We start from the raw sequence: 72089 nt of genomic DNA on the forward strand, positions 1-72089 counted from the left end.
TGACTTGTGTGCCAAATTTGAAGTCTTTCCGGATTCATTTAATATGTTTTGACACGAGGTTTGCAAATTAAAAAGTTTAAAAACTCAAAGTCTGAATCGAAGTGTGAATTGCAATTTCGATGTTATTTGATGTGATTTGAGACCCCTAGTAAGTTCGTATGATGTTACGGGACTTGTTGGGATATTTGGATAAGGTCCCGAGGGGCTCGAGTGAGTTTCGGATAGGTCACGGGATGTTTTGAACTTAGAAAATTTTGCTGGTATAACTGAACCTGTTGCAGGCCTCTAATCTCGCAATTGCGAGATTAGGCATCGTGAATGCGAACCAAGCAGGTATGGACGGGATTGCGACACCTGCAGCTGAACGAAATAACTTTTGGATGGGATTTTTGATTCATTTCCCGAATCTTCAAAACCTAAAACCTCAAGAGGCGATTTTTGGGCGATTTTCACGGAAAAACATTGGGGTAAGTATTCCTTATCCTATATTAATTATATTTCATGATTTCATACTCATTTATATCATGAATCCGTGAATTTATGAAGGAAAAATCAGATTTTTCTAAAATCTTCCAAAAACGAAAATTTAAGATTTGAAAGTCCATTTGATATCGGAATTGGATAATTTTTGTATGGTTTGACTCGTCTCGGAATGGGTGTTCGGATTTCGTAAGTTTTTTCGAGATTTGAGACGTGGGTCTCACTGCCGAATATTTTAATGAATTTTAGATTTTTATCCGAAAAATTTGTAAATTCATATGGAATTAATTCCTATGATTTGTATTGAGTATATTAAATTATTTGTGAATAGATTTGAAGCGTTCAGAGACAAATTTAAAAGGAAAAGTTATGGCTGAGTAATTGATTGGAATTTGCAAAGCGAGGTAAGTGTCGTAGTTAACCTTAACTTGAGGGAATAGAACCCTAAAATTATTTGTTATATGAATTGTATGTGAACGACGTATAGGCGAGGTGACGAATGTCTATACGTCGTCAAATTAATTGTTTGCATGTTTACTTAAAAATTATTAATTATTTTTAATCATAAATTAATTATTATAATGATTGTTTCTCTCTTATTCTTTGTCAAAATATTAATTTTTGAATTCCTGCATTAATTGTTACATGCTATTTGAATTATGTGTTTTAGTTGTTATTTGACATTTAGCATATTAAATATTAAACTATCTATTTTCTCTCTGATTTCTATAATAAATTGCTAATTGTCATTGTTTGTTTCATAATTAAATTATAATTATTGTATGCTTGTTGTCTTACGATTTTATATTAATTGTTGCGTTTATTGGAGAATTTCTTCTATAAGAATTGATTGGTAAATGAATATATTGGAGGAGCGAGTTGCACGCCGCAACAGGATTGATTATAATGAATATATTGGAGGATCGGATTGCACGCCACAACAGACTTATTAAAAGTCAATATTGGAGGATCGGGTTGCACGCCGCAACAGACTTATTAAAAGTCAATATTGGAGGATCGGGTTGCACGCCGTAACAGACTTATTAAAAATCCATATTGGAGGATCGGATTGCACGCCACAACAGACTTGATAAAAAGGAATATATTGTGAGAGCGGGTTGCACGCTGCAACAGAATTGAATGTGAATATATTGTGAGAGCGGGTTGCACGCTGCAACAGAATTGAATGTAAATATATTGTGAGAGTGGGTTGCACGCTGCAACTGAATAGATGAAAATGATAATTGGTTATGACTGTCTAGTTGGCTTCAATTATTATAAATGAGTTACTTGATTTATTTCTATTATTGTTGTCATATCTGATATTGCGCACAGGTAATGTAAGTGACCCGCCTTAGCTACGTCACTACTTCGTCGAGGTTAGGCTCAGCACTTACCAGTACATGGGGTTGATTGTACTGATACTACACTTTGCACTTCTTGTGCAAATTTTGGAGTTGGTCCCAGCGGCGTGCCATAGTTTTGCTCGGATTTCAGCTACTTTGAGGAGACTTGAGGTATAACTGCATGGCGTCCGCAGTTCTCAAGTCCCCATCTATTTTACTTTAGTTGTGTGTTTATTTCCAGACAGCTTTATTTTATTCAGACCTTTATTTGTATTTATTCTAGAAGCTCGTGCACTTGTGACCAATTCTAGGATGGTATTTAGACACCGTTGTTTTTATAGATTATTCACTATATTTCAAACTTTACTTCCGCATTTGTTTCTTTGATTATTAATACATTTAAAAATTATTTTTAAATGGATAATATTATTCTAACGTTGGCTTTCCTAACAAGTGAAATGTTAGGCACCATCACGGTCTGAATGTGGGAATTTCGGGTCGTGATAGTTGGTATCAAAGCACTAGGTTACATAGGTCTCACGAGTCACGAGCAAGCTTAGTAGAGTCTGAAGGATCGGTACGGATATGTCTGTACTTGTCTCTCAGAGGCTATGAAGTTTAGGAACAATATCACTTCTTTCTTATTCTGTCGTGAGATTTTATTCTATCATCGATGATTGAACCATTCTACTCTTATTCTCTCGTAGATGGTGAGAACACATAATACCTCTACCGATGGACAGGGAGCAGAACCCCCGGTGGCAACTATGGCCAGGGGTAGAAGTCGAGGCCGAGGTAATGCTAGAGGTCGAGGCAGAGGCATAGGTAGAGCTTAGTCCAGAGCTCGAGTAGCTGTACTTGTTGTAGAACCTCGGGTGGACCTTCAGGAGGAGGTTCCAGTTCAGAATGTACTAGTTGGACCAGTTCCGATCCCGGAAGGATTCATAGCCACTCCAGTACTTCAGGATGCTCTAGTCTGTTAGGTAAGTCTCATAGAGGACGTGGCCCAGAATGGTACATTTCCAGTGTCACCAGCCGTCTCACAGGCTGGGGAAGGAGCACAAACTCCCACTACTCCCGCTCCGGAGCAGATGGCTCCCCAGAATCAGGCTCCAGCAGCCCCGCCAGTTGAGGTAGTTCAGCTAGTTGTTGCGGCACAGATCTGTGATAGGCCCGCCAAGTCTTTTGAGGCCTTATTAAGACTGGATAAGTTCACTAAACTCTTTCCAGTTCATTTCAGTGGTACTCCTTCTGAGGACCCACAAGATTATCTTGAACGTTGCCATGAGGTGCTGTGGAACATGGGTATAGTTGAGACCAATGGAGTTAATTTTGCGGTATTCCAGATGACGGGTTCCGCTAAGAGGTGGTGGAGAGATTATACATTGACCCGACCAGTCGGATCACCTGCACTTACCTGAGAGTAGTTCTCTTAGCTATTTCTGGAGAAGTTCCTATCACACTAAGAGAGGAATTCCGCAAGCAATTTGAGCATCTACAGCAGGGCAATATGACTGTTACTCAGTATGAGTCTCGTTTTGTGTATTTGGCCCGTTATGCTCTCCCTTTACTGCCTACGGAGGGAGAGAGAGTGAGGAGGTTTATTCAGGGACTCACTCACCCCATCAGACTTCAGATGGCCAAGGAAACTGGAAGTGAGATTTCTTTTCAGGCGGCTGCTAATGTCGCCAGGAGGATCGAGATGGTTCTTGCACAGGAGAGAGGGCAGAGGTCTAATAAGAGGCCTCGTCAGTTCGGTGGTTTCAGTGGGGCCTCGTCTGGAGGCAAGGGTAATTTTGGTAGGGGTCATCCTCCCAGACCGTTTCATTCAGCACTACATGCATCTCTCGGTGCTTTAGGGAGTCACCGTCCTATTATGCCTTACTCTAGGCAGCCAGTATTCAGTGAACATTCAGCTCCTATCAGTGCACCACCACTCTAGAGTTACTACAGTGGTTATCCGGCCCATTTGGGTCAGCTTCAGCTTCAGCAGCCACGGCATCAGGATGGGTGTTATGAGTGTGGGAGCATTGGTCACATCAGGAGGTATTGCCTTAGATTGGTGAGTAATAGATCTCGGCAGGATTCTCGTGCCATCATACCGACACCGGTTGCTTCACTGCCTGCTCAGCCAGCTACAGGCAGGGGTCAGGCAGCTAGAGGTGGAGGTCAGGCCATTAAAGGTGGAGGTTAGACCATTAGAGGTGGAGGCCATCCAGTCAGAGACCATCCCAGGGATGCAGTTCAGAGTGGTGGGGCCCAGCCCCAATTTTATGCTTTTCCAGCTAGGCCTGAGGCCGAGTCATCTGATGTTGTGATCACAGGTATTATTCCAGTTTACCATAGAGATGTTTCAGTTCTATTTGATCCAGGATCTACTTATTCCTATGTGTCCTCCTATTTTGCTTCATATTTGGTTGTGCCTTATGATTCTCTGAGTGCTTCTGTGTGTGTATCTACACCGGTGGGAGACTCTGTTGTAGTAGATCATGTCTATCGTTCGTGTGTGGTTACTATTGGTAATCTTGAGACTAGTGTGGATCTTCTACTTCTTGATATGGTAGATTTTGATGTCATCTTGGGTATGGATTGGCAGTCTCCTTATTATGTTATATTGGACTGTCATGCCAAGACAGTGACCCTAGCTATGCCGGGTTTACCTCGGTTATAGTGGAAAGGAACTCCTGGCCATTCTGCCAGGAGGGTTATTTCTTATATGAAAGTTCGGCGTATGGTAGAGAAAGGGTGTCTAGCCTATTTGGCTTATATTAGCGATCCCAGTGCGGATGTCCCTTCTATGGACTCAGTACCAGTAATTCGTGAATTTTCAGAAGTATTTCCTGCAGATCTGCCAGGGATGCCAGCCGACAGAGATATTGACTTTTGTATTGATTTGGATCCAGGCACTTACCCCATTTCTACTCCACCATACCATGTGGCCCTGCTAGAGTTGAAAGAATTGAAATAGCAGTTACAAGCCTTGATTGATCAGGGATTCATTAGACCCAGTGTCTCGCCCTGGGGTGCACCAGTATTATTTGTAAAGAAGAAAGATGGCTCGATGCGGATGTGTATAGATTATCGGCAGTTGAACAAGGCCACTATCAAAAACAAATATTCGCTGCCAAGAATTGATAACTTATTTGATCAGCTTCAGGGTGCCAAGGTATTTTCGAATATTGATTTGAGATCTGGTTACCATCAGTTGAAAATTAGGGCATCTGATGTCCCTAAGACAGCTTTTCATACTCGGTACGGGCATTACGAGTTCCTAGTGATGTCATTTGGGTTGACAAATGCTCCAGCAGCATTTATGGATTTGATTAATCGAGTGTTCAAGCCTTATTTGGATTCTTTTATGGTTGTATTCATTGATGATATCTTGATTTACTCCAGCAGTCGAGAGGAGCATGAGCAGCATCTTCGAAGTGTGCCCCGCATCTTGAAGAATAATCAGTTATATGCCAAATTTTCAATATGCGAGTTTTGGTTAGAGTCAGTTGCTTTTTTTGGGGCATGTTATATCGGCAGAAGGCATAAAGGTGGATCCTAAGAAGATTGAGGTTGTTCAGAATTGGCCTAGACCTACTTCAATTACAGAGATCCGGAGTTTCCTGGGTTTAGCAGGTTATTATCGTCGGTTCGTGGAAGGGTTTTCATCTATAGCAAGCCCATTGACCAGACTAACCCAGAAGGGTGTCCCATTCAGATGGTCAGATAAGTGTGAGTTGAGCTTTCAGAAGCTCAAGACCGCTTTAACTATGACGCCAGTATTGGTATTACCCACAGGTTTAGGATCGTATACGGTATATTGTAACGCATCTCACATTGGGCTTGGTGTAGTATTAATGCAAGATGGCAAGGTAATTGCATATGCGTCGCGTTAGTTAAAAGTTCACGAGGAGAATTATCATGTTCATAACTTAGAATTGGCATCCATTGTTCATGCGCTGAAGATTTGGAGGCATTACCGCTACGGTGTCTCGTGTGAGGTATTTACTGATCATCGTAGCCTCCAGTATCTGTTCAAACAAAAGGATCTTAATTTGAGGCAAAGAAGATGGATGGAGTTGTTGAAAGACTATGATATCACCATTTTGTATCAACCCCGTAAAGGCCAATGTGGTAGCCGATCCTTTGAGTAGAAAGGCTGTGAGTATGGGCAGTCTTGCGTATATTCCGGTTAGTGAGAGGCCATTAGCTGCAGATGTTCAGACTTTGGCTAATCTGTTTGTAAGGTTAGATGTTTCAGAACCCAGTCGGGTTCTAGCTTGCACAGTCGCTCGGTCTTCTTTATATGAGCGCATCAGAGAGAGGCAGTATGATGATCCTCACTTACTTGTCCTTAAGGACATGGTGCGGCACGGTGATGCCAAACAGGTTGCTGTGGGGGAAGATGGGGTTCTGCGAATGCAGGGTCGTATTTGTGTGCCTAATGTGAATGGAATTTGTGAATTAATTCTTGAAGAAGCACACAGTTCCAGGTATTCTATTCATACAGGTACCGCCAAAATGTATCAAGATTTGCGGCAACATTATTGGTGGAGGAGAATGAAAAAGGATATAGTTGCATATGTAGCTTGGTGTCTGAATTGTCAGCAAGTTAAGTACGAGCATCAGAGACCTGGTGGTTTGCTTCAGAAGTTAGAAATTCATGAGTGGAAGTGGGAGCATATCACTATGGATTTTGTTGTTCGACTCCCACGGACTCAGATAAAAATTGACGCAGTTTGGGTCATTGTGGACAGGTTGATCAAGTCAGCACATTTCATTCCAGTGGCAATTGCCTATTCTTCAAAGAGGTTAACTGAAATTTACATTCATGAGATTGTCCGCCTTCACGGTGTGCCCGTGTCTTTTATTTCAGATCGAGGTACGCAGTTTACCTTACATTTTTGGAGGGCTGTACAGCATGAGTTAGGCACGCGGGTGGAGTTGAGTACAGCATTTTATCCACAGACAGACGGACAGTCAGAGCGCACTATTCAGATATTGGAAGATATGCTCCACGCTTGTGTTATAGACTTTGGAGGTTCTTGGGATCATTTCTTGCCACTTGCGGAGTTTGCTTATAATAATAGCTACCAGTAGAGCATTCAGATGGCTCCATATGAGGCGTTATACGGAAGGCGGTGCCGATCGCTGGTTGGTTGGTTTGAACTGGGAGACTTTCGGTTGTTGGGTATCGATTTGGTACAGGATGCCTTGGATAAGGTCAAGATTATTCAGGATTGACTTCGCACAGCTCAGTCTAGGCAAAAGAGTTATGCCGACCGTAAAGTTTGTGATATTGCATTAATGATGGGAGAAAGAATATTGCTCCGGATTTCACCTATGAAAGGTGTAATTAGGTTCGGAAAGAAGGAAAAGTTAAGCCCTAGGTATATCGGACCCTTGAAATTCTTGAAAGGGTGGGTGAAGTAGCCTACACGCTTGCATTACCACCTACTTTATCAGCAGTTCATTTAGTGTTCCATGTGTCTATGCTCCGAAAATATCATGGTGATCAGTCCCATGTGTTAGATTTCAGCTCAGTCCAATTGGACAAAGATTTGACTTACGAGGAGGAGCCGGTGGCTATTCTAGCCCGGCATGTCTGACAGTTGAGGTCTAAGAGTTATCCTTTAGTTCGGGTTCAATGGAGAGGTCAGCCGGTAGAGGCATCTACCTAGGAGTCCGAGTCGAACATGCGGAGTAAATATCCACACTTATTCAAAAGCTCAGGTACTTCTTTCTAACTCCGTTCGAGGACGAACGTTTGTTTTAAAGGTATTTCTTGTGATAACCCAAATTGTCATCTTTAAATTTAATAAGTAATTCTATGTTCTAAGACCTCAAAAAGCAGCATTTATCATTCCTCGACTTGCGTGTGCAGTCCGTAAAATTTTCCAGAAAGTTTTCATGTGAAAAAATGGATTAAAATATAAAATAGAGCTTTAAAACTCAATTGAGTTGACTTTGGTCATCATTTTTAGCAAACAGACGGGATCAGTGTTTTGAAAGTTCTGGTAGCTCCGTATCGTGATTTAGGACTGGGGCGTATGCCCGAAATTTAATTTGGAGATGCCTAGCTCAAATTATGACCATTTAACGGAACCAACAATTTAAGGCTAAAGATTCCAAGTTTAACCACGGGGTTGACTTTTTGATATCGGAGCCGGAATCCGATTCTGAAAATTTAAACAGCTCCATTATGTCATTTATGACTTGTGTGGCAAATTTGAAGTCATTCCGGATTCATTTAATGTGTTTTGGCATGAGGTTCGCAAATTGAAAAGTTTAAAAACTCAAAGTCTGAATCGATGTGTGAATTGCAATTTCGATATTATTTGATATGATTTGAGACCCCGAGTAAGTTCGTATGATGTTACGGGACTTGTTGGGATATTTGGATAAGGTCACGGGGGGCTCGAGTGAGTTTCGGATAGGCCACGGGATGTTTTGAACTTAGAAAATTTTGCTGGTATAACTGAACCTGTTGCAGGCCTCTGATCTCGCAATTGCGAGATCAGGCATCGCAAATGCGAACCAAGCAGGTATGGACGGGATTTCCACACCTGCAGCTGAACAAAATAACTTTTGGACGGGATTTTTGATTCATTTCCCAAATCTTCAAAACTTAAAACCTCAATAGGTGACTTTTGGGCGATTTTCACGGGAAAACATTGGGGTAAGTGTTCCTTATCCTATATTGATTATATTTCATGATTTCATACTTATTTATATCATGAATCCGTGAATTTATGGAGGAAAAATCAGATTTTTCTAAAATTTTCCAAAAACAAAAATTTAAGATTTGAAGGTCTATTTGATATCGGAATTGGACAATTTTTGTATGGTTGGACTCGCCTCGGAATGGGTGTTCGAATTTCGTAAGTTTTTTCGAGATTTGAGACGTGGGTTCCACTGCTGAATATTTTAATGTATTTCAAATTTTTATCCGGAAAATTTATAAATTCATATGGAATTAATTCTTATGTTTCGTATTGAGTATATTAAATTATTTGTGAATAGATTTAAAGCTTTTGGAGACAAATTTAAAAGAAAAAGCGTTGATTGAGTAATTGATTGGAATTTGCAAAGTGAGGTAAGTGTCGTGGTTAACCTTAACTTGAGGGAATAGAACCCTAAAATTATTTGTTATGTGAATTGCATGTGAACGACGTATAGGCGAGGTAACGAATGTCTATACGTCGTCAAATTAATTGTTTGCATGTTTACTTGAAAATCATTAATTATTTTTAATCATAAATTAATTATTATAATAATTGTTTCTCTCTTATTCTTTGTCAAAATATTAATTTTTGAATTCCTGCATTAATTGTTACATGCTATTTGAATTATGTATTTTAATTGTTATTTGACATTTAGCATATTAAATATTAAACTGTCTATTTTCTCCCTGATTTCGATAATAAATTGCTAATTATCATTGTTTGTTTCATAATTAAATTATAATTATTGTATGCTTGTTGTCTTACGATTTTATATTAGTTGTTGCGTTTATTGGAGAATTTCTTCTATAAGAATTGATTGGTAAATAAATATATAGGAAGAGCGGGTTGCACGCCGCAACAAGATTGATTATAATGAATATATTGGAGGATCGGTTTGCACGCCGCAACAGACTTATTAAAAGTCAATATTGGAGGATCGGGTTGCACGCCGCAACAGACTTATTAAAAGTCCATATTTGAGGATCGGGTTGCACGCCGCAACAGACTTGATTAAAAGGAATATATTATGAGAGCGGGTTGCACGCTGCAACAGAATTGAATGTGAATATATTGTGAGAGCGGGTTGCACGCTGCAACTGAATTGATAGAAATGATAATTGGTTATGACTGTTGAGTTGGCTTCAATTATTATAAATGAGTTACTTTATTTATTTCTATTATTGTTGTTGTATTTAATATTGCGTACAGGTAATGTAAGTGACCCGCCTTAGCCTCGTCACTACTTCGTCGAGGTTAGGCTCAGTACTTATCAGTACATGGGGTCGGTTGTACTGATACTACACTCTGCATTTCTTGTGCAGATTTTGCAGTTTGTCCCAGCGGCGTGCCATAGTTTTGCTCGGATTTCAGCTACTCGAAGGAGACTTGAGGTATAACTGTATGGCGTCCGCAGTTCTGAAATCCCCGTTTATTTCACTTTAGCTGTGTGTTTATTTCCAGACAGTTTTACTTTATTCAGACCTTTATTTGTATTTATTCTAGATGCTCGTGTACTTGTGACACCAATTCTAGGATGGTATTTAGACATCGTTGTTTGATGGATTATTTCACTATACTTCAAACTTTGCTTCCGCATATGTTTCCTTATTATTAATACATTTAAAAATTATTTTAAAATGGATAATATTATTCTAACGTTGGCTTGCCTAGCAAGTGATATGTTAGGCGTCATCACGGTCCGAAAGTGGGAATTTCGGGTCGTGACATTTCTTCTATAAGAATTGAGTGAAATAAATATATTGGAGGATCGGGTTGTATGCAGCAACAGACTTATTAAAAATCCATATTGGAGGATCGAGTTGTACGCTGTAACAGACTTATTAAAAAGTCAATATTGGAGGATCGGGTTGCACGCCGCAACAGACTTATTAAAAAATTCATATTGGAGGATTGGGTTGCACGCCGCAACAGACTTATTAAAAAGTCAATATTGGAGGATCGGGTTGCACACCGCAATAGACTTATTAAAAAGTCCATATTGGAGCATCGGTTGCACGTCGCAACAGACTTATTAAAAAATTTAATATTGGAGGATCGGGTTGCACACCGCAACAGACTTATTAAAAAGTCTATATATACTTGATTGAAATACATATATGACAGACTGGATTAAAAGGAATATATTGGAAGAACGGGTTGCGCGCTGCAACAGAATTGAATGCGAATATATTGTGAGAGTGGGTTGCACGCTACAACAGAATTGGTTGAAATAATAATGGATTATGACTGCTGAGTTGGCTTCAATTATTATAAATGAGTTACCTGACTTATTTTTATTATTTGTTGTTGTTATTAATAATGCGTACAGGTTTATGTAAGTGAACCGCCTTAGCCTCGTCACTACTTCGTCGAGCTTAGGTTCAGTACTTACCAGTACATGGGGTCGGTTGTACTGATACTAGACTCTGCACTTCTTGTGCAGATTTTGGAGTTGGTCCCAGCGGCATACCTTAGACTTGCTCTGATTTCAGCTACCAGAGGAGACTTGAGGTATAACTGCATGGCGTCCGTAGTTCTGAAGTCCCCATCTATTTTACTTTAGCTATGTGTTTATTTTCAGACAGCTTTATTTTATTCAGACCTTTATTTGTATTTATTCTAGAAGCTCGTGCACTTGTGATACCAATTCTGGGATGGTATTTAGACACCGTTGTTTTTATGGATTATTCACTATATTTCAAACTTTGCTTCCGCATTTGTTTCTTTGATTATTAATAATTTAAAAATTGGTTAATATTATTCTAATATTAACTTGCATAGCAAGTGAAATGATAGACGTCGTCACTGTCCGGAGGTGAGAATGTCGGGTCGTGACATCAAGGGTTTCAAACTATTACTCACCTTGTCATGAATTCAACCGAAAACGTAATACCCCATACTCGAAAGTCGAAACAGGTCGTAAATATTTTTATTTGCACACAGTGAAAGATAGAATCAAAATTTTAACTATAGTTTGTACTTTTTCCTCATATAACTTTTATTATTTTCTATTTTTTAAAATTCCAGGAATTAATCGTGAAATGACAAATCTTAGCGAACCAATTAATATAAAATATTTGGGACCATATAATAATTCAAATTCAAATTATCCAGCTAAGGAACCAAACGACAGGGACAAAAATCTAACACGTGTTTCCCTAACTTAGGTTTCAAAACCTAATACAAAAAATGGTCCATGCAACTTAATTTAAGAGTTCATCAACCACCAAAATTAAGCATTTAACAAAGTACATTTTTTGTTAATTTACTTCACTGGAGTTTCTGCTATTTATTAAAAAGGTTCAAATTTAAAGCTTCTGATCATCAACTTTTAACTGTATGTTCTATTAATGAGATATTATGATGCGCCTCAAACTTGCAGCAATGGTCAGAACAGCCACAAATTATAGTTATATATCATGAGTTCATAAATCCATCTCCGAGATATAACGTGTACTATATTTCAAACAGTATAGCAATATGTTGAATATGTGGTTGGTATATGCGATAGTAGAAGTTATTAATATTGGCCATAGATTTATCTAGAGTTTAAGTTTTATGTATTGAATTTGTAAAATATTTACAAATTAATAAGGGAGTTATAAGCAGTGGTGGAGCCGTAGGTACTCATCAAGGGGTGCCACCGACATCCCTTCGTTAGAAAATTACATTGTGTAGCTAGGTTAAAAAAAATATATGAATATACACTATATGTTGATACCCCTTAATTTTTTCATGGGTTGACTTCTTTATATTTTGACCTTCCTTAATAAAAATTATGGCTCCATCACTTATAACAAATAAATCTTTATGTAATGTAACTTGATAATAAGGCCGAGGCGGATCCAAGGTTTGAACTTCATGTGTTCAAATTAGCAAATCTACCACATCCCATCTACTTTAATTAATTTTAAAATTATTTGTATATATTTAATAATTTTTTGGACGAAAATACAATATATGAGTGAAAGCTATGGGTTAAGATGAACCGATAGCCTCTGCACTAGATACGGGAATAACTATAACTATCCTTCTATCACTGTTAAAGTACACTAATAATTGTAAAAAATTGTTATATTATCGGTTCGTGTAACTTAAATTCATTTACCTATCTATAATCACCTTATAGGCAACAGATTGTATAAATATATATTTTTTAAAATATCAAGTGAATGGAACTAAAACTCTAATAGCTATCAAGAAACTTTAGCTGCACTATAGTGCAAGTTGTATTGGCCTTAGCTCCTCGCATTTAGGTAATTCTTGAAGTTTTAACATGTGCAATGATACCTTACGATCCAAGGACAGGCGGCGCCTAATGATGAACACTTCACGTACAAATTTAATACAATCTTTGTTTTTTCTACTTCTCTTAATTTCTATGGTTCTTTAAGAATATTTATCAAGCACTAAATGATGAGAATGCATACCTCTTCTGCACATACAATACTTCCACATTAATAATGTAGCCATCAAAGCCATGTAGGCCTGCTACATATGTGGTACTATAGCTTGGTCCTTCGTCCAACGACAGATACATTCTCTTTATAATAGGTGGTTTCCCAATCGTGAAAATAGTATGGGCTAGTCAATTTTCGGATTGATAATTGAAAAATAGCCAGTGTTTGTAAAGTCATTAAAAATAGCCACTATTTTGCTACAACATGAAAAATTCTAGCATAATATATGGAGATTGGTGCACCTGTGTATGAACTTCCAGCATAATATGCTGGAACTCCAGCACACGGAAAGTTCCAGCATAATATATTGGAGATTGGAGCACTTGTGTATGAACTTCCAGCATATTATGTTGGAACTCCAGCACACGAAAAGTTTCAACATAATATGCTGGAGATTGGAGCACTTGTGTATGAACTTTCAGTATATTATGCTGGAAATTCACATGTAAAAAATTCGAACTCCAGTATATTATGCTAGAATATTTTTCGGATTTTAAATAGTGTTTTCGTTCTGATTTATCTTTACATGAAAAGTGGCTAAATTTCGATTACTTTTGAAACTGTGGCTATTTTTCAATTACCACTTGTAAATCTGACTATTTTTGAATTTCACTCGTGCTTATCGGCTTACTTATATCTCAACTATTTAATTGAGTATCTACTTCCCACACTGATATACATACCAGATAATTTTGCACACCAAGATGACGATATTCAAATCAGCTTACTAATATCTCAAACAGAGACGGATTTAGATTTTCTAGAACATGGGTGCACCACTAAAAAAGCGAGAGAAAAAAAGTACGAAGTGGGAACCAGTCCATATTCCTTCGAGTAAATAACACAACATTCAACCAGTTGCACCACTCAACCTTGTTGGAGCATATATAAAATACATACTTTTGTGAAAAAATCATGGGTTCATATGCATTATAAAACGGCCTAAATCTGCCTCTGACTTCGACTAGTTAATTGGGTACCTACTTCTCATACCAACTTGCGGTGCGAGTTAACTCCGCACACCAAGATCTCGAGCAAATGGATACAAATCACCCAGCATTTTTTTCGGTCTTTACTAGTATTCGAACCTTGATTTTATATAATTCTCACCTAATTCATTGACCACTAAGTTTTCCGAAATAAATTGACCTAAACCACACCTTGGATGCAGGGGCAGATACTTTTACATTGAACAGCAAAGTTCCAGCCGCATTAAAATAGACAGCTACTTAACAATCAGTACTGTTTTAGGTGACACTATACATTTTCTGAAATCTAGATCACATTTGGAAAGGGTTGTTAGAGATTGAATGTAAAGATAAAAAAAGAGACCCTTTTCTTGTCCGGATGAAAGTATCAATACCCTTTTTATGTAGATGGAGTAGACCTACGTCAATCTCAAAGTTCCACATTTGAGTGATAGATCAATGATTGAAAGCTCTATTTAGAGCAAGGAAAAAGATCTAGTCATAGTTGTCATATGGTAAGTATTTATCTGCACAGAGTGTTTATGACAAACTAAGCAATTTTACTATTTCGATATTACACACACCAAAAAATATGCCAGTAGAATGTGACCAACTAGTTTGGGGCAGAGTAAAGAAACTTAAGCTTAAACGATATATAATTCGGCAGACAGATAAACTAATAAGTCATCGATGGTTTTATAGTTTCACTTTGCTATCAAGTATGCAAGTTTATTGGTACGAGTAATAAGATGTATTTGTTGGAAAAGAAACAAAATTATGTTAAGGGAAACATGGAAAGACAAAATGGTGAAACCACTCCAATTTTCACATATTTTTCATTTGGGAAGTGGGAATCCAATGGAATGTATGTTGATATCACTTCATAGCATCCATTCCTTCGTGAAATCTATAGCTTTTGGTATTTTATGATTCACCTCCGAATAATGAGCAGGTAGTTCCATCTTTTCTATTTTTATCTTTTTGGTCAACTGAAGGGGGATGCAAAACAACAGGCCAAATTACTATATCAAGAAGAAGGGGAAAAATACAGTATACCCACCAATAGATTCTCTTTTCTCTATATGCCTAAGTTTGGAAATTACATAGGAAATCCTTAATTAATTACTCCATATATCCCATTTACTGATATACAGAATTGTAACTACCAATATTTAGGTGATAATATCCCTTAAATGTAGCCATGGCTATTTAAACGTGTATGTAGAGAATATTAAGATTCACCTCTCTCCTAATCAAAATCTATTCCGCTTCTCCACCATATTTCTTTTTTTCAGCGTACAAGTTTTATGTAATTCAATAAACTTCATCAGTTGCAATGGAAGATATACCAATCATAATTCAACATGGCGGAGTATGGGATAGCGACAATTATGTGAAATATTCTATTAACGGAGTTGTTATCCATTTTGGTTGCAAATACGATGAATTGGTGCAGGTAATTGCAAAGCATATAGGGATTCACAATGATACAAACTTGATTGATATTAGGTACAAGGTTAAGGAAGGGTATACACTAATCGAAGTGGTTAACGACATGAGCGTTCGGCTTTACCTTGAATTGAAAAGGAGGAACACAGAGTTCACAGAGATTCTGCTATGCATAGCAATAAAGGAGAAGAATACTGGGTTGAGTTGCTCAGATGCAAAACCTAAAGGAACTTTATGTGATGATTATCTAGGATTAGATATACCCGAAATGGTATGTGACGAGACTATGTTGATGATCGGAGATGAAAATTATCATAATGATATTGGTGTACTTTATGAAGGTATAATAAGTGACCCTTTACATCAAGAAATTGAAGAAGGATAATTATGCCAAGACAAAGAAATATTTTATGTTGCGATGAACCACTATGCAATACACAAGAAATTCTAATTCATGGTTAAAACGTCTTGTTCCAAGAGGTATGTGGAAGTCTTTCTGTTCTTCACTCACAAATGTAGTACTCTTCTGTTGGATGTTTATTTCATGTTCAACGTGAATATTCGTCAATATATATGATATGAATATTATTGTATTTTGTTTGAATATTGCTAGACGTTAGAATATTGTTTTACATCGGAAACATACTCCTTAGTCGTTAAATAATATTTATGTTGAATATATAATTTGAATACAAATGGAATATTGCTAGTTTATACATGAATAATTGTAACAACTCGGCCGGTCGTTTTGACGATACTAGCTCTTATCCCCTATTTATTGCTTTCTTCGTATCTGTTTATGCTTATGTAACTTGCCGGGAGGTCTTGTTTCTAGTTTCGGAGTGTTTTGGGACACGTAGTCCCTAAAACGGAAGCTTAAGTGTTAGGATTTTGACAGTAGTCGGAAATGTATGAAGACGACTCCGGAATACACTTCTGTCGGTTCCATTAGCTCCGTTGAGTGATTTTGGACTTATGAGCGCGTCTGGAATGTGATTTGGAGGTCCGTGGTAGAATTAGGTTTGAAATGGCGAAAGTCGAATTTTTGAAAATTTTGACCGGATGTGGACTTTTTCATATCAAGGTCGGATTCCGATTACGGAAGTTAGAGTAGTTTCGTAATGTTGAATATAACTTGTGAGCAAAATTTGAGTTCAATGTGGTTTGATATGTTTCGGCATCGGTTGTAGAAGTTTGAAGTTTCAAAGTTTATTATGTTTAAATTGGAGGGTGATTCGTGTTTTTAATATTATTTGATGTGATTTAAAGGCTCGACTAAGTTTTTATGGTATTTAAGGACTTGTAGGTATGTTTGGTTAAGGTCCCGGGGGTCTCGGGTTGATTTCGGGTGGTTGACGGATCATTTCGGATTTAGGAGAAATAGCATATTTTCTAGTATTTTTGTTGCAGACTTTTCTGCATGGTGTTCGCGTATGAGGTCTCGCGATCGCGTAAGGCATTTGAGAGGCCAGCAGGAGTTGTTCTTCGCGTTCGCGAAGATGGGGACGCGTTCGCGAAGGTTTGAGAATCACTGTATTGCGAACGCGAGAAGGACATCGCATTCGCGTAGAGGAAGTGGAGCAGCTGGGAACCCCAAGGATTTGTTCTACGCGTTCGCATAGCGGGTGTCGCGTTCGCGAAGTATCAGGAAGTGAAAGGTACGCGTTCGCGAGAGGTCCCTCACGTTCACTAAGGAGGAATTTTGGTCGGTGAAATTTTGTTATACGCAAACGCGAGGTTGTGGCCGCATTCGCGAAGAAGGTTTTGCCTCGGCAGAATATAAGATTTCAGAAACGAGGGTTTGGCCATTTTTATCAAAACTTGAGTTTGAGAGCTCGGATTTGAAGGCGAGATTTTGAGGGATTTTCATAGACATCAATTGGGTAACGATTCTTCACTTGATTTTGGTTATATCCCACTAATCTATCCTTAATTTCATCTTTTAATTTCGCATTTGGGAGGAAATTTTGGGAAAAATGGAGAGAAGTTCTTCAACTAAGATTTTGGGTTTTGATTGAGATTTTGATATCGGATTCAAAAAATTTTGGCACGAGTAAACTCGTGAGTGAATGGGCTTTCGGATTTTGTGACTTTTGTTGGATTTCGAGACATGGGCCCGGGGCAGACTTTTGACCAATTTTGGATTTTGGCTTGTAATTTCATATTTTTCTTGTGGAATTGATTCTTTTAGTCCGTATTGATTGTATTGTACTGCTTGTAGCTAGATTCGAGACGTTCGGAGGCCAATTCGCGAGACAAAGGCATATTGGAGTAGTGTTTTGCTCGGATTGAGGTAAGTAACAGTCTTAAATCTGGTCCTGAGGGTATCAAACCCTGGATTTTGGTATGATATGATTATTTTGGAGGTGACGCACATGCTAGGTGACGGGCGTGTAGGCGTGCACCGTGGAGAATTTTGACTTGGTCTGTCCCGTGAGACTGTAAAGTCGAATAGCTTATTTTTAATTACATGTTCCCTCTGTCTTCTAGAAATTTGACTGTCATTCATGTTAGAAACCATGCTTAGGACATATGATATCACTGTTGGGACCCGCAGCGGTCAGGTACTTGTTAAACTAGCTGCTATTTGTTGTCTTGTACTCAGTCACAGTTTTACTTGCGTGTCATATCTCCGCTTCCTCTTGTTTTTCATGTTGATACTTGTTATCATTTCTTTTGGGCTGATTTGTATGATTTCTGAGAGCCCGAGAGGTCGGAGAGGTTAGTAACTGAGATAGGGCCTGAGTGCCGAGCTGTGAGCTATGTGAGGTATATGGATCGAGTTGCATGCCGCAACGAGCCTTATGGTTATTTATGGATTGTGGATCGGGTTGTACGTCGCAACGAGCCTTATGGCTACTTATATGATTGGGTCAGGCTGCACGCCGCAGCGATATAGCGCTTGGGATGAAGGAGCCCCTCCGGAGTCTGTACACCCCAGTGAGCGCAGGTACCTATTGAATGTGAGCAGTGAGGGCTGAGAGCTGAGTGATTTGAGCTGTTGTGACGAGTTGAGTGACTGTTGCCCTGAGAGGCCGTCATTGTTGTGAATTCCTGAAAGATTCTATATCTGGATTACCTGAACTTTAACTGTATAAAACTGATTGGACTTAAAGTATCGGATGTGAAAGCATGTCTATTCTTTGCTGGAATTATTGAAAATAAACTATAATTGTATAACTCATCACTGCTTCTCAGTTTCTTATTTATTTTTGTTACTTGCTGAGTTGGTTGTACTCATGCTACACCCTACACTTCATGTGCAGATCCATGTGTGTTTGATCACGGAGGTCGTTGAGTTCGTGTGCGATCAAGTACCGGAGACTACGAGGTAGTTGCCGGCGTCCGCAGACCTTGTCTCTCCTTCTATGTTTTCTTTCTTTTCTGTATTGATACTTAGACACTATTTTTATTAGACTGGATAGCTAGATGCTTATGATTTGGTGAAACCCCGATGTTCGGGGCTATCTTTGCGCATTATATTTTGAATTTATCTCCGGTTTTTGTAAACCTTTCTGGTATGAAAAAGCTTTGGATTATCCTTTTTATGAAATATTGAAGTATTTTGAAAGGTCGCATTGCCTAGTACCATCGATAGGCGCCATCACGACAGGTTAGAGTGTTGGTTCGTGACAAGTTGGTATCAGATCCTAGGTTACATAGGTCTCACAAGTCATGAGCAGGTTTAGTAGAGTCTTGCGGATCGGTACGGAGATGTCTGTACTTATCTTCGAGAGGTTTCCAAACCCTTAGGAAATTTCACATTCTTGAATTCTTGTCGTGCGAATCTTTTGATTCTGGTAACTAAATTTTTTTTGTTCTAATTCTCTTACAGATGGTAAGGACGCATACTACGGGATAGAATGGACAGCCACCAGTACCACCAGTCAGGGCCGCGAGAGGTCGAGGTCGCGGTAGGGACAGTTGTGCAGCTCGCACCGCAGCTAGGGCAGCACCTGCAGATCCACCAGTTGCCCCAGTTCAGGAGCAAGCTCCATTTATGGACGAGCCTGTGGGGCCAGCTCAGGCACCACCTGTGCCTATTGTGATTCCAGGACTTCAGGAGGCCTTAGCTCAGATCATGACCGCGTGTACCAGTCTTGCTCAGGCGGTCTTTGTTCCGTCCACAGCAACCACTTCTCAGGCCGGGGGAGATGCTCAGACTCCCTCCGCCCGCACACCGGAGCAGGTGGTACAGGGATTCCAGACACCGGGGGCACCACCAACCCAGCCGGTTGCAGCTGTTCAGGACTATGTGGTTTATTTCATGCCCGATGATGAGCGGCGTCGATTGGAGAGGTTTGTGAGACTCCAGCCTCCATCTTTCAGTGGTACCGAGGGAAAGGATGCACAGGGCTTCTTGGACAGGTATCAGAGGATACTCCGTACAGCAGGTATGCTAGAGACCAATGGGGTCTCGTTCACTATTTTTTAGTTCTCTGGGGCTGCCTTCAGTTGGTGGAAGGCTTACGAGAGATGTAGGTCGGTCGGCGGAACACCCCTTACCTGGCAACAGTTCTCTGGTCTATTCCTGGAGAAGTTCGTGCCTCAGTCCCGCAGAGAGGAGCTGCGCAGGTAGTTCGAGCAGCTTTGTCAGGGTGATATGTCTGTGACACGGTATGAGATGAGATTTTCTGAGTTGGACCGTCATGCTATCTGGTTGGTTCCCACAGACAGGGAGAGGATTAGGAGGTTCATAGATGGCCTCACTTTTTAGTTGTGATTTCTTATGACCAGAGAGAGAGTGTTTGGTGCTACTTTTGATGAGGTTGTCGACATTGCTCGTCAGATTGAGATGGTTCACAACCAGGAACGGGTTGAGATGGAGTCTAAGAGGCCTCATGGACAGTGTGGATTTAGCGGTGTTCCTTTTGGGGGTCAGTTCCACCACTGTATGGGTCGTCCTTTCATACATGCTCAGACGGCTCGCCCAGTTCATCGTGGTACATCATCTGGCCATGGTTCACACAGCTATCAGCAGGGCCATTCATCTCTCAGTGCTCTCCCATCTCAGAGTTCGTCTCGTGCTCCATTGGGTCAGGGCTCATCTATTCCAGGTCCTTCTACCAGTTATCCCGGTGCTCGAGGCTCCCTTCAGTCCCCAGCACCAGCACCAGCATCGGGGAGTTGCTATGAGTGTGGAGAGTTTGGTCACATGAGGAGGTCGTTTCCCCGCCTAGTGGGAGGTCCAGCTCAGTAGAGAAGCCAGTCTATGACATCAGCTCCAGTTTCTTCACCACCTGCTTAGCCAGCTCGGGGTGGAGCTCAGTTATATAGGGGCCGCTCGAGAGGGGGAGGCCGATCAGGGGGCGACTTAACCCGTTTCTATGCTCTTCCTGCCAGACCAGATATTACAGGTATTGTCTCAGTTTGCCATAGAGATATCTCTGTATTATTTGAATCTGGTTCCACTTATTAATATGTGTCCTCGTATTTCGCTCATTATCTAGATATGCCCTGTGAGTCTCTAGTTTTATCTGTTCATGTATCCACTCCAGTGGGTGATACTATTATTGTGGACCGTGTATATCGGTCATGTGTGGTAACTATTGGGAGTCTAGAGACCAGAGGAGATCTCTTGTTGCTTAGTATGGTCTATTATGATGTGATTTTGGGTATGAATTGGTTGTCTCCATGTTATGCTATTCTAGATTGTCACGCTAAGACCGTGACGTTGGTGATGGAGGGGTTGCCAAGGGTTGAGTGGAGCGGCTCTATAGACTATGTTCCCAGTAGAGTGATTTCATACTTGAAGGCTCGGCGGATGGTTGAGAAGGGTTATTTATCTTATATGGCCTTTGTGAGGGATGTTAGTGCAGAGATCCCTGATATTGATTCTGTTCTGGTGGTGCGAGATTTCCCGGATGTGTTTCCTGCAGACCTGTCAGGCATGCCGCCTGACAGGGATATTGATTTCGGTATTGATTTGGTGCCAGGCACTCAGCCCATTTCTATTCCACCGTATCGTATGGCACCGACGGAGTTGAAAAAATTGAAGGAACAGCTTCATGAACTCCTTGATAAGGGGTTTATCCGGCCTAGTGTATCACCTTGGGGTGCACCAGTTCTATTTGTAAAGAAAAAGGATGGTACTATGAGAATGTGCATTGATTACAGGCAGTTCAACAAGGTCACAATCAAGAACAAGTATCCTTTGCCACGTATTGATGATCTATTTGACCAGCTTCAGGGAGCGACGGTGTTCTCTAAGATAGATTTGAGGTTAGCGTATCACCAGCTGAAGATTCGGGACTCATATATTCTTAAGATAGCTTTCAGGACCCGATATGGCCATTATGAGTTTCTTGTGATGTCTTTTGGGCTGACCAATGCCCCAGCAGCGTTCATGCATCTGATGAACAGTGTGTTTCGGCCTTATCTTGACTCGTTCGTTATTGTATTCATTGATGATATCCTGGTGTACTCTCGTAGCCAAGAGGAGCATGCCCAGCTGTCACAACCCAATTTCCCCTCCGTGTGACATCGTGACGACACCTAGTCTTTACAACTAGGTAAGCCTAATATTTTACGGAATAATAAAATAAAAATATAAATTTAACCAACTATTCAAAATACACAACAAATCCCAAAATCCGGAACATCGTGAATCACAAACTACAGGAGGAAAAATCTAGTGTCTCTATACATCAGAGTCTAAAAAGAAAAAATACAGAAGATAATGGATATGAGAAAGAGTATAAGGGGACTCCGGGGTCTGCGGACGCGGCAGATATACCTTAAAGTCTCCAAAGTTATCCCGGCTCACTGATAGTGCGGCAGATAAGGTACACCTGGATCTGCACACGAAAAACATATGCAGAGAGTAGCATGAGTACACCACAATCGGTACCTAGTAAGTGCCAAGCCTAACCTCGATCTAGTAGTGACGAGGTCAGGTCAGGGCCCTGCTGGTAAATATATAATGAAACAATATAGAGTGTAATACCACAATAAAATAAAGGCTGAAATTTAACAACAATAAAATCATAGAAGGTAACAGCTTAGTACACAGAAACACAACAGGGGGTCTCCCGAGATACTGTCTCGTAGTCCCAAACGTAAATGTGCAGGGGGATCTCCCGGAATACCGTTCTGTAGTCCCAAAGTAAATGTGCAGGGGAAATCTCCCGGAATACCATTTCGCAGTCCCAAAGTAAATGTGTAGGGGATCTCCCGGAATATCATTTTGTAGTCCCAAAGTAAATGTGCAAGATAGGGGGATCTCCCGGAATACCGTTCCGTAGTCCCAAAGTAAATATGCAGTACAGGGGGATCTCCCAGAATACCGTTCAGTAGTCCCAAGGTAAATATGCAGCGCAAACAATAGAAATGCAACTACATCACGAAATCTTACGATTTAGACTAAGTACCAGTCAAGGAAGAAGTAGGAAATTCACTAAGCATGTTGCACATAGTTCACATAGGAAAATAAGACACGTAGACATGTTGTATTAGATTAAACAGGATAGCTATGCAGATGGGAATAACTCAATTAAGAATGAAAATAGATTAATACTCATAAAAATGGCATAACTAAAAATAGAAGGAAAACAGGTTGCTGCTCAGTAAAAAAATCGTGTTTTTCCACAACTAGCACGTGTACGTACTCATCACCTCATGTACACGGTGCTCACATATCACAATAGTTCCAAATCTTAAGGAGATTTTTCCCACACAAAGTTAGGCAAGCCACTTGCCTCGAACCAAGCTCAATCAATCGGTCACAATGCCTTTCCCACGAATATCTGGCTCTAAATGGCCCATATCTAGCCAAAATCAATTACATATCATAAATACAACAATAATAGACTCATCTAATTAATGAAATCAACACTTTAACAAAATTTCCGAAATTAACTCAAACATCGCCCGTGGGGCCAACATCTCGGATTCGGGTAAAAGTCAAAAAAATATGAAATCTCGTTCACTCACGAGTCTAACCATATAAAATTTACTAAAATCCGACACCAAATGGTCCTCCAACACGAGTCTATTCCTGGAGAAGTTCGTGCCTCACTCCTGCAGAGAGGAGCTGCGCAGGCAGTTTAAGCAGCTTCGTCAGGGTGGTATGTCTGTGATGCGGTATGAGATGAGATTTTCTGAGTTGGCCCGTCATGTTATCTGGTTGGTTCCCACAGACAGGGAGAGGATCAGGAGATTCATAGATGGCCTCACTTTTCAGTTGTGATTTCTTATGACCATAGAGAGAGTGTTTGGTGCTACTTTTGATGAGGTTGTCGACATTGCTCGTCAGATTGAGATGTTTCACAACCAGGAGCGGGTTGAGATGGAGGCCAAGAGGCCTCGTGGACAGGGTGGATTTAGCGGTGTTCCTTCTGGGGGTCAGTTCCACCACTGTATGGGTCGTCCTTTCATACATGCTCAGACGGCTCGCCCAGTTCATCGTGGTGCATCATCTGGCCATGGTTCACACAGCTATCAGCAGGGCCATTCATCTCTCAGTGCTCTCCCATCTCAGAGTTCGTCTCGTGCTCCATTGGGTCAGGGCTCGTCTATTCCGGGTCCTTCTACCAGTTATCCCGATGCTCGAGGATCCCTTCAGTCCCCAGCACCAGCATCGGGGAGTTGCTATGAGTGTGGAGAGTTTGGTCACATGAGGAGGTAGTGTCCCCGCCTAATAGGAGGTCCAACTCAGTAGAGGAGCCAGTCTATGACATCAGCACCAGTTTCTTCACCACTTGCTCAGCCATCTCGGGGCGGAGCTCAGTCAGCTAGGTGCCGCCCGAGAGGGGGAGGCCGATCAGGGGGCGGCCTAACCCGTTTCTATGCTCTTCCTGCCAAACCAGATATCATTTCTTCGGATGCTGTGATTACAGGTATTGTCTCAGTTTGCCATAGAGATGCTTCTGTATTATTTGACCCTGGTTCCACTTATTAATATGTGTACTCGTATTTCGCTCATTATCTGGATATGCCCTGTGAGTCTCTAGTATCATCTGTTCATGGTACTATGAGAATGTGCATTGATTATAGGCAGTTCAACAAGGTCACAATCAAGAACCAGTATCCTTTGCCACATATTGATGATCTATTTGACCAGCTTCAGGGAGCGACGGTGTTCTCCAAGATTGATTTGAGGTCAGGGTATCACCAGCTGAAGATTCAGGACTCAGATATTCTTAAGACACCTTTCAGGACCTGATATGGCCATTATGAGTTCCTTGTGATGTCTTTTGGGCTGACCAACGCCCCAGCAGCGTTCATGCATCTGATGAACAGTGTGTTTCGGCCTTATCTTGACTCGTTCGTTATTGTATTCATTGATGATATCCTGGTGTACTCTCGTAGCCAGGAGGAGCATGCCCAGCTGTCACGGCCTAATTTCCCATCCGTGTGACGTCGTGACGGCACCTAGTCTCTACAACTAGGTAAGCCTAACATTTTGCATAATAATGAAATAAAAATATAAATTTAACCAACTATTCAAAATACACAACAAATCCCAAAACCCGGAACATCGTGAATCACAAACTACAGGAGAAAAAATCTAGTGTCTCTATACATCAGAGTCTAAAAAGGAAAAATACAGAAGATAATGGACATGAGAAAGAGTATAAGGGGACTCTGAGGTCTGCGGACGCGGAAGATATACCTTGAAGTCTCCAAAGCTGTCCCGGCTCACTAATAGTGCGGCTGAAAAGGTGCACCTGGATCTGCACACGAAAAACATATGCAGAGAGTAGCATGAGTACACCACAATTGGTACCCAATAAGTGCCAAGCCTAACCTCGGTCTAGTATTGACGAGGTCAGGTCAGGGCCCTACTGGTAAATATATAATGAAACAATATAGAGTGTAATACCGCAACAAAATAAAGGCTGAAATTTAACAATAATGAAATCATAGAAGGTAACAGCTTAGTACATAAAAACACAACAGGGGATCTCCCGAGATACTGTCTCGTAGTCCCAAACGTAAATGTTCAGGGGGATCTCCCAGAATACTGTTCCATAGTCCCAAAGTAAATGTGTAGGGGGGATCTCCCGGAATACCGTTCCGCAGTCCCAAAGTAAATGTTCAGGGGGATCTCCCAGAATATCGTTCCGTAGTCCCAAAGTAAATATGCGCAAGATAGGGGGATCTCTCGGAATACCGTTCTGTAGTCCCAAAGTAAATATGCAATACAGGGGGATCAACCGGAATACCGTTCCGTAGTCCCAAAGTAAATATGTAGTACAGGGGGATCTCCCAGAATACCGTTCTGTAGTCCCAAGGTAAATATGCAGCGCAAACAATAGAAATGCAACTACATCACGAAATCTTACGATTTAGACTAAGTACCAGTCAAGGAAGAAGTAGAAAATTCACTAAGCAAGCTGCACATAGTTCACATAGGAAAATACGACACGTAGACATGTTGTATTAGACTAAACAGGATAGATACGCAGATGGGAATAACTCAATTAAGAATGAAAATAGATTAATACTCATAAAAATGGTATAACTAAAAATAGAAGGAAAACAGGTTGCTGCTCAGTAAGAAAATTGTGTTTTTCCACAACTAGCACGTGTACGTACTCGTCACCTCACGCACACGGCGCTCACATATCACAATAGTTCCAAATCTTAAGGGGATTTTTCCCATACAAAGTTAGGCAAGACACTTACCACGAACCAAGCTCAATCAATCGGTCACAATGCCTTTCCCATGAATATCCAACTCTGAATGGCCCAGATCTAGCCAAAAGCAATTACATATCATAAATACAACAATAATAGACTCATCTAATTAATGAAATCAACACTTTAACAAAATTTCCGAAATTAACTCAAAAATCGTCCGGGGGGCCAACGTCTCGGATTTGGGTAAAAGTCAAAAAATACGAAAGTTCGTTCACTCACGAGTCTAACCATATCAAATTTACTAAAATCCGACACCAAATGGTCCTCCAACTCCACAAATCAAATTTTCAAATCCCTAGCCTCCAATTCCCAATTTTCACCTGAAATATACACTAACTAGGTGGAAAAATAAATGGGGAAGCAAGATTATTGATCAAAAATAATCACAAGGGACTTACCTCAAGAAACCCCTCAAAAATGCTCTCAAGAAATCGCCAAACCGTTGCTCAAAATGTTGAAAATGAGCAAAAATCGCGAACATTTGCATTTAAGTGTTCTATCTAGAAATCTCGCACCTGCGGACTCTCTCTCGCATCTGCGATGCCGCACCTGCGGAAATGCCATCGCAGTTTTAGATTCCACTTAGAATCCCAGGTTCCGCTCATGTGGCTATGCGACCGCAACTGCGACTATCGCAGGTGCGGAAATGCATTGCACCTGCGGCTTCCCCTCGCACCTGCGCCCAACTGCCCGCATCTGCGACTCTCGCAGGTGCGGGAAAAATCTTCGCACCTGCGGTTCCTGCCCAGCTCCTTCATGGCCGAATCTATGGCTCCTCCGTCGCACATGTGATCCCGCACCTGCGGTCTCCCTTCCGTAGGTGCGAAAACACCAGAAATCAAAAAATCTTCAGCAACTAGCCTAAGTCCAAATTCAATCCGTTAAGCATTCGGAACACACCCGAGGCCCCCGGGACCTCAAACAAACATACCAACAAGTCCTAAAATACCATACGAACTTAGTCGATCCCTCAAACCACATCAAACAACGCTAAAATCACGAATCACCCTCCAATTCAAACTTAATGAACTTGAAACTTCAAATTTCCACAACCGATGACGAAATCTATCAAACCACGTCTGATTGACCCCAGATTTTTCACACAAGTCATATTCAACATTTCAGACCTACTCCAACTTCCGGAATCGGATTTTGACCCCGATAGCAAAAATTCCACTATCGGTCCTAAACTCCAAAAAATCGATTTTTGCCAATTCAAGCCTAAATAAGCTACGGACCTCCAAAACACAATACAGACACGCCCCTAAGTCCCAAATTACCTAACTGGGCTAACGGAACCGACGGAACTCCATTTCGGAGTCGTCTTCACATAGTTTCAACTACGGTCAAAATCTTAAGACCTAAGCTCCTGTTTTAGGGACTAAGTGTCCCAAAACACTCTAAAACCAAAACGAAACCTCTCGGCAAGTCACAATAGCAGAAATAATTATGGAAGAAGCAGTTAAATAGGGGATCGGGGCCATAACTCTCAAAACGAACAGTCGGATCATTACACCAGCATTTGAGGAACGTGTTGCAGCGGTTGAGGGAGGAGAAGTTTTATGCAAAGTTCTTCAAGTGTGAGTTTTGGCTCATTTCAGTGGTGTTCTTGGGGCACGTGGTGTCCAGTGAGGGTATTCAGGTGGATCTGAAGAAGATAGAGGCGGTTCGGAGTTGGCCTAAACCTTCCTCAGCCACGGAGATTCGGAGCTTTCTCGGTTTGGCTGGTTATTACCGTCGATTTGTGGAGGGTTTCTCATCTATTGCATCGCGCTTGACTAAATTGACCCAAAAGGGTGCTCCTTTCAGGTGGTCAGATGAGTGCGAGGAGAGCTTTCGGAAGCTCAAGACTGCTTTTACCACGGCTCCAGTTCTAGTTCTGCCATCAGTTTCTGGTTCTTACACAGTGTATTGTGATGCCTCACGGATAGGTATTGGGTATGTCCTAATGCGGGAGGGTAGAGTGATTGCTTATGCTTCGCGATAGTTGAAGCCATATGAGAAGTACTATCTTGTCCACGACCTCGAGTTAGCAGCTATTGTTCACGCCTTGAAGATTTGGCGGCATTATTTGTATGGAGTCCATTGTGAGATTTACACTAATCATTGAAGTTTGCAGCATCTATTCAAACAGAAGAATCTTAACTTGCGTCAGCGGAGGTGGTTGGAGCTTCTTAAAGACTATAATATCACTATTTTGTACCATCCCGGGAAGGCCAATGTGGTGGACGATGCCTTGAGTCGTCGGGCGGAGAGTTTGGGGAGCTTAGCATATCTTCCAGCAGCAGAGAGGCCATTCGCATTAGATGTGTAGGCCTTAGCCAGCCAGTTTGTTAGATTGGATATTTCTGAGCCGAGTCGAGTATTGGCTTGTGTGGTCTCTCGGTCTTCTCTTTATGATCGTATCAGGGAGCGTCAGTGTGATGACCCACATCTGCTTGTCCTTAAGGACACGGTCCAGTATGATGATCCTAAGAAGGTCACTATTGGGGATGATGGTGCATTGAGGATGCAGGGCAGGCTATGTGTGCCCAATGTAAATAGTTTGTGTGAGCTTATTCTCCAAGAGGCTTACAATTCGCAATATTCTATTCATCCTGATGTCACGAAGATGTATCAGGACTTAAGACAGCATTACTGGTGAAGGAGGATGAACAAGAACATAGTGGAATATGTTTCTTGGTGCCTAAATTTCCAGTAGGTGAAGTATGAGCATCAACGAGCAGGTGGGTTGCTTCAGAAGTTAGAGATTCTGGAGTGGAAATGGGAGCGAATCACTATGGATTTCGTTTTTGGGCTTCCAAGGACTCAGCGGAAGTTTGATGCAGTTTGGGTGATTGTAGATAAGCTGATCAAGTCAGCTCATTTCATTCTTGTGATAACTACCTATTCTTCCGAGCAGCTGGCTCGAGTGTATATCCGCGAGATCGTCAAGCTCCATGGCGTGTCAGGATCTATCATCTCTGACCGGGGTACGCAGTTTACATCACAATTCTGGAGGGACGTGCAGAAATGAGTTGGGGACTCGAGTGGAGTTGAACACAGCATTTCACCCTCAGACGGACGGACAGTCCGAGCGCACTATTCAGATATTAGAGGATATGCTCTGTGCATGTGTGATGGAGTTTGGGGGTTCGTGGGATCAGTTCTTGGAACTAGCAGAGTTTGCCTACAATAACAGTTATCAGTCGAGCATCCAGATAGTGCTGTATGAGGCTCTTTAAGGTAGGCAGTGTAGGTCTCTAGTGGGTTGGTTCGAGCCGGGTGAGGCTAGATTATTGGGTACAGACTTGGTTTAGGATGCTCTGGAGAAGGTTAAGGTGATTCAGGATAGGCTACGCACAGCCCAGTCCATACAGAAGAGTTATACGGATCGGAAAGTTTGCGATATTGCATTCATGGTTAAAGAGCGGGTCTTGCTTCGGGTTTCGCCTATGAAGGGCGTTATGAGGTTCGAGAAGAAGGGCAAGCTGAGCCTAAGGTTCATTGGTCCCTTTGAGGTGTTGCGTTGAGTTGGGGAGGTTGCTTATGAGCTTGCTTTACCTCCCCAGTCTAGCGGGAGTTCACCCAATATTCCATATTTCTATGCTCCGGAAGTATCACGGCGATCTGTCTCACGTGTTGGATTTCAGCTCAGTCCAGTTGGACAAGGATATTATGTTGAGGATCAGATGGCGATCTTGGATAGGCAGGTACAAAAGCTAAGGTCAAAGAACATTGCTTCCGTGAAGGTTCAGTGGAGGGGTCAACCGATCGAGGAGGCGACTTGGGAGACCGAGCATGATATGTGCGGCTGTTATCCTAATCTTTTCTATGCTAGTTCGAGGACAAACGATTGTTTTAAGAGGGGAGGTTGTAACGACTCGGCCGATCATTTTGAGTGTATTAGACTCGATCCCCTATTTACTGCTTTCTCTGTATCTATTTCTGCTTATGTGACTTGGCGGGAGATCTTGTTTTTGGTTTCGGAGTATTTTGGGACACGTAGTCCCTAAAACGGAAGCTTTAAGTCTTAGGATTTTGACCATAGTCAAACCTGTGTGAAGACGACTCCGGAATGGAGTTTCGTTAGTTCTGTTAGCTCCGTTGGGTGATTTTGGACTTAGGAGCGCGTTCGGAATGTGATTTGGAGGTCCGTAGTAGAATTAGGCTTGAAATGGCAAAAGTCGAATTTTTGGAGATTTTGACCGGAAGTGGACTTTTTGATATCGGGGTCGGATTCTGATTCCGGAAGTTGGTGTAGGTCCGTATGTTGAATATGACTTGTGAGCAAAATTTGAGGTCAATCGGACGTGGTTTGATATGTTTCGGCATCAGTTGTAGAAGTTTGAAGTTTCAAAGTTCATTAAGTTTAAATTAGAGGGTGATCGTGTTTTTAGCATTGTTTGAAGTGATTTGAATGCTCGCCTAAGTTCGTATGGTATTTTAGGACTTGTAGGTATGTTTGGTTGAAGTCCCGGGGGGCTCGGGTTGATTTCGGGTGGTTAACGGATCATTTCGGACTTAGGAGAAATAGCAGATTTTCTGGTAGTTTTGTTGCAGACTTTTCTTCATTGTGTTCGCGTATGAGGTCTCGCGATCGCGTAAGGCATTTGAGAGGCCAGCTAGAGTTGTTCTTCGCGTTCGCGAAGATGGGGACGTGTTCGCGAAGGTTTGAGGATCAGTGCATTGCAAACGCGAGAAGGACATCGCGTTCGCGTAGAGGACGTAAAGCAGCTGGGAACCCCAAGGATTTGTTCTACGCGTTCGCGTAGCGGATGTCACGTTCGCGAAGTATCAGGAAGTGAAAGGTACGCATTCGCGAGAGGTCCCTCGCGTTCGTAAAGGAGGAATTTTGGTCGGTGGGATTTTGTTATACGCGAACGCGAGGTTGTGGCCGCGTTCACTAAGAAGGTCTTGCCTGGGCAGAATATAAGATTTCAAAAATGAGGGTTTGGCCATTTTTATCAAAACTTGAGTTTGAGAGCTCGGATTTGGGGGGCGAGATTTTGAGGGATTTTCATAGACATTAATTGGGTAACGATTCTTCACTTGATTTTGGTTATATCCCACTAATCTATCTCTAATTTCATCTTTTAATTTCGCATTTGGGTGGAAAAATTGGGGAAAATGGGAAGAAGTTCTTCAACTAAAATTTTGATATCAGATTGGGATAATTTTAGTACGAGTGAACTTATGAGTGAATGGGCTTTCCGGTTTTGTTACTTTTGTCGGATTTCGAGACGTGGGCACGGGGAAACTTTTGACCAATTTCGGATTTTGTCTTGTAATTTCGTATTTTTCTTGTGGAATTGATTCCTTTAGTCCGTATTAATTGTATTATATTGTTTATGGCTAGATTCGAGACGTTCGGAGGCGGATTCGCGAGGCAAAGGCATATTGGAGTAGAGTTTTGCTCGGATTGATGTAAGTAACAGTCTTAAATATGGTCCTGAAGGTATGAAATCCCGAATTTTGGTATGATGTGATTATTTTGGAGGTGACGCACATGCTAGGTGACGGGCGTGTGGGTGTGCACCGTGGGGGATTGTGACTTGGTCCGTCCTGTGAGACTGTAAAGTCGAATAGCTTATTGTTAATTACATGTTCCCTCTGTCTTCTAGAAATTTGACTGCCATTCATATTAGAAACCATGCTTAGGCCATATGATATCATTGTTGGGACACGCAACAGTCGGGTACTTGTTGAACTAGCTGCTATTTGTTGTCTTGTACTCAGTCACAGTTTTACTTGCGTGTCATATCTCTATTTCCTCTTGTTTTTCTTGTTGATACTTGTTATCATCTCTTTTGGGCTGATTTGTATGATTTCTGAGAGCCTGAGAGGTGGAGAGGTTAGTGACTGATATAGGCCTGAGTGTCGAGCTGTGAGCTATGTGAGGTATATAGATCGGATTGCACGCCGCAACGAGCGTGAGGGCTGAATGTATATGGATCGGGTTGCACGCCGTAACGAGCCTTATGGCTATTTATGGATTGTGGATCGGGTTGCACGCCGCAACGAGCCTTATGGATACTTATATGATTGGATCGGGTTGCACGCCGCAGCGATATAGCGCTTAGGATGAAGGAGTCCCTCCGGAGTCTGTACACCCCTAGTGAGCGCAGGTACCTATTGAGTGTGAGTACTGAGGGCTGAGAGCCGAGTGATTTGAGTTGTTGTGACGAGTTTAGTGACTGTTTCCCTAAGAGGTCGTACTTGCTTTTTCAATTGTTGATGCACTTAGTTGCTATCTGTCATTATTGTGAAATTCCTGAAAGATTATATATCTGGATTACCTGAACTTTAACTGTATAAAACTTATTGGACTTAAACTGCCGGATGTGAAAGCATGTCTATTCTTTGCTGGAATTATTGAAAATGAACTGTAATTGTATAGCTCGTCGCTGCTTCTCAGTTCCTTATTTATTTTTGTTACTTGCTAAGTTGGTTGTACTCATGTTACACCCTGCACTTTAGGTACATATCTAGGTGTGTTTGATCTTGGAGGTCGTTGAGTTCGTGCGCGATCGAGTACTAGAGACTACGAGGTAGCTGCCGGCGTCCGCAGACCTTGTCTCTCTTTCTATGTTTTCTTTCTTTTCTGTATTGATACTTAGACACTATTTTTATTAGATTGGATATCTAGATACTCATGACTTGGTGACACCCCGATATTTGGGGCTATCTTTCTGCATTATATTTTGAATTCAACTCTGGTTTTTGTAAAATTTTCTGGTATGAAAAAGTTTTGAATTATCCTTTTTATGAAATATTGAAGTATTTTGAAAGGTCGGCTTGCCTAGTACCATCGATTGGCGTCATCACGACATGTTAGAGTTTTGGGTCATGACAATAATGATGTACATTTTTTATCATATATTATGAATACACCCATATATAATGGAATATTCCAAATCAGCTAAATTGCACACACTAGTAGTATTTAAAAAAAGACATATAATAATGCAAATAAATATAATAAAAATATTAGACAGTATTCTAATCGATTTCTAGAAGTATTCTATTATTCAAATAAAATTTAAAACTCATCAGTATTCTAATTAGATGAGAAAGGTATACTAATGTGAGAAATTTATAAAATACCTCCAAATCCATATCTGAAAGCTTCTTTCCACCATTGTTGTCACCAACCTTTCGTCTTTTCGGACCCGGGGCCCTAGTTTTTACCATGTCATTTTTTTTCCTACTAGCATTAATGCCATCATCCTTTTTGGATGCTCGAACTTTAGAATTTTGAGATCGTATTGTCGCAAATCTAACATAATCATCCCTTTTGGAAGTTGATTCATAGATTGCATGTGGAGTTTCTTCCAATAATTTCACTTCTCCCGATTGAATTTCAATGAGAAAAGAAACATTATCTCCTTTTCCGAGTATTTTTTCAGTGTTATGGAAAGCCAATTTCCTCTTCATCCTTTCCTCCACTTTTCGATTGCTAATTGCTTTAGAGAAAAATCTTGAAGGAAGAGATTGTGTGATTAGTGAAAAACCCAGTAAAAAAGAATGTGGTGCTTGAGAGGAAAACCTTGAAAGAAGAGATTGTGTGGGTATACCCCCCCCCTCCCCCCCCCCCCCCCCCATTTTTAGGTATACGATGCTTAATAGAAATTGAGAAAGATACATTGTTTTATCCCAATTAAATGAATTTTTTTACATTGTCAGTTACTTATTAAATAATATTTAAATAAAGATCATTACTTTTATTTTATTCCAAAAAGAGCACATTCATTTACAATTACATCATTTTTTCAAAGTCATGTACGCTTAGTACTCTTCAAATTTTTAAACATAGTCCACAATTTAAGGAATTAATTTTGAATCATATTAATTTATCCATATTTCTCTCCCATCATTAATCTATACTTACCATTTTTATGAAAGTTTCCGCTCTTAGAATCCCTTTTTTCATAATTATATCAAACATAGTTTAAGTAAATTCACATTTTTATTCCATGTTCGAAGGTGTATATATACATATGTGATATTGTTTTTACAATGTAATTTTATATATATATATATATATATATATATATATATATATATATATATATATATATATATATATATATATATATATATATATATGTATGTATATGTAATGAATATATTATGTATATTTGCCTATACCGAACTCGTTTTATGTCAATGCAACGTACAATTTTGTATACATAACGTATAAACAAATAAACATATTCAATATATGTATTATGTATATTTAATGTATAATTATATATACTTGATGAGATCAATATATAATTTAAGTATATTTGACATTTGAAATATATACTTCGTATATGATATATTTTAAATTTGTATTTGATGTACATTTTGTACAAACAATAACATATAAGTCTATAAATATACTATTAGGATATTGAAACAAACACATTTACTATGAAAATAACTTTAAGTTTACATATCCATAAAATACTTATAATATTTCATTAATCTAATTATATTTTTATTACTATATACGAAAATAACAACTAAAAAATTAAAATAAGTGCTACTTTCCTTTGGAGGATTCGTACATATATGATTTTTGGTTGTGACATTAATGTTAGAAGAGAGATGTGTGTTGAAGGTAATTAAATGGGTTGTATAATCTGATCAAATGTTTTGGTAGAGATGAGAATTAATAGGACTAATTTTAGGTAATTAATAGGACTGATTTTCGGTCCTTTATTTGATTAGAATCTGTTCACACATGTGAAAACTTGATTTTTGGTCCAGCATTATATGTTTTAGCCAGGACGGTAATTAATTAGGTGCTCGTTTGTTAATTAGTAATTCCTGCTAGGATTCTGAAATTTTTTCTTGAATATTGCCTAATTATGTTTTTTCCTCTTAAATGTTGATTGAAGATATCCTAAAAGAATATGGGGGAGAATCTAATCCCTTAAAAGGTGGGATATGTTTAATAGCATATAATGATATTAAAGATTTAAGAAGTAAATAAAATTTTATAAAGTAGGTATAGAATGTAAAATAAATATTTTAAAAAATATATAGAGTTAACTGGTGTTTTTAATAGGTACACCACGTAGATTATCCTTAAAATTGTAAGCTATAGGACTTCTTGTTCGAGTAAGAATATCCAAATTGAAGTGAGATCCAGGACAAAGCCAGCCCATACAAGACTAGGTTTTACTTACTGAAGTAGAAAAGTTAAACATCATAAATAAGGTTTGAGCCCTAGGAAAATGCAAGACAACTAAATGCTGCCAATACGAAAACGAGGATGTTCGTGACATAAGCTGAAGCAGTTTGGAAAACTTAATACACTGTGAAATAGTCGAGGTGCCCGCAAGTTAGGCTGATACCACCATCATTAACAAAAGAAATACCCACCAAGAGACATGTAAGAAAAGAAAAGGTGACTATAAAGCAAGAATGTGAACTGAAACACTTATATTATGGTTTAAGACAACATGAAAGTAAAGAAAGACAAAGAAGGTTGTTTAGTTATGATAACATCATAACATCTTTGCCTTTAAAAGTACCATAAATATACAAGTGCATCAAAGAAAGCAATTAAAGGAATAGAAACTCAGCAGGGTGCCCTTTACAAGGAGGGTGGATTCTAGCAAAGCAGACTTCAAGCACTGAAGGCAAACACGACAATAGAGATGGCACTAAAGACATTTGAAAAGAATTTGTATAGTATTTATATGTACATGAAGAGAGTTAAAGAAGTTGAACCTTTTCTCATGACAGACGAGCAAAGTATATTTTCTTAATCTTCCGCAGATGACATTCTATGCAACAAAACTGGACCAAATACGACATAGTAACATTTACACGTACAGAGGAAAATACCAGATGACCATCCTCCGCGATACCAATGTTTTTAGGAGTATAAGCCGTATAACGGAATCCCAACCAAAACTTTCTGGGAGCAGTGGTAAAACTAGAAACAGATGACTTACTGATACTTGAAGACCCCTTTTCTTCGACACCCTTTCAGATCACTTGGGGCAATTGATACAGAATCTACACAAAGCCCGCCTTTGGAATGTGTGCAATCGATCTGTTTCATTGAAAATCTAACTTCAGTTGCAGGGTCTGACCTACTGACTATAAATTCACCCACCTGGTACTCTATCCATTTGCCACGTTTTATATTTCCATTTGTATCATCTTGCTCGATATCATGTATGAAGTACTCACTCACTGCATCCTGTCCATCAGATGTAGTCAGTTCATATCGCACTGGCCCTAAATCCCATCCATGAGTGTGCTCAAAGTTGCAAACACGTCGACCAAGTCTCTTGTAAAATTTCCCAAGGTGGACCCTGAATGTTAGCATGTATACATCCGGTGGAAATGGAAACTTCACTGAACCGCTTACTTCAAACCACCATACTTGCTGGCAATACGCCACAACATGGAACCTGTGGCATTAGAAATATTAGAATGTCAATGTTTAAGATATCCTTAACAATTTGGTTTTTCCCCAAACGAAAAGCAGAATGCACGCTAGCAGTTTCCAAGCAGCTGAAAGCATTATATGTGGTCAGACAAGAGGATGAGGATACAAAATAAAAAAGTCAATTACAAAAGAATGAGGAGGAAAAACACAGGTGCTCTCTGAGTCAGTATAAATCCAATGACTGAGAAGAAGAAATAATGGCCGTGCAAAGGACCCTCGTCCACCTCCCATAAGCCATGGATGGTTACAACAACAACAACAACCCAGTATAATCCCACTAGTGGGGTCTGGAGAGGGTAGTGTGTACGCAGACCTTACCCCTGCCCTGGGGTAGAGAGGATGTTTCCGATAGACCCCCGGCTCCCTCCCTCCAAGAACTCTCCACCTTGCTCTTGGGGTGACTCGAAGAGACAACCTGTTTGGAAGTGGAGAATGCTTACCACTAGAGCAACCCACTCTTGTCAAGCCATGGATGGTTAACCAACAGAATAAATCCTGAAGCTCATGAATGATCAGATATTGCAATGAAAAGGTTTAATCTAACCATCGTCTTTGTGAACTAGGGAATTAGTGACTGGTGATAACATTGTCTAAAACTGCATGTTAATCGTCTTTTAAAGGTCTCATATAATATTAATCTTTAGTTGCCTGATAGGCAGGATTCTAAGTTTTAACATCCGTAATTTCTCATCTTTACAGATATGGAAAATTACTGCAAATCTGTTAAATTAATTTACAAGATATGTCAAGGAAATATGTGTTTTAATTCTGGAACAAATGATTTGGTCTTATAAACTCTATAAAGTAAGTTCATTGGTCCAAGTGGCTGAGTCAGAAAATGAAGAATCACCCGTTTCCAACACTCAATCCATTAATATAACCAATCATAATTATCCAAGTAGTAACTTCTGTATTGATCCCAAAAGAATAAGATTTATACTTCTGACCAAAATCCTAATTACAATTCACAAATTGGCTATAACTAATAAGTTGTCCGTGCATCTTCTTCCTTGTTCACAAATAGGAATACTGTCTAGCAAAGGCACATCGACATAGACAGACTGTCCACAAATTTATCCAAATCTTACTGGCCCATATTATACACTGCAAAAAAAATCCCATGTACATGCTCTAATAATAAAGGGTTCAAGTCTTCAAGACCTCTCAAAGAGGGAGGAAGAAAAGCACGGTTTCCTCATCTTCTATTCTACCCTCAGGCACCAAAACTAAGAAAAAGCAAAAGAACATGAAAACGAAAAGGAACACTTCCACATATCCAGGAGATTTCTGCTTTGACAGTTTTGCGAAGGGCCTAAAATGTATCCTATGGAGGTTCAAATCCTACTTTACTGACACTGGTAGCTATTCTCTATAATCAGCACCTAACTTTGTTTTTTTTAACAGTGTCAGCACCGTATCACTGAAAATAAGTAAAACAGATACTCAACTTAAATTTTCTCCTTCCTTGAAACTCAGCACAAGGTAGATTTCGTTGGGCAGAAAAAGATGCAAAGCAATGCACTGATAACCCTCAATGGTAAAGAAACTAGAGGCTATTAATCTCAGACATTGTCTTCACCATTTACCAGCAATGAGATCAGAGAAGTTCCATTTGAAAGTGGAACCAACCTGGTCCAAACCGTCTGTGGTTCGCAGGAGGAAAAGAAGATAAACTGAAAGCTAATGCCAAATAAACAACTACTCTAATCTAGCAATCCTTTTTATTATGGGTACTCTAATCGAGTGATCTAAATAATTAGTTAAGACATTTATTGCATATAGTTTGAACATAATAATCTTAACCTTGACTCTTCTGTGGGAAACCAGTTCCAATGTCTCCTGTCTTCAACACCAGTTATCAGCATTGCTTTCGTTGAGATAGACATGCAAATCCTTCCACAAATTCTATCCAACCATACTTCCTGCAATTTCTCCCACATCAAAAGAAAAGTACATGTTAGCAAAACAAAGCGTCACTTATACTTTATCCAAACAATCTTAAGCCAAAAAGAAAAACCAAACCACAAATGAAATTCAATGACACAAGAAGCTCTACAAATTACTCAAACTTCCTCTTCCTGCCAATCAGGTGCCCAGGAAGTAGAATCTTCATAATATTTCTTCTTTCCCAATTATTTGACACTATTACTATTTGGAAAGTGTAGCCGTTTATTCTTAGACTACGATTTCTTCAAAAACTTTTTAAATATTCTCAACTACAACAATCTGTAATTCATAAAACTTTTTCTTTGATAAGGTAAATAATTTTATTATATGGGAAAAACTCCCATAGAGAATCTACACAACTTTATGGTTCTATACCAATGTCACCCAATCTTCTCTACAAATATTAACTTCATGGTGCCGCACCCGTATCGACACGACGCTGACACTAGTATGGGTGTGGGATACGTACCGGATCCGGTTAATCAATATTGGATACTTTGACCACAAACTATGGAAAATTTGACATAAGATTTGGCATTTTGATTTCTCAAGACAAAAGCTAGTGTAAATTTGAAGACATGGGAAAAGTGGGTGCACTATACAAGCTACATGTAAGTCTTCCACATAATGTTTCATAATTAGGCATATTTTTATAGCTCTATTTTAAATATTTTAATTATTTTCAGTCGAATCCCCACCCGTATCCGTATCCCCGAATCTTAAAATTTAGATCATGAATGATCCGGCCTCTAGATCCGCGCCCGTACCGGATACCCGCACCCGAGTCCGAGCAACTTAGCCAAAAAATAACAAAGAATTGGAGCCTATTCCTCAGATGTATCTGTAATGATAAAAGTGTCCTATGTAGTTTCTAAATATAAACCTTTTTGTAAAAAAGAACAGAATATAGTGTCTGTGTTCACACAGATAATTGGATAAGTCGATCCTCATACTCCAAACACCATTCTTTTTTGGAATGGAGAGACTTCTAACACAATAAAATAAAACACTTAAAAAAAACCAACTCAATATGAAGCTTTATTTGGTGCCTGTAATCACACAGATAACACAGCATAATAATCAATGTCAAACAGCTGAATTCAGATTCCCACTTCAATTCTACTATCAATCGACTTGAAATTTGCACACTTCGTTATTAGAACATAAAGAAACATTATATCAAACATCACCCAACTAAAATTCCCAAAATCAATTCTGACCTAGAAACCCAATTAACCATTGGATTTAAGTAATATACACTCACAGTGTAGATCAGTGTAAATTAACATGTTATAACATATTAATTAGTAACTATTTATTTTAGGTTACCAATCAATTACATTAAATAAAGTTTACTGCAATTACCTTTTAAGCGATCCGATTCTATAAATATTTTTTACGTTGTCGGTGCATAAAACTTAATTTCTTAATCATTTACAATCAAAACAAGGTGAATAACGCTAAAATCCCCAAGAAGAATCTATATATTATCTTATTTCCATCATCAAATGGAATGTTTACACTGTCAAAGTAATTTAACCTGTTATAACTTGTTACTTACCATTAATTCTAGGTTACCAATCAATGATATTAAACAAAGTTAACTGCTATCTTTTAAGTGACCGGATTGTGTAAATACCATCCGTGCATAAAAACTTAAATTCTTAATCATTTACAATCAAAAAATGAAAATAACAGTAACACCCCAAAAATCTATATATTACCTTATTGCCATCATCAAATGGAACAGGACGAGATAGGAGGGCAAATATGTCTTTCTTTGAAAGACCCTCGTTTATTTTTTCCCTCAGAGGCAAAAGGTCGAGCAGGTGGTGGTAATTAGACGGAAGTTTAGAATTCCAAACAGCATCAGAAGATGCGGCGCCACGAAACGCGCGGTTAAGCCTAGCTAAATTACAAATTTCCGGTGGGGTAAGGTACATAAAAACGCATGCCACGCAATTTTCCGGTATGTCACCGAGTCCTGGTCCCGTCGTTTCGTTCTCCGTTAAGCTCGACAATGATGCGCCCATACGAAGTTACCAACTAGTCCTTCGATTTTGCGGGGTTATTGTTGTAGCAGAAGAGGGGTAATTTGGTCAATTCATATTTGTCGCCGGTGCCGGTGAGTTGAGAGTTGGAGAGGGGGCAGATATTAATAAAGGGAAGGACCCGGTTTTGTTATTATATTTGTCAAGCTTGCCACATTTTGGTTTGGTTTTCCTCTTTTTTCTTGTTCTTCTATTTGTTTATAATTTTTTTATTGACAATTTGTTAAGTAGACTTTTGTATTGTAGTATGACTCAATTTTCAAAGGAAAGAAAAAACTTTTTATGTATTTTTATGTTCTACCATGTTAATTGAATATCTTAATTGACTATCGAAAAAGATTGTTGGGAGTTTGAGTCATGTACCGGCGTGAGATAATTAGTACAGTCAAATCTCTTTATAACAGTCTCATTCGTTCCAATATTTATTGGTTTTTATAGTGAAGTACTGTTATAGAGGACATTCTATAATATAACATAAAAATCAGTTCCGAGAAAAACTTGACTTTTATAGTAATTGGACGTTATATAGAGATCGGATGCTACTATAGAGAGGTCTAAGTGTATATGATAAATTAATCTAAATAGGTAGTAATTACTTTAAACGATCTCATTAGTCTTTAACAATTACTTCATCTGATTTAATTGGTGTGGCACATATTTCTTTTTAGTCCGTTTTAAAAAATAATAATACACTTAATTTGAAAAAGATTAACTTTATACTTCTCAACTTGTACACGTTTTGATTATTCGTTCAAATATTGCTATTTTTCATCTGCGCACGTATCAATAACTTTGTCAATCAAGACAAAGTTACTTAAATTTAAAATATAAGTAACTTAAAATGAAGAAACCACTCATTACTTTTTGTAGAATTTAAAATATAATCTCCAAACCGTACATCTATTTTAACTGTTAGATCACATCCTTGAATCCTAAGATTATGATGCTGCAAGAAGTTGGTGTCTAGAAGCTAAGTGATCGTAACGGTTGACAATTAAATTCTTGAGAATATAAAAATACTAAGCGATTTATTTTCATATATTTAAGTCTTGTTAATAAAGTTACTTAATACTTATTGGGAGGAAATAAATATCATGTGAAATTTATCAAATTACATGTAAACTGGCGTGGATATCACAATTAGTCAAAAATGTGGACTCACTAAGCTTTTTCTTTTATTCCAAGGTATAAATAGAAATGGATAAGTTGGATGTCTACAAATTTAAGGTGGATATATCCTTCTGTCTTCCAGCTAAGTATGACTTTTGGCAAACTATGGGCGGATTATGTTTCGACCAAAAAAAAAATGGGCGGATTATGTTTCGACCAAAAAAGAATGGGCGGCTTATGTACTATTCAGCCTTATTGGATGTAAGGCCACATTCCATCTAGTCGAAAACATTTATTGAGTATGGTGGTGCAAATTAAAGATCTCATGTTATTGGAAAGGGTTACATCTAATTATATGGTTTCACGGGAGAAACTAACAATAACAATATATTCAGTGTGATTCCACAAATATGATCTAAGCAGCAGTATCAAATCCAGAAATTTCATAAAAGGTGTTCAAAATTTGATATACAAATATAAAAAATAATTTTTGACCTATATACACAATATAATTTTTCGATAAAGGGTGTTTGGGTGACCACCATTTAATGTATGTGGTTATACTACTACTGAGGAGGGGTGAAGTGTATGCAAACTAAAGGTGTTAATCGGACCGAGCCGGCCCACTAACAACCCGGTTCGACCCGGGCCAGCCTGGTCCGGTAAGGGGTGGGACGGGTTGGCTAGGGTAGGGGTTGTGCCAGACGGGGTCAGGCCTTTTTTGGCTACCGGTACATCGGGACCCGGCTAGCTTGGTAACCCGTTCAAGGGTTTTAACCGCGGTCCAGCCCGGTTTAAGTTGTAAACTTTTTTAAAAAAAAATTTGACGGTTGCCAACTATCAAAATAAAAAAATGACTGTTGGGCAACAGCCATATTTTGCACTTTTAGTCATACATATCCCCTTACTAAAATAGCCCCTTCGTCCCTAATATTTAATAAATTATATTTTTAGCCTTTTAAAAACTATAAATAGCCCCCATCTTCTTCATTTTTTTCTCACAACTTGCTCTCTTCTTCTACTCTAATTCTCTCTCAATTCCCTCTTGATTATTGAATTGCTTATTGCTCTCAAGTTCTCAATTAATTAATATTTTAAGTTTTATCAATTATTTACGGTAGCAACTACAAAATTACAATTATCAAGTGAAGTATGGTTACTATTTTTGTTAGGTTCAAGTTAAACCATGCCTTGTGCTTATAGAGTGCGCTCATATGTTTGGAAACACTTTGAGGTGGTAGAAGAAAATGAAAAGGTTCGCAAAGTAGAGTGCAAGAACTGTGGTCGAGTCTTTAATGTTCGTCGAAAGTGGGAGGGCACAACTTGTTTAAGGAGGCATATCAAGGGTTTTCTTAAGCGTCCTCTAGGAATTCGTATTTAAGTTGATTTGAGACAATTTGTGTCATTTTGAATTTATTAGACTTATTTAAGCTAGTGTGTTAGTTTATTAATCAAGTTAATTTAAAGTATTATTATGCAATAAAAATATAAAATGAAAGCCTTTGAAGTTTACCCTACATATTGTTCTTATTGAATAATTTTATGTAGCCACTTAATTTTAATTTTCAAATTTTAAAATTCAAATTTCAAATTTCAAACTTTGAAGTTTAAAAGTTTAATTTTATGCCTTAAAATACTTATTTTATTATTTGAAAGTTTGCAAATACTAAAGTATCAATTACATTGAATAAGGAAACATAATACACTAAAAAAAAAAATTAACTCGGCCCGGTACAAACCCGATAAGCCTTCACCCAGACGAGCACAACAAAACCCAAAATATCTCAGCCCACTAGCAGCCTAGAACCCCAGCCCACTAACGTAACCAGCCCGCCTCACTAACCGGACGGGCTATTTTTTTCCATGTCCAGCCCGGTCTACCCCGTTCGGTAAACACCCTTAACCTTACCTCTACATTGTGTGATCGTAGAGATGTATTGTTTCTGATAAACTCTCAAAAAGTGTTTTCAAAACATATTTAACCAATACAAGGGTAAAAAGCTATAGTGAAAATATTGTAGAAAAGAAAAGTATTAATAACACAAATAGTAGAGATAACCCCAAGTAAAAGAAACAGTAGTAATACAATTGAAAAATAAGATAATAATAGAATAATAATAATAATAATAATAATAATAATAATAATAATAATAATGATGATGATAAGCAGAAGAGTGATCATATAAGATGCTCTAAACTAGAACCATGCTCTCTCATAGTAAAGAGAGAAATTGCTTGACTTGGCCTACTAACCCTCCATCATAATTCTCGACCTCCATATTTTCCTATCTAAGGTCATGTCTTCGGTGAAACCGAAAAAATATTACCATATTTTCTAATTACTATGATATTGTCGACAATAGTGCAAAAAATGTATAAAGAAAATTCATGATTTGTGAGGTAGCTCTCACAAACTAAATATAACAGTAATTGGAAAGGACTAATAAGTCGTCTATCACATATATATTTAAAACGGTCAATATTTTGCTTCCAAACCCCACCTATAAGATTAAGCTGGGTTTTCTGTTGTTGGTGGTGGTCATATATTTTACTTGAAACTCTTAAAATCTTCAAAGTTCAATGGGGCACTGGTTAAATAGTTCGCTCATATACCCCGTCACATTCAATCCTGAATCTGCCTCAGCTAGTAATAATAATTCTTCATTATCAACTCTCCAAAAAAATCAAAAGACATGACATTCTATGTAAACATGAAACTTATTATCATATGACAAAACTGATTATAGGAGAAATGTTACTTCACCTGTTCCAATTATATTTTGCCAAGACTGGAAAAATCACTTTCATTAAACTCGTTTTCTTATAGTCATACAATTACATTCACATCACCCACCAGTACGTTACGCTAGCTTATGAGAAATCAAAAATGAAAAAAGAAAAAGAAGTAAAATATTTATCAAGTATATATGCACCTTTTACTCTTATTTCACAAAAATAATTTTGTATGTGCACGCGATATCATAAAACTCATTGTACATGTTTCTTCGATAATACAACAACTACAACAAATTCAGTGTAATCTCACAAGTGGGGTCTGGGGCGGGTAGCGTGTACGTAGATCTTATTCCTATCTTGTAAAGGAAGAGAAGTTGTTTCCGATTAGGGGCGAAGCTAGAGAGCGAGTTACGGGTTCGGCCGAACCTAGTAACTTTAGGGTTCAAACTCTGTATTGGTTTGATAAAATTTATTAAACATGTACAAATTATTAATTTAGAACTCATCAACTTAAAAATAATTAGAATTTCGAACTCATAAGTTTCAAATATTGACTACGCCTCTATTTCCGATAGACCCTCGGTTGTTCTTCGATGATAGTCTACCAAAATTATATTTTAATGTATTAGGTAAGTGAAATATTTTTGATTGTGACTTTGTAATCGTATCGTTTATTGTGGATCCTCCAATGTATATCTTTCCTAGGATTGGACTTTTAGAACTAGTGTTTTGAAATTATTTAAACTAAGGCAGCTGATATTATTTGGTTTGTTGCTATCACACATAAGCTTACCTACGAACAGATCCAAGAAAATGATAGTAATTCTCAGAACAATTATATATATATATATATATATATATATATATATATATATATATATATATATATATATCCACACAATTTAATCTAGGTAATTCTCACAACATATTGTATACGGTCTAAACCGAGCTTGCCCTTTGTGTGATTAATCGAGATTGGGGCATGATGGACCGAGATTCATCATTGTAATATCGAGCTAATGTGAAGTCGGGCTGCTGAGTTCGAGCCCTAGAAACCGACCAAGGTCGGGATCAGCCTAGATCGATATCGAGCCTAGATAGAGGTCGAGCAAATAGAGACCGATCGAGACCGAAATCAGCCGAGACCGAGATCGAGCCCAGATAGAGGTCGGGCGAATAGAGGCCGATCACGGTCGAGAGCGGCCGAGTTGGGGCTCGAGCCAAGGGACAAAAGAACCGTTATAATCGCATTTGGGGAGAGAATCTTGGCAGAAATTAAGGAAAAGCCAATTAATTAATCTATCATAGGATCCCCACTATGTATTTTTAATTATATCCAAAGTAGGATTCCTCGACTATATTAAGAATATGTTATCATTGATTCAGGGGACTGAATTTCATTCATTCACATATTCATTCATATATTCATACACTCTCATATTCAGACATTATTGAGATTTACATAGCATCTAGCAAAAAATATCCTTTTTGGGCTTGTGATATTGATTTATCTTGTTCATTTATAAACCATTCTCTACTCAATTTGGGTTTGTATTCGTTCCTTTTTACGGTCAATATTCGATATATTTCTACTTATTTTTTCGATTTGTACCAAGTTATGCTACGTATCCTTAGAACCACGTATAAATTCAACTCTATCCGTTTTTCGGGTAAACAGTTTGGCGCCCACCGTCGGGCCGAGGATAACAATGGTTATTTGGTACGAATCTCTGCAAAACATACCATTTTTCACTTGCTCTTGAAAGTGTCTTTGATTTCAGGTTAAAAACGACGAACTCTCAATTAATGGTCCTACCTATCGACAACGAATCTGGCATTCAAGATGAGAACAACAACCTGACGACCGGGGATGAAAGGCCACTTGTCGATCCCATTGCAACTCGGGCCACAGATCCAATCGACGTTAATTCACATGTAGCCATCGAGGCGAACCAACGTTCTGACCCCGAAAATAGCATTCATGTGGAACTCGACTTGTAGTTCGAAATACCCAAAATGTTGGAGAAGACGGGATCAGCCTGCGTATGATTTTTGAAATGTTGCAAGCTCAACAGGTAGCAATAGCTTAGTTGCAGAGCCAAACCCAGGCACCAAGCAGGGCCGAGCCCGATCCACCCCGAGAAGTCACCCACAAAACGGGACCAGCTATAGTAAGATCAAATGAACAAGAATCGGGGACTAATCCCGAAATCATTAGGATGCTCGAGGAACTAACAAAACGAATTGAGTCATGAGAAAAGAGGATTGAAGCAAACGACAAAAAAGTAAAAATTTATAACTCCAGGGTTGATCAAATCCCGGGGGCACCATCGGTATTGAAGGGCTTGGATTCCAAAATATTCGTACAAAAGTCTTTTCCCCCGAGCGCGTATAATGACCCGGTCAATTATTTTGAGTATTACAACCCAGTTTTCCCATTTACTTCTCAAATTATACTTTACAGTTGTTGTGTGAATTGCCAGGGTAATTGGTTCAGGTCCAGTGAGGTTTTGGAAGGAATTGGAACACTTATTTCCAAGGTTTAAAGTTTAAGTTAAAATAGTGACCGGACGCGGACTTATGTGTAAACGACCTCGGATTCGAATTTTGATGATTCCAATAGTACTGTATGGTAATTTTGGACTTAGGAGCGTGTACGAAAATTTTTTTGGAGGTCCGTAGTGGACTTTAGCTTGAATTGCCGAAAGTTGAATTTTTGGGAAGTTTGACCGGGGGTTTGACTTTTTGATATCGGGATCGGAATCCGATTCCGGAAATTGGAATAGGTATGTCATGTGAAATGTGACTTGTGTGCAAAATTTGAGGTCAATCGGACGTGATTTGATAGGTTTCGGCGTCGTTTGTAGAATTTGAAAATTTAGAAATTTATTAGGCTTGAATTCGTGTGTAGTTCGTATTTTTGAGGTTGTTAGGTATGATTTGAGGCCTCGAGTAGGTCCGTGTTATGTTATGAAATTTGTTGGAATGTTCGGACGGGGACCCGAGGGCCTCGGGTGAGTTTCGGATGGTTAACAGATTGATTTTTTTTGAATTTGGAAGACTGTTGGAACTGAAGCCTTCTGGTGTAATTGCACCTGCGGAAAAGTAGTCGCAGGTGCGAGCTCGCAAGTGCGAGCAGGGATGCGCTGAAGCAAGATGCGCAGGTACGGAAGGTGCTTCGCAAGTGCGGAATCGCACCTGCGCGAGTAGGAGCGCAGATGCGGGCAGAGAGCTGTGAGGCATTAGTCGCAGGTGCGAGGGAAAATTCCGCACCTGCGTGAGCGCATATGCAGACGGATGCGCGCAGAAGCGGAAACTGGACAGGTGGGTGGAGTCCGCAAATGCGATGTTTTGCTCGCACAAGCGGATGCGCAGGTGCGCAAATCTTGTCCGCAGATGCGGAAATCGTTGGGGCAGAACCTTAAATTCGAGCGTTCGACATTTTCACCCATTTTTCAGATATTGGAGCTCGGATTGGGCGATTTTGGAGAGAAAATTTTCTACACAACTTGGGGTAAGTGTTCTTAACTCCCTTGTGATTATATTCCATGAATTAATCTTCATTTTTCGTGTAAGATTATTGAATCTTCAAGAGAAATAGAAGAAAATTTCTATAATGTCACAAAATGAATTTTTCAAGTTTGAATACCGATTTGGAGTCGAATTTGAGTGAAATTAGTATGGTTGAACTTGTAATTGGATGGGTTGTCGTATTTTTGTTAGTTTCGTCGGATTTCGAGATGTGGGCCCCACGGGTGATTTTTGGGGCATAATTTTGGATTTTGTGAAAAATATTAGCATTTTGATATGGAATTAATTCCTATAAATTGTGTGGACTGAATCAAATTAATTGTTACTAGATTCGAGCCGTTCGCGAGTTGATACATGCATAATGGGATTTCTAGAGCATTGTTTAGCTTGCTCGACACTGGATTCAGCTTGTTCGAGGTAAGTAACTCTTTTAATCTTGGAGTTGAGGGTATGAACCCTGAATATATGTATTTTGTGAATTGTTGGGAGGTGACACACATGCTAGGTGACGGGCGTGTGGGCGTGCACTATAGAAATTGTGACATAATTGTTTCTATGGAATTTTATAGTTAAATAATTTTGGCATTTTCCATGTGGTTTTATGTGTTAAAGAAATTGAGCTGAAAAGCATATTAAAACTCATGTTGAGGCTATGTGCCAGTATTATTGGGACCCACAAAGGTCATATTGCTGTGAATTATTGTGTTAAATTGAAAATTCATACTCAGTTATATTCATTTCATTTCATATCACATCTCAGTCTCTGTTGTTATTTATTGATACATCATATCATCATCTTGGGCTATTTTTCATGACATTGTGAGCCCGAGAGACTAGAAAGATTGATGACTGAGTGAGGCCGAGGGCCTGATTTGTGAGGATATTTATGGGATCGGGCTACATGCCGCAGCATGTTGTATATTTATGGGATCGGGCTGCATGCCGCAGCATGTTGCATATTTATGGGATCGGGCTGCACGCCGCAGCATGTTTGATATCGGCCAAGGGCCTGATTGTGAGGATGAGTGTGGATCGGAGCTGCCCTCCTGCAGCATACTTTATTATTATAGCATGTGAGTTGTCCATGCAGCACGTGAGTTGTCCGTGCAGATTATAGCGCTTGGACTGGAGGAACCCCTCCGGAGTCTATACACACCCCCAGTGGGCGCAGGTACCTACTGAGTGCGAGTGCCGAGTGCCGAGTGCTGAGTGACTGGGAGGCATGAGTGATTGTGAAGTATGCCCAAGTGGCAAGAGTGATTGTGAGGTATGCCCGAGTGGCAAGAGTGATTGTGAGGTATGCCCGAGTAGCATGAGTGACTGTGAGGTTTTCCCGAGGAGATGTATATGAGTGATGTTCTGCCCGATGTGCTGTTTATAATTTTATCACTGAGTTGCATCGCATTGACATGCACACATGACATACAGGCATATAGATGTATTTTTCTCATGTTGTACAACATCATATCATTCATGATTTCTCACACATTTTTACAGATGGGCATAGTGATGCATTTATTTTACACGCGTTATCCGGAAGGAAAATAAAATATCTTATTTATTATTGAAAAGATTTTTGGGAGACATTATTGTTTTCAAACTATTCATATTTTTTTTGGCAACTTCGGCAAACGATTTGGGTTTTCACTGATGTATTTGAAATGAAGAACTATTATTTTTGAAATCATGATTTGCTTGAGCATTTTATCTCTGAATTACATCTGATATTATTTGCTTTATGTTGTTGTGGACTATTGGTTGTGGATCCAACCTTGGTAGAAGCTCCTCACTACTTTCAACCTGCGACTAGGTTTGTTACTTACTTAGTACATGGGGTCGGTTGTACTGATACTACACTTCTGCACATTGCGTACAAATGTTGGCTGATGTTATTGCTGTGCTTGATGGTTGCGGGACTTGAAGATGTACCTACGTTCCTGTTGTAGCTGCCTCTTGTTCAGGGTAGTCTTAGATTTATAAAAGCTCTGTTTATGTATTATTCAAACAGACTATGTATTTATTTCATTTCCGCTTTGTATACTCTATTCTTAGAAGCTCATGATTTGTACTACCAGTTCTTGGGGGATGTATAAGATTAAGATGTTTATTCACTTAAATTACTTTAATAATTATTATTGGAATTGGATAATTGGAAGTTGGCTTACCTAGTGGGTTGGGTTAGGTGCCATCACGACTAGTTGGATTGTGGGTCGTGACAAGGTGGTATCAGAGCACTAGGTTCATAGGTTCTACAAATCATGAGCAAGTGTCTAGTAGAGTCTTGCGGATCGGTATGATGACGTCCATACTTTTCTTCGAGAGGCTACAGGGCATTTAGGATATATACTTCCCATCTTTCCTTCCTTATTATGTGGAATTGAATCAACTTGAAATATAACTTTTTGAATTCCTTCCACGTATTCGTATGCGCACATGAGCGCTCGGTATCAGCTGTGCATTGTCGGCTTATGATTTTATGAACGAGGTTCAAGATGTGTATTCTGTGTTTTGGTGATGGGCCAGTCTAGAGGACTTGAAGCCAGGTTTAGACCGCAACTTAGGCTCGGTAGTTTCAGTTGTAACCTGTACATTTGGACTCATATGTCTGATAATATCCCTATGAGTGGAAGTTGTGGCTAGATGAGCGGTGGAATGGCTTTGTGATGAGTATGATGTAAATGCAGGATGTATTAAGACGATTTGAATATGACGAGAAGTGTTTCCTTGAAATGTAAAGGAAAGGCCATTGGGTGCTTGATTTTCGAATTGATGTGGCGTACAGTCTCCAGTATGAATGTTTTGAAGGATCTTTCATATTGTTAAATTTTGGGGTAAAAACTAAATTCTCATGTCTGGTTAATGAATTTGGACTCATATAGACTAAGTGATTGCATAGTAATTGTGAATGCGAAAGGGTATAGCAAGATACCAGATTGAGGCTAAGCAGGTGGATTATTCCCTGCGGAGTAATCTACGTAGGAGTATTCCTTATGATGTGAGTAGAGAGTTTCTTTTCTGCCGACGGGGTGTATGGGTGGAGGTTTGAATCTAAATTTAGTTGAGAAAGTTGACTTATGTGTTAAGAGGATGAATACAAGCTTAGTGGATGATTGAGGTATTTTTATGGTTGGCGTTGTATGGACTTGGGAAGAAGTTTCATTGGACTGACTGTGGCATTATGGCAGTAAGAGAGTATTGGTATTGTGAGTTATGGAATGTTTTAATCTATGACTTTAAGCCAAGTGGGGGAGTCTGCTATTAACAATTTGATTTCATGGTTAGGTGTTAAATTTTAATTTTGGTATGAGGCATACTTGTGGGTTAGCTATGACTTGCAAAAGTTGAGATCGAGGATGACTCGAATAAGAAAATTCCTGGTTAAGGATTATATTGCACGTATGAGTAAATGAAATTTGCGGGATGAGTGAGTTGTGATCGGTGAATGATGTAGTACGCACGGAGTATGAATTTGATATGTGATGTTAAAGTAGAGTTACTTCTTTGAGTGTTGTGGTGCTAATAGGGCACGTGTCTTTTGGCTCATTTGGGCGGTGCAATTAGATTTGAGCAAAGTGGGTGACTCCCGAAAACAATTTCAGTGGGTTTGAGAATTATATATAGCAATTGAGAATGTTTCCGGACATGTGTACGGATAAAATCCGAGATTTGCGTTTGATGGTGCTTGGACTTGCGAAAATTCTATATGACTATGGATTCTACATTTTTGTATAAGGAAGGTAAGAAGAACAATTTCAAATTCACATAAGGTATTCTCAGAGTGAGTGTTATAGTTGTGGTATTTTTGAAGGTGCTTAAGAAGAATACAGTTGCTTATGGGCCGTAGGGCATTGTGGTTCTATGCTAAGGTTTGTAGGGTGAGTTGTGGTTCAAAATCGTGGTATTTTAGCAAGAAGAAATATCAATCTGAAGACTAATTCGGAAGGGACTCGGAGAAAATAGGACAACTGGGTAGTAGGTTGGATCAGTATGGTAATGGATATGATCGGTTCTTTGGGTGCTTATGATGTGGGGGGTTTTCTACAGGTACTTTGTGGCAATACACTTGGACTTGGCGACCTGCGTGGCTTGGTCGAGTTAGAGGAATTTAGTTTTAAGGGCTTGATTATATGAAAATGGATTCCAAAGTATTCTTGATGGTTTCTACCGGTGTGGAGAACGTGTTGTGAATTGTGGTTTCCTCCTAGAAAGAAGCAAGAGAAAGGTTTCTAACTAAAATGGTATGTAAATTATTGGTGATTCAAAGTTGATAATAAGATTCTTGTGCTTTTAACATGATGGCAAGATAGATGTTACGTGTTGTACGAAAGCTAGATTTTCATGTACAAGGTGGTAGTACAGTCTTGAAAAGAAGGTAACGAATGTTGGACAACATGGACGGTTTCAAATAACTAGATGAATACTATTACTACTTGGTGTTATATGAGAAAGGGGCAGACTTCAGAAGGCACATTGTATTTTGACTTACGGATATATAAATTAGTATTGTGGTACTCACATGGTTGATAGACTGTTGATATTTAAATTTTGTCAAGTGGCACGGAAGAACTTTTAAAGTATTTCTCATGGGATGATCGTGTATAAGAGAGGTGTTAGGCATTCGGGCGGTGGAGATGGAATCAAATATGATAATTCACGTGTTCTATGGATTTGGAGATTGGGAGTTCCTAGGAGCAGATTATTTCATGGTTGTGGACTGTGAAGTTGTGGCCGGAGCTAGCCAGATGATAAAATGTATTATGATTCAGTCATTATGGATTTTCAGAGGGCTTTTTTTAAATCTATTTGTGGGTAACCCGAGTTGATTTGGGGGTCTATAGGTAGGCCCAATTAAGATGTGTATTCTACACCGAGCCGGAATGGTTGGCTCCATACTGCTATTATTGAGGGATGTATCATTCGGTTGATGTTGAACTTATTCGTATTCTCAAATGATCTGTGAGTTACTCCTTTATGCTACGAGGAGTTGTGATTCATTGGTTATGTGCACAGATGGTGCGGTTCTATTTAGCTTTATAGCGAAATTTGAGTGTGATGAGTACTTGGGTATTGCATGATCGATAGCGTAATGGTTATGTCCTTTCAGGTTTTGTGCGGTATTGTTTTGTCATTTGCCTCTCCGTCGTTATTAATTTGGAGCAGGGTGGCTCGGAGTATATAACATGAACCTCGTGTTAGAATCGGGTGATGGTTCTACAGTGTATGATGAATTTTCAGCGTTTCGTTGTGGAGGTACTTGTTAATCTGGCAGGGCAGTTCTCTCATTTGAGTCATTTTCCATGATTGGGCACATTTGAATTATTGCGTATTGGTGCACGGATGGCACGGGTTTTGACTCTGAGTTATATTGGTGAGGCATGTCTATAGAATAGTTGTGCTTAGTAATATAAGGTCATTGGACCTAGAATGTGTACTATTAGGTTTGATTTTGGTATATTCGGGAGTATAATATTGAAAGTCGGCTCAGAAAGGGATTATGGTTCTGGTTAGGGCGAGAGGGCTCCATGACTTGTTGATCTGGTAAGTGGTCATGAAATTTCACGTGTTTCTTTTAGTATCAATAGTGTACGAAGGTTTAGGGATAGGGTTTGGTTCGATATGGGTTTAATACTAGTATGCGGTTGGTTTTGGAGTAGTCACTACGATCAGGAATAGTGCTACGAGCATGCGAGTTGTGTAATATGTTGGTTGATTATATCTGTGGTTATAGTTATAGCTCGATGCAACTTGTTCGGACTCATACGGTGTGTAAATGTAAGATTTGTGTCTTGAAAGAAATTTTAAAGGTTGGAAATTAAACTCCAAGGTTTATGCGCTAAGGTTAAATTAATGATTTTTAGTTGCTTTGTGTACTCAAGCCTGTGTGGGATAGGGTGACGTGGGTTCACCCCCGGGTACGTGTGTGGTAAGATGGAACAGTGATTTGATGGTTTGGAAACAACTCTTGGCACGTTCGAGGACGAACATATGTTTAAGTGGGGGAGAATGTTACGACCCGACCGGTCGTTTTGAGTATTACAACCCTGTTTTCCCATTTACTTCTCAAATTGTACTTTATAGTTGTTGTGTGAATTGCCGGGGTAATTGGTTCGGGGTCCAGTGAGGTTTTGGAAGGAATTGGAACACTTAGTTCCAAGGTTTAAAGTTTGAGTTAAAATAGTGACCGGATGCAGACTTATGTGTAAACGACCTCGGATTCGAATTTTGATGATTCCAATAGCTCTATATGGTGATTTTGGACTTCGGAGCATGTCCGAAATTTTTTTTGGAGGTCCGTAATGGAATTTGGCTTGAATTGCCGAAAGTTGAATTTTTGAAAAGTTTGACCGGGGGTTTGACTTTTAGATATCGGGGTCGAAATCTGATTCCGGAAATTTGAATAGGTTTGTAATGTGAAATTTGGCTTGTGTGCAAATTTTGAGGTCAATCGGACGTGATTTGATAGGTTTCGGCGTCGTTTGTAGAATTTGGAAATTTGGAAATTTATTAGGCTTGAATCCGTGTGTAGTTCGTATTTTTGAGGTTGTTAGGTATGATTTGAGGCCTCGAGTAGGTCCGTGATATGTTATGGAACTTGTTGGCATGTTCGGGCCGGGACTCGAGGGCCTCCGGTGAGTTTCGGATGGTTAACGGATTGATTTATTTTGAATTTGGAAGACTAATGGAACTGAAGCCTTCTGGTGTAATCGCACCTGCGGAAAAGTAGTCGCAGGTGCGAGCTCGCAAGTGCGAGAAAGGGTGCGCTGAAGCAAGATGCGCAGGTGCGGAGGGTGCTTCGCAGGTGTGGAATCGCACCTGCGCTTGAAGGAGAGCAGATGCGGGCAGAGGGTTGTGAGGCATTGGTCGCAGGTGCGAGGGAAAATTCTGCACCTGCGTGAGCGCAGATGCGAACGGATGCGCGCAGAAGAGGAAACTGGGCAGGCGAGTGGAGTCCGCAAATGCGACGTTTTGCTCGCACAAGCGGATGCGCAGGTGCGCAAATCTTGTCCGCATATGCGAAAATCGCTGGAGCAGAACCTTAAATTTGAGGGTTCGACATTTTCACCCATTTTTCGGATTTTGGAGCTCGGGTTGGGCGATTTTGGAGAAATAATTTTCCACACAACTTGGGGTAAGTGTTCTTAACTCCCTTGTGATTATATTCCATGAATTAATCTTCATGTTTGGTGTAAGATTATTGAATCTTCAAGAGAAATAGAAGAAAATTTCTATAATGTCACAAAATGAATTTTTCAAGTTTGAATACCGATTTGGAGTCGGATTTGAGTGAAATTAGTATGGTTGAACTTATAATTGGATGGGTTGTCGTATTTTGTGAGTTTCATTAGATTTCGAGACGTGGGCCCCAAGGGTAATTTTTGGGGCGTAATTTTGGATTTTGGAAAATATTAGCATTTTGATATGGAATTAATTCCTATAAATTGTGTGGACTAAATCAAATTAATTGTTACTAGATTCGAGCCGTTCGGGAGTTAATACGCGCATAATGGGATTTTTGGAGAATTGTTTAGCTTGCTCGACATTGGATTCGGCTTGTTCGAGGTAAGTAACTCTTCTAATCTTGGAGTTGAGGGTATGAACCCTGAATATATGTATTTTGTGAAATTGTTGGGAGGTGACGCACATGCTAGGTGACGGGCATGTGGGTGTGCCCTATAAAAATTGTGACATAATTGTTTCTGTTGAATTTTATAGTTAAATAATCTTGGCATTTTCCATGCGGTTTTATGTGTTAAAAAAATTGAGCTGAAAAGTATATTAAAAATCATGTTGAGGCTATGTGCCAGTATTATTGGGACCCACAGAGGTCATATTACTGTGAATTATTGTGTTAAATTAAAAATTCATACTCAGTCATATTCATTTCATTTCATATCATATCTTAGTCTCTGTTGTTATTTATTGATACATCGTATCATCATTTTGGGCTATTTTTCATGATATTGTGAGCCCGAGAGACTGGAGAGATTGATGACTGAGTGAGGCCGATGGCCTGATTTGTGAGGATATTTATGGGATCGGACTGCACACCGCGATATGTTGCATATCGGGCGAGGGCCTGATTGTGAAGATGAGTGTGGATCGAGGCTGCCAGCCTGCAGCATACTTTATTATTATAGCACGTGAGTTGTCCGTGCAGATTATAGTACTTGGGCTAAAGAAGCCCCTCCGGAGTCTATACACACCCCTAGTGAGCGCAGTTACCTACTGAGTGCGAGTACCGAGTGCCGAGTGCTGAGTGACTGGGAGGCATGAGCGATTGTGAGGTATGCCCGAGTGGCAAGAGTGGTTGTGAGGTATGCCCGAGTGGCAAGAGAGATTGTGAGGTATGCCCGAGTGGAATGAGTGAATGTGAGGTTTGCCCGAGGGGCTGTTTATGATTTTATCACTGAGTTGCATCGCATTGGCATGCACACATGACATACAGGCATAGAGATGTATTTTCTTCATGTTGTACAACATCACATCATTCATGATTTCTCACACATTTTTACAGATGGGCATAGTGATGCATTTGTTTTACACGGGTTATCCGGAATAAAAATAAAACATCTTATTTATTATTGAAAAGATTTTTAGGAGACATTATTGTTTTCAAACTATTCATATTTTTTTTGGCAACTTCGGCAAACGATTTGAGTTTTCACTGATGTATTTGAAATGAAGAACTATTATTTGATTTGCCTGAGCATTTTATCTCTGAATTACATCTGATATTATTTGCTTTATGTTGTTGTGGACTATTGGTTGTGGATCCGACCTTGGTAGAAGCTCGTCACTACTTTCAACCTGCGATTAGGTTTGTTACTTACTCAGTACATGTGGTCGGTTGTACTGATACTACACTTCTGCACATTGCGTGCAGATATTGGCTGTTGTTATTGCTGTGCTCGATGGTTGCGGGACTTGAAGATGTACCTACGTTCCTGTTGTAGCTTCCTCTTGTTCAGGGTAGCCTTAGATTTATAAAAGCTCTGTTTATGTATTATTCAAACAGAATATGTATTTATTTCATTTCCGCTTTGTATACTCTATTCTTAGAAGCTCATGATTTGTACTACCAATTCTTGGGGGATGTATAAGATTAAGATGTTTATTCACTTAAATTACTTTAATAATTGTTATTGGAATTGGATAATTGGAAGCTGGCTTACCTAACGGGTAGGATTAGGTGCCATCACGACTAGTTGGATTTTGGGTTGTAACAGCGTGGCTCCCAAACCGATCCCCAAGAAGTTCCGCATGCCCGAAATTCCTAAATATAATGGGACGACCGACCCCAACGAATATGTCACCTCTTATACATGTGCCATTAAAGGGAATGATCTAAAAGACGACGAGATCAAATCCGTATTATTGAAGAAGTTCGGGGAAACCCTATCAAGGGGGCAATGGTATGGTATCATAATTTACCACCTAACTCTATCATTCTTTTGCTATGCTTACAGATTCTTTCGTAAAAGCACATGTCGGAGCCATAAAGGTCGAGACCAGGAAGTCGGACCTTTTCAAGGTAAAGCAAAAAGATAACGAGATGCTAAGAGAGTTCGTATATCGTTTCCAAATGGAGCGAATGGATCTACCACCAGTCATGGACGATTGGGTTGTTCAATCTTTCACTCAAGGACTGAAAGAACGAAGCTCGATGGCTTCATGGCAGTTGAAGCAGAACTTGATCGAGTACCCGGCTGTTACCTGGGCCGATGTACAAAATCGATATCAATCAAAGATTACAGTCGAAGATGACTAGTTGGGTTCTGGGTCCGTTATTAAAAGGGACATCGACCGAGAACCAATGTCGAACAAGGATCAATATCGACTGTATAAAGGAGAAGTGATCGAAGCCGGGGGTCTCGGGGGCTAATGAACAAGAATGGGTTCGACAGGCATATCGGACCTAAGGAAGCACCACGGTTATCAGAATATAACTTCAACATCGATGCATCTGCCATCGTGTTGGCTATGGGACGCATCAAAGATACTAAGTGGCCTCGACCTCTGCAGTCCGATCCAGCCCAGAGAAATCCCAATCAAATGTTCAAGTATCATGGCACCCATGGACACAGAACTGAAGACTGCAGGCAGTTGAGATAGGAGGTAGCCCGGTTATTCAATGAAGGGCACCTTCGAGAATTTTTAAGTGACCGGGCCAAAAACCATTTCAAAAACAGAGATTTCAATAGACAAAACTAACAAGAAGAGCCACAACACATCATCCACATGATCATCGGAGGGATCGATGTCCCCCAGGGGCCGGTGCTTAAACGCACTAAGATGTCGATTGTAAGTGAGAAGCGATCTCAGACTCAGGATTACACACCTAAAGGAACCTTGTCCTTTAGTGACGAAGACGTGGAAGGAATCATGCAACCCAATAACGATGCACTGGTAATATCTGTACTTATGAATAAAACTCAAGTTAAGTGTGTGTTAATTGATCGAGGTAGTTCGGCCAATATCATTCGATCAAGGGTCGTAGAGCAACTCGGTCTACAGGAACATGTCGTGCCCGCAACCCTGGTACTGACCAGATTTAATATGGCGTGTAAAACTACTAAGGGCGAGTTAATCTTGCCAGTAAACGTGGTCGGGATCATTCAAGAAACGAAGTTCCATGTGATCGAGGGTGATATGAGATATAACGCCCTGTTCGGGAGGCCATGGATCCACAACATGAGAGTAGTGCCCTCAACCCTTCACTAGGTTCTGAAATTCCCAACATCGGAGGGAATCAAAACGGTCTACGGGGAGTAACCGGTCACAAAAGAAATGTTTGTCGTCGATGAAATAATTCTGATATCTTCACTATCATCGACAAAGGGATCGGATTCGAAGGGGGAACGGGATACCAAATAGCAATCACAAACGTCAGCCTTGACTTAACTAGAGAATCGAAAGACCGACGAAGGTGATGACTATGGGGTCCCTCGATCCTTCGTGATCCCCGATGATTCCAACGCTACCCAATAAACGGTCGAAGAACTGGAGCAAATCACACTAGTCGAACATCTGCCCGAGCGAAAGGTATACCTAGGCACGGGGTTAGATCCCGAGCTCAGGAAAAAGCTTATTCAATTTCTTATAGCTAACATAAACTGTTTATCTTGGTCCCATCTTGACATAACAGGGATCCAACCGAAAATAACCACTCACAGACTAATCTTGGATCCGAAATTCCATTCGGTAAAGCAAAAAAGAAGGCCCCAGTCCGAGGTCAAACATGCCTTCATCAAGGACGAGTTAACCAAACTTCTTAAAATAGGATCCATTCGAGAAGTAAAATACCCCGAATGACTAGCAAATATGGTGGTAGTCCCTAAGAAGGGAAACAAACTTAGAATGTGTATAGATTATAAAGACCTGAATAAAGCATGCCCTACGAATTCTTTTCCTTTGCCTAATATCGATCGTATGATCGATGCCACGGCCGGCCACAAGACTCTCTGTTTTCTCGATGCCTACTCCGGGTACAACCAGATACAGATGAACCCGAAGGATCGGGAAAAGACCTCGTTTATCACTAAGTACGGTACCTACTGTTATAACGTAATGTCATTCTGTCTAAAATAAATTTGTGCAACTTATCAACGCCTAGTAAACCGAATGTTAAAAAAACAAATAGGAAGATCAATGGAAGTTTATATTAATTACATGTTAGTTAAGTCACTGCGAGCAGAGGACCATTTAAAGTATTTGCAGGAAACTTTCGACATACTGAGGGAGTACAATATGAAGCTCAACCCCCAAAAACGTACATTCGGGGTTGGCTCAGGCAAGTTTCTTGGTTTCATGGTATCCAATCGAGGAAGCGAGATCAACCCCGATAAAATCAAAGTTATTGAGGATATCATGATAGTAGATAATGTAAAGGTCGTGCAGAGACTAACGGGATGGGTAGCCGCCCTAGGACGATTCATTTGAGATCCTCAGATAGGAGCCACCGATTTTTCTCACTACTTAAGAAGAAAAGCAACTTTGCATGGACTTTGGAATGCCAGCAAGCTTTAGAGGAACTGAAGCGGTATTTATCAAGCCCGCCTCTGCTTCATACCCCGAAAGTGGATGAACAGCTTTACTTGTGCTTAATTATCTCAGAGATAGTGGTAAGTGGAGTCCTGATTCGAGAAGAACGAGGTACGCGATTCCCTATTTATTATGTCAGTCGGAACTTAGGCGAGGCCGAAACTAGGTATCCACACTTAGAAAAATTAGCGCTTGCTTTAATAAGCGCATCTAGGAAACTAAAATCATATTTCCAATGTCATCTGATACATGTTGTAACAACTTGTCCTCTTTGAAGTATTTTGCACAAACCCGAGATTTCGGGTCGATTAGCCAAATGGGCCATAGAAATCGGCAGGTACGATATTAAGTATCGACCCCGAATCGCTATCAAATCTCAAATCTTGGCGGACTTTGTGGCTAACTTTACGCCGGCCTTCGTACCCGAGATTGAAAAAGAACTACTGATAAAATCGGGTACCTATCTAGGAGAATGGATCCTCTTTACGGACAGAGCCTCGAACGCAAAGGGGTCCGGACTAGGCATCGTACTAAAATCACCCACAGGTAATGTAGTTAGACAGTCTATCATAACTACAAAATTGACTAACAAGGAGGCCGAGTATGAGGCCATGATTGCAGGTCTCGAACTAGCTAGAAGCTTGGGAGCGGAGGTCGTAGAGGCTAAGTGTGATTCCCTCCTCATGGTAAACTAAGTTAACGAGATTTTTGAAGTCCGAGAAGATCGAATGCAGAGGTACTTGGATAAATTACAGGTGACTCTATATCGATTTAAGGAATGGACTTTGCAACATGTACCCCGAGAACAGAACAGCGAGGTCGACGCCCTTGCAAACTTAGGTTCATCGGTCGAAGATGACGAAATCAACTCGGGGACTGTCGTACAACTCATAAGATTGGTGATCGAAGAAGGTCACGTCGAGATAAACTCCACGAGTCAAACCTGGATTGGAGAAACAAATATATAGAGTACTTCAAGAACGAGAAGCTTCCATCAGGTCTAAAGGAATCGAGTGCTCTGCGCATAAAGGCAGCACGGTTCACCCTGTCCAAAGACGGAACGCTGTTTAGAAGGACGTTCGATGGACCATTGGCAATATGTTTGGGATCAGGAGATACCGATTACATCCTACGGGAAATTCACGAAGGCACTTATGGAAACCATTCCGGTGCCAATTCGCTGGTCCACAAAGTAATCAGAGCAGGGTATTATTGGACCAATATGGGCAAAGATGCAAGGGAGTTCGTTCGAAAATGTGACAAATGCCAAAGGCATGCACCCATGATTCATCAACCCGGGGAGCTACTTCACTCAGTCCTATCTCCATGGTCTTTCATGAAATGGGAAATGGACATCGTCGGCCCCCTCCCATCGGCCCTAGGTAAAGCTCAGTTTATTTTATTTATGACTGATTATTTCTCTAAATGGGTTGAAGCACAGGCTTTCGAGAAAGTGAGAGAAAAAGAAGTGATAGACTTCATTTGGGACCACATCATATGTCGATTCGGGATGCTATCCGAGATTGTATGTGATAATGGAAAACAATTCATCGGCAGCAAAGTAACTAAATTTCTCGAGGATCACAAGATCAAAAGGATCCTATCAACACTGTATCATCTCAGCGGGAACAGACAAGCTGAATCGACCAACAAAACCATCATCCAAAATCTTAAGAAGAGATTGACCGACACTAAAGGAAAATGGAGAGAAATACTACCCAAGGTCTTATGGGCATACCGCACAACATCGAAATCCAGTACCGGAGCAACGCCATTCTCGTTGGTTTATGGCGCTAAAGCTCTAATCTCGGTTGAGGTCGGAGAACCTAGCATCAGGTTTCGATATGCAACAAATGAGTCGAATAACAAGACCATGAATACGAGCCTGGAATTGTTGGACGAAAGACGAGAAGCTTCTCTCGTCCAATTGGCCGCCCAAAAATAGCGGATCGAAAGGTACTATAATCGAAGAACCAATCTTCGACATTTTAAAATCAGGGACTTAGTGCTAAGAAAAGTCACCCTTAACACCCGAAATCTGAATGAAGGGAAACTGGGTCTGAACTGGGAAGGACCGTATCAGGTTCTCGAAATCGTCGGAAAAGGATCCTACAAGCTCGGTGTGATAAACGGAAAACAACTACCGAGCAATTGGAACGTATCACACCTAAAACGATACTACTGCTAAGGTACGACCCTCCCATGTTCATTTGTATTTCGAAATTAACCCTTTCAGGTGTTCGACCAGAAACATGGATGGATTCTTCAACTCGAAGCCTTTAGGTCTGAAAGCACGCGTTGCACTCTTTTTTTCTTAGACCGGTTTTGTCCCAAATGGGTTTTTCGGCGAGGTTTTAATGAGGCAACCATTGATCGTGCTAACTTAGAACAATTCAACAGTATCCGAGGCCTCTTTACAACCAACCTCGAATACTGGGGGGCATTGCCCTCAAATATTTCAAGTTCGATGCAAGAAAGTTACTTCATGGCAACAGGGTCTTGATAGGAAAACATCGTAAGGGCCAAATGGTCAAACGAACCATGCCCGCGTAGTTTGCTCGAGCCCTGGCACAAAACATGAACACATGTCTAATTACTTATAAAGAGAAATTTCTTCTTTACCGATATCTCATATCTCAGAAAGATTCTTCTACTTCATGTTCTCGATCTATTATGTAAACAGGCTTAAGGGACGACCATGACCAGAGTTCGAATGATTACCCCATAAATCAGGGACTGCCATCCGAAAAATCAACGAGATCAAGCTCTATAAAGCCTAAGGGCTACCTTAACTCGAGTTCGAGCAAACCCTCACTCGACTACAAAGCCTAGGGGCTACCTTAATTCGAGTTCGAGCAAACACTCACTCGACCACAAAGCCTAAGGGCTACTTTGCTTCGAGTTCGAGCAAACCCTCACTCGACCATAAAGCCTAAGGGCTACGTTGCCTCGAGTTCGAGCAATCTCTCACTCGACCATAAAGCCTAAGGGCTACATTGCTTCGAGTTCGAGAAATCATCCTCACTCGACTACAAAGCCTAAGGGATACCTTAACTCGAGTTCGAGCAAACCCTCACTCAACTACAAAGCCTAAGGGATACCTTGATTTGAGTTCGAGAAATCATCCTCACTCGACTACAAAGCCTAAGGGCTACCTGAACTTGAGTTCGAGAAAATCCTTACTCGACTACAAAGCCTAAGGGCTACCTTAATTCGAGTTCGAGCAAACCCTCACTCGACCATAAAGCCTAAGTGCTGGTTTTTACTTCGAGTTCGAGTAAACACTCACTCGACCATAAAGCCTAAGGGATGTTTTTCACTTCAAGTTCGAGCAAACGCTCACTCGACCATAAAGCCTAAGGACTGTCTTATACTTCGAGTCCGAGCAAGCACTCACTCGACCATAAGGCCTAAAGGCTACACTAGTTCGATTTTGATCAAATTATCTGAACCGGGGCCTTAGGATACAAACTTCACAATTCTATAAGGCAGAAAGGAAGAAAGTTTTTATATACATGTCAAAATCATTTACAAGTGCAACATAGCCAGATCAAATTTCTTTACAAAAGACCAAAACGGTCTTATAAGAAACATAAAAATACTAAAAGACTTAGTCCTCTCCGGGAGCAGCACGTTCGCCCTCGAAGCCCTCTTCACTTTTAGATTCACCCGCACTCCCGGTATCATCATCATCAGGAAAGGCCAACACTCTAGCTTCGGCTTTAAGCTCCTTAGCTTTCTCGATCCCGACTGTTAGATCGAAGCCATGAGCATGAATCTCTTCAAGAGTCTCCCTTCGAGACTAGCATTTATCATGCTCAGTAACCCAGTTTGCCTGAGCAGCCTCAGCAATCTCTTTTGGTTGAACTTGAGCAGCTTCGGCATCAGATCGATAAATGGCCACCATTACATCAGTATTGGCCATGGTTTTCTTGACCTCCGATTTGCCCACGACAAGTTCTGTGGCCAATCTCTCTCGATCAGAATTTGCTGAGCTCAACTAAGACTGGAACTCCTCGATTTTCTTGGCTTGCACCAAGGCTTTCTCTTTCAAGCTTCGGAGTTGGGCCTCAACCGAAGCCAGTTGAGTTCGGGCAGTCTCCTTTTCTAAGGCGAGGCGGTCCATGTTCTTCTTCCATTCCCCGACCTCCGATTTCACTACGTCCACTTCAGCACGAAACTGCCTAATCACATCGAACTTTTGCTCGACCTACGGGACCGAATTATTAGCCATCACTCCCGAGTCAATATCATTAAATTCAAAGATTCTTTGTACCTGCTAGGCCAGCTCAGCTTGTTCTTTCCGAGATGTTTCCAGCTCAGCCCGAAGTCCTTTTACTTCTCATTATCTCTGCTCACTTATAAGCTTTAAGGCATCACTCTCCTTAGTAAGCCTTCAAACTTCGGCTTCATACCGGCTCAACTCCCCTCGAGATTGGAAATATACCTCGTGATGAAGCACAAAAGCCTACAAAAATAAGAAGGGATTATACAAGGAAAGAAAAACACAATAATGAAAATTGGCAAAGAAAGTATGAACTTACCCGATTTAGGGCATGTTGGGCTTCGTTAAAAAGGCAAGGCGCTCCCACCTCGCTCGAGCTCTTTTTCGGAGCCTCCAAGTTACTCGGACTGATGACATCTTCTACCCCGATAAAATAACCACGGAAAGGATCCTCCCCTCCATGGACTCCTTCCCCGTAACAAGTCTTCATAGCTTGAGCGTCACGTATCATCGATTGGGAAAAAAAAGGGAAAGAGGGGGAATCCCCGATCTCTATCACCCCGATTAGGTCTTTTTGAGTGCCGCCTCCGTCTTGGGGAGCCTCAAGCTCGGTTTGTACACCGGCATCCATCGCCTCTTCGACGGTCTTTTTACCCCGAGTTAAAACGTCCTCGGTCTCCCTCGGCTCGGGAACTTGGGTCGAAGTCTCCTCCTCAACCTCATCAAGCCTGGACGGAGCAGTATCAACTTCCACTGAGACCAAAGTATTTTGAGTATCGGTGCTAGCTCGTGCATGGGCCAGCAGCCCGAAATCACTTTCTTCTTCTTCTTCTTCTTCTTCTTCATCCCTTAAACTCAGGACCGACTCCATAGTCAACGGGATTGTGTTCACCTTGGGTTTATGAGCCGCTCTCTTTTTGGGTTTTTGACCCTCGGAGTCCGAGGCCCTTTTTCTCTTAATCACCTTCTCTGATTTTGAGATAGGCGGTAAAACTTCTTCTTCACGTGATGGGAGTCTCATAACCGCATATTTTTCGAGACCTACAAAGAAAGAAAAGTAAGTAAAACTTATGCTTGAAAAAATATTTGAACAATAAGCAAATCGGTGAGCCAAGAAGAATGTTTACCATGAGTACGAGCCTCTCACCAGCCCTTTGACAAATCACGCCATGCGCGCTCGGCATATGTCGATGTCGAAACCAGGCTCCTGACCCAGTTTTCGAGATGAGAAACCGCACCTAGCATCCAAGCAACGACTGTGTCGAGAAAAACACTGATAAGAAAAGATAAAGAAGTAAAAACAACAAAAACTGAAAACGGAATCACACTTACGGTTCATATTCCATTTCTCGGGAAATGGCATACTCTCAGCCGGGATTAGGTCTGAGGTCTTCACTCGAACAAACCGGCTCATCCAACCCCGATCTTTGTCTTCATCTATGCTCGAGGTGAACGCCTTGGTGTCCCGACATTGAAGCTTTATCATCCCACCTAGGTAAAGACGAGGGCTATATAATCTTACGAGGTGGTCGAGGGTGAAGGGAAGCACGTCGATTTTTCTCACAAAGAAACGGAGCAGTATTACAATCCTCCAGAAAGAAGGATGTATTTGGCCGAGGGTCACTTGGTACTTCTTGCAGAAGTCGATGATGACCGGATCGAGGGGATCCAGCGTGAAAGGATAAGTGTAAATACTCAAGTACCCTTCCATATGGGTAGTGATCGCTTCCTCCGATGTCGGTATCACAACCTCTTTATTTTCCCAACCACAATATTTCTTTACCAAATCAAGAAGGCTTTTGGGTATCGAGCATATATATCTCGATACCGTCTCACATCGACCAGCAACCGATGAGGTTTTCTCGACCTTAAAGTCGAAATCGATAACACATCCCCCGGGAACGAGTTATTCAAGGCATGGCTCCACCACCGGTTTCTCACCGGTCGGCCGAGATGAGGAAGCAGCCTCTTTCTGAGGAACGGTTTTAGATATCTTGGCATCTAAATTTTCAAGAACATAGAAGATGGGAAATTGAAATATTTTGGTGTTTGGTGAAGAACAAGCAAAGAAATTTTTAAACCTGGAAATAGAAAACTTTGGAGAAGGCGAAGAACTGTGAAGGTTGGAATGAGAAGAGTTGAAGGTAAAGGTTTAAAATAATGAAGAAGGGAGGCTATTTATAGATTTCACAATGACGGTTCAAAATTGGCAGTGACCGACTATCGACTGACGCGCATTTAATACCTTGGTAACTGAACCGACGGGACATTTGTCACATATGTCACAATCGGGCTCGACGCAGACGTCAGTGTGTATCTAGTCAGAGGTTGAAAACTCATATCGTTTCTCGCCACATTCTTTCCGAAAAAATGAGGGGACTATCTGTATACGGTCAAAATCGAGTTTGCCCTTTGTGTGATTAATCGAGATTAGGGCATGATGGACCGAGGTTCATTATTGTAATATCGAGCTGATGTGAAGTCGGGATGCTGAGTTCGAGCCCTAGAAACCGACCAAGGTCGGGATCAGCCAAGATCGATATTGAACCCAGATAGAGGTCGAGCAAATCGAGACCGATCGAGACCGAGATCGAGCCCAGATAGAGGTCGGGCGAATAAAGGCCGATCACGATCGAGAGCGGCCGAGTTCGGGCTCGAGCCAAGGGACAAAAGAGCCGTTATAATCGCACTTGGGGAAAGAATCTTGGCGAAAATCAAGGAAAAGTCAATTAATTAATCTATCATGGGATCCCACTATATATTTTTAATTATATCCAAAGTAAAATTCCTCCACTATATATGAATTATTCACAGATTCATTCATATATTCATACACTCTCATATTCAATTCATACACTCTCATATTCAAACATTATTGAGATTTACATAGTATCTAGCAAATATTATCCTTTTTGGGGCTTTTGATATTGATTTATCTTGTTAATTTATAAATCATTCTCTACTCAATTTGGGTTTGTATTCATTCCTTTTTACAGTCAATATTCGATATATACAGTCATTCTCTACTTTTTTTTCCGATTTGTACCAAGTTATACCACGTATCCTTAGAAACACGTATAAATTCAACTCTATCCGCTTTTCGGGTAAATACATATCAAATCACGCCATCTATAAAATTTCCATATGTTCCAAGTGAGAAAGAGAAGAGAAGCATCCTCTTCGACTATTTATGGAATAAAAAGAAAATTTAAGCAAAAAATATATATTTATTATTGTTAGTTGGTTGGAAAAGATACTGAGCATCGTCTAAATAATAGTAGTAGATATTTTAAGTTGGGTGGATTCGCTAACAAAATAACTTCTTTATTTTTGGTTTCCCGCCCGATATTCGGTATCCGAATTGGGGCCCGGCTATATTCAGGTTTGTGATAGGTAAAGCTCCATTCGGGGAAAGTGCTCCTACCAAGAATTTTTCCATACCCAGGGTTCGAACCCGAGACCCCTAATTAAAGGAGGAGCAACCTCATCCGCTGCACCACATCCTTTGGTGGTTACAAAATAACGTTTGTGTGTGCGTTAGTAGAAATGGGAGAAGAAAGAACTACGAAAACAATTAGATTTCTTAGAATATCCCTGAACTAATAAAAATCGGTTTAAAAAGTCACTTTATTTTATTTTTTAGCTAAAAAGTCATTCAATTTTGCTCGTTGTGAGTAAAAAGCACTCTATGCTTTTAGGGCACATTACATTTGATATTTTTCTTTTCAATCTAACCATTAAAAACACCAATTTAGTATGTTTGCCTGATTTTAGGAAGATCTCAATTTCTACCTCTAGTTTTATTTTTGGTGAAATAAAGAGGGTTGCTGCTACTACCACAATCCCACCAAGATATGTATAGTTCACCGCTTCATTTTCATACTACGTCTCCAATTAGTGTTTGAGTGATTGATACAATTCTTTTCCATTATTGATAATCCATTCCAAAAGGTGGAGCTGGCAAGCAAGGGCGAATTTAGTGGAAAGATTACGGGTTTACGTGAATTCAATATTTGTCAATACTATGTATTTATATTAAAAATTACTACTTGTATAAGAATATTTTACTTTAAATCCAATTCATTTGTCTGTATATTATTGTATATTAACTTGAAATCGCATTAGAAACCCATAAAGTTAAAATCATAAATCCGTACTCGCAGCATGCCTTTCACTAATTTTAGAAGGTTGCAGTTAATGGTTTTTCATTTCTTGCATTTTTGGCCCATTCGTTATATGATCAACGACATCACTATACAATTTTTGCCACTTGTAGATTTTTCACAAGCTTATCGTACTTTGTGGACAAGGAATTTGAGGGTCTTCATCCAGCTCAAAGGTGACAGCAAACACATAAATCTCATTTTGTTCTTTCTTTCTCTTTTGTACTTTTAATTTCTAGCCGAAATAGACCTCACAATATATTAGGGCAAGTGCACAAATAACCATTCTCAAAGATGTTATTTAGAGATTAATTAGTATTTATTTTATCCTGAAATTTTAAATTAAATATCTTAACTTCAGGACGATTCAAGACATTTTTGTCTCAAAAAATTGAACTGCAAAATTAAAATTTAGGACGCACTGGCTAATTACTAAATAGCAGCTCTTTAGATCGAGTCATTTCTACCAATATATTGGTATAAGTCTTGGACTGAGTTTTCCTTGCGACTTGTCTTTAATCTGCAGACTGCAAGTGGTGCCACATTGTCATATGAGCAAATGTGTGGATTCAGGATTTGAAGTTTATAATATGTATTGTGACCTCAATTTAATATCCAATGATACTTGATTGTACTGTAAAAATATTTATAATTTTTTAGTGAATTTCTTTATATATATATATATATATATATATATATATATATATATATATATATATATATATATATATATATATATATATATATATATATAAAAGCAAAAGTTATTGGGTTTTCATTAACCTATATATTGTACTCTAAATTGGAGGATTTTGGTGCGGTTTTTTTGTTCGTGTTTTAGTTGATTGTTTCAAAATTTACATTTTCATACTAAATTCGCACATATTGCTACAAAGTAATGGTTAGTATACAAGTAATTTACGTTCATAAATTTTAATTCATGATCCGTCATATAGTCTGTGTAAGCGGTTGTGTAATTCAAGTTGCATAAGAAAATAAAATAATAAAGGAATTCGAACACAAAATTGGAGTTACTGGGCAAGCCCGAGTATTAAACGTGATGCTTATTTATGCAGTTGAACGTTTGAAGTGCAAGCCTCACAAAACAAAGTTTCACATGTGAGCCTCAAGTGTTAGTGGATCAAGCTGGACTATCAGCATTAGACCAAATTCTCCATCCAAAAAAATTGTGAAAATAATACGGGCTACCCATTTTTCGGATTGATAATTGAAAAATAACCAACATTTGCAAAGTCATTGAAAAATAGTTACTATTTTGCTTCAACACGAAAAGTTCTAGCATAATATACTGGAGATTGGAGCACATGTGTATAAATTTTTAGTCCAGCATATTATGCTGAAACTCCAGCACACGAAAAGTTCCAGCATAATATACTGGAGATTGGAGCACATGTGTATAAATTTCCAGTCCAACATATTATGCTGAAACTCCAGCACACGGAAAGTTCTAGCATAATATACTGGAGATTGGAACACCTGTATATGAACTTCTAGCATATTATGCTGGAACTCCAACATGTTATGAAATTCCAGCATAATATACTGGAGATTGGAGCACATGTGTATGAACTTCCAGTATATTATATTGGAACTCCAACACATTATGAAATTCCAGCATGTTATGCTGGAAGTTCACATGTAAAAAATTCGAACTCTAACATATTATGTTAGAATATTTTCCGAATTTTGAACAGTGTGTTTGTTCAGATTTATCTTTACATGAAAAGTGGCTAAATTTCGTTTACTTTTGAAATTGTGGCTATTTTTCAATTACTACTTGTAAATATGACTATTTTTGAATTTCACCCCCAAAAAAGCCCTTGACAAGCTCTAATGACTTGGACTTAAGTTTGAAATTGACAGCAAAATCATGGGCCTACTCAGACTTGGTACCAATACTCGGCCCAAGCCCAAAACCCCCACAAGAAATACCTCATCTAGTGGGTCCCACATGTTGATAGAAAACCACCAATGGAAAATAAATAGAACTATAAAACCGACAAACAATTTTCACGTCCAACTAAGAGGTTGTGATTTCGAGTCACCCCAAGAGCAAGGTGAGGAGTTCTCGGAGGGAGTTAACCGAGGGTCTATCGAAAACAGTCTCTCTACCCTAGGATAGGGGTAAGGTCTGCGTACAACCTACCTTCCCCAGACCTCATTAGTGAGATTATACTGGGGTGTTGTATAAAACCACCTACTACAGATCTTTTGTACATTCCGCAGCACAAGTTGTACATGTCCTTTTCTGATAATAAGGTCAAATTTTCTTTTTCAGATTCCAACTGCCTAACGAATCTAATTCCCAATTTTACCCTCCATCTCTTAAGTCACACGTCCTCATCTAATGGCTATAAATTAAACACATAACAAAAAAACACTTATAAAAAAGTAAGGTCAAAGAAAACACTATAAAAAAGGTGACAGTTTTGCAAAATCCTGTGGATTCCTTCTCTTTAAAACTAAACCCCATATTCCACCTACAAAATTTTAGCTGACAATTTCAAGAAAACCATGGGCAGTTTTATTTAGCCAACACAAAACCAAGAAACCTCCCTTAGCTAAAACCAGCTGCTCAATTTTTGTATAAACCCCTCGAGCAAATCCATTCATAGTATATTCCACCCTCAAAAAAATCAACTAACCAACCCTCTCTTTCTTTCTTGCACTTTTAGCTAGCTTTTACTTCAAAGTTTTAAACTTTTGTTCAGTGCAAAAAGAAGTCTTGGTACATTGTGATGTTTACTTAACCTTCTCTCATTTTAGCCTTTTAATTCTTGGGTTTTGAGGTACTTTTGTTCTCTGTAATATTTCTTTATTTTTCCTTCTGGTTTTGGTCCCATCTATTTTTCTTGTTTGGCACATAGGATTAAAATGTGTACATTTGAATTGTGAAGTGATAGTTGTTTATCATAAGATTTTGCTTAGTGGGGTTTTCAAGATTTTGATTTTTTTAAAATTATTTTGATGGATTCTAGTAGTATATATTCAAATATAGGTCCTGGTATGTTAGGATTAGAAATGTCACTACACCATCAAGTCCCTCAACAAAATCCTCACCACATGCAACAACAACAACAACAACAACACCCCACCCACCCCCACCACCAACCCCCACCCCCACTCCACCCCATAGTTTCATATGGACATCAAGAAACTGAAAACCAACAACAACAATCTTTGAGACAAGGTTTGCCATTTGGTAACAAGGCTAAAAATCAAAGCTTGACATTTAGTGACGAGGATGATAACAACAGTGTTGAAGATGGGAAGAGGAGCAAAACCTGTCCTTGGCAAAGAATGAAGTGGACTGATAATATGGTAAGGTTATTAATTATGGTAGTTTATTATATTGGTGATGAAGTTGGTTCTGAATTAAATAATAATAATAATGATACTACTAATGGTAAGAAAAAAGGTGGTGGTAGTGTAGGGGTTTTGCAAAAAAAGGGAAAGTGGAAATCAGTTTCAAGAGCAATGATGGAGAGGGGATTTTATGTATCACCACAACAATGTGAAGATAAATTCAATGACTTGAATAAGAGGTATAAAAGGGTTAATGATATTCTTGGAAAAGGGACAGCTTGTAGAGTTGTGGAGAACCAAAATTTGCTTGAAACAATGGATCATTTATCATCAAAAATGAAAGAAGAAGTTAAGAAATTGTTGAATTCTAAGCACTTGTTTTTTAGGGAAATGTGTGCTTATCATAATAGTTGTGGTCATAATACTAGTACTGGTGGTAGCGGTGGTAGTGGAAATGTT

The 72089-nt window shown here is 39.7% G+C and overlaps 2 protein-coding genes and 1 long non-coding RNA gene across 8 annotated transcripts in view; 2 read left to right on the forward strand and 1 right to left on the reverse strand.

Annotated features, from left to right (window-relative positions):
* The first annotated feature begins 14673 nt into the window (after positions 1 to 14673).
* On the forward strand, positions 14674 to 32815 carry LOC117276240 (uncharacterized). Of its 6 annotated transcripts, XR_011409237.1 has the most exons (7): positions 14674 to 15899; positions 17641 to 17712; positions 18686 to 18750; positions 19255 to 20776; positions 21071 to 24256; positions 31402 to 31469; positions 32523 to 32815. It is a non-coding gene; the product is annotated as an uncharacterized lncRNA (long non-coding RNA). The 6 variants fall into 6 exon arrangements; XR_011409235.1 differs by having other exon boundaries at positions 19255 to 24256; XR_011409240.1 differs by lacking the exon at positions 21071 to 24256.
* A 2647-nt stretch (positions 32816 to 35462) lies between these two features.
* On the reverse strand, positions 35463 to 40661 carry LOC104094054 (F-box protein PP2-A15-like). Its single transcript, XM_009599912.4, has 3 exons — positions 40170 to 40661; positions 38302 to 38420; positions 35463 to 36460 (listed from the first exon to the last, which is right to left on the reverse strand). The coding sequence occupies exons 1-3, from the start codon at positions 40476 to 40478 to the stop codon at positions 35992 to 35994; spliced, it is 897 nt and encodes a 298-aa protein (XP_009598207.1). The 5' UTR covers positions 40479 to 40661; the 3' UTR covers positions 35463 to 35991.
* A 30220-nt stretch (positions 40662 to 70881) lies between these two features.
* The window catches only part of LOC104111401 (uncharacterized), a 2036-nt gene continuing 828 nt past the window's right edge, over positions 70882 to 72089 (forward strand). The window contains exon 1 of the mRNA XM_033660044.2: positions 70882 to 72089. This exon is cut by the window's right edge and continues 828 nt beyond it. Within this exon, the coding sequence (XP_033515935.2) occupies positions 71292 to 72089 (798 nt within the window). The 5' untranslated portion in view covers positions 70882 to 71291.

The sequence above is a fragment of the Nicotiana tomentosiformis genome, chromosome 7 (assembly GCF_000390325.3).
Source record: "Nicotiana tomentosiformis chromosome 7, ASM39032v3, whole genome shotgun sequence".
Classification (NCBI taxonomy): domain Eukaryota; kingdom Viridiplantae; phylum Streptophyta; class Magnoliopsida; order Solanales; family Solanaceae; genus Nicotiana; species Nicotiana tomentosiformis.

Excerpts from the sequence above, each read along its gene's own strand:
- LOC104094054 (XM_009599912.4), bottom strand. The coding sequence starts at position 40,478 with ATGGGCGCATCATTGTCGAGCTTAACGGAGAACGAAACGACGGGACCA. Across the intron at positions 38,421-40,169 it reads CATTTGATGATGGCAATAAG|GAAGTATGGTTGGATAGAAT; the intron begins GTAATATATAGA and ends GAGAAATTGCAG. Across the intron at positions 36,461-38,301 it reads TTTCCCACAGAAGAGTCAAG|GTTCCATGTTGTGGCGTATT; the intron begins GTTAAGATTATT and ends CTAATGCCACAG.